We start from the raw sequence: 60107 nt of genomic DNA, 5'->3' as shown, positions 1-60107 counted from the left end.
ACTGGCCAGGCTCCCCAGGGTATCCAGTCAAGTAAGCATTAACAGGTAACCTGCCAGACAGGAGATTAACAATGACAGGAGATAAACAACGCACTCAGATTTCTGCTGTAGACCGCCCTTTCTGTGATCTAGGTTTGATGCATCTGGGGGGTGGTCTTGAGCTACACCCCTTCTGTGATGTATGTATGATGTATGGAGGGGTGGTCTTGAGCTCCAGGGTGGGCAATTTAAAATTCTATATAAGGGCAAGCACACTTTTGTTTGGGGTCCTCCTCCTGCGTGTGAAGGGGGCACCCTGTTGCAACAGTTCAACAGTTCAATAAAGATCAGGCTTACTAGCTGCTTTGCTACTCAATATTCTCTGGTTGGCCTCTGTTATTTTCTCTGACCGATGGAGAACCTGCAAAGGAATCTATAAGGGCTCTTGTGTTCTCCATAAGGGAATAAGGGCAGATTTTCATTTATTACACTATATATATAGCATCAGAGGGGCGGAACCCCCAAAACAACTTACCCTCACCAAATCACCCTAATTTGGATAGCATTTCCCCTCCCAGAAAATGTTCTAATGCTCAGAAAACCCGCATAACTGTATTTATCTCACATTGACTTCTTTCTGAATGTGAAGCAGGTACAGTGGCACCTCTGTTTTCGAACACCCCGGAAGCCGAACGTTTTGGTTTTTGAACACCGAAAACCCGGAAGTAAATGCTCCCATTTTCCGTTTTCGAACGCGCCCTGGAAGTTGAACGGCTTCCACACGTGTACACGTTATTTTTTTCCTTTTTTCTGCATACCACCCTTTGCGCCTTGGTTTTCGAACGTTCCAGAAGTCAAACGGTCTTCCGGAACGGACTACGCTCGAAAAACCAAGGTACCACTGCATGGGGAACCTCTGGCCTTCCAGATCTTTCTGAGCTAGAACTCCCTTCATCCCTGACTTGCTGGGCTGATGGGAATTGTAGTTCCACAGCATCTGGAGGGCCAGAGGTTCCCCTTATCTGTAGTATTTTTAAGTATTTTATTTAAGTATTTGATGCACCCTTTATTTTGTATCATAAGCTGCCCCGGGCGTTTATTTAAAGGGCGGGATACAAATCAAGAAAAGCAAACAGTTCCTCTCTTCAAAATCATTGCTAAACCAGCATATCCATGCACAGCCGTGGAAAGAAAGAATAAGAGCTCACCAAGGTTGTTTTCTATGGGATTAAGCTTTATTAAGACTATGCATTCGGGACTATTTTGCAGGAGACAGCTGAGGCCTCGCCTTCGTAACATTTTCCGTCCTTGACATGAAAATGCAAGCAGGGTGCACGGAGAACAGACTTGTTCCAACTCAGAAAACATATCAATATAACCTTCTTGGTAAAGAAAATACGCTCCGGGAGAAGGGATGGGGTTTCAAGCTCCTGTATATGGCGGATGCTTTGATAACCCCCATTTCTCCCCATTTTCTTCACTTGCAACTTCCCCTCTGTCTTCTTCTCTGCGGGTGTCTTTTCCATTGCCTTAAGCTGCTCCAGTCCTCTCTAGGGAAGCCGTCCTGCAAGAGGCAGCTGCATGGAGACGCTTTGTCGATCTGCCTGCAAAGTTCAGCACAGTTGGGACAACGTCAGTTGCAAAAGGATACGGAGGGAGAGCAGAAGGGCAAACAGGGAAGGGGCAAACAAACAAGAGCCAGTGGAATAAGGGGTTTAACTAGATGACCCCTGTGGTCCCTTCCAACTCCACAATTCTTTGGTGATCTATGAATACAGAAAAAGATCCTGATTCATGGACAGTCACATACCCTCCAAGTGTCCCTGTTTTCCAGGGATATCCCCGATTTAGGGAAATCAACCCAGTTTCTGATTTGATCCCGGAAAGTCCTGCTTTTGCTTAGAATGCCCCTATGTTCATTGGAGAAACGTTGGTGGGTATGGAGTTATGCGACCCCCCGAGCCATCTGAAGGCAATCCTGAATAGGGAAGTTTTAAAAAAATGTTTAATGTTTTATTGTGTTTTTATATATGTTAGAAGCTGCCCGGAGTGGCTGGGGCAACCCAATAAGATGTGTGGGGTATAAATAGTAAAATTATCCTTATGGAATGGGGCGTCCCTATTTTCATCGGAGAAATGTTGGAGGGTAATGCAGTCAATGCCCTTTCAAAATGTGTTGAGGAGTTTATTGGGCTGTTTCTGTTTTTATGATGTCTTTTGTGTTTTTATATTGTGATTTGATGTTGCAGCTGCCCTGAGACCTGCGGGTATAGGGCGGGATACAAATTTAATAGTTAGTAAGTAAGTAAGTAAGTAAGTAAGTAAGTAAGTAAGTAAATAAATAAATAATCCAATTGGCCACGGGGAGAACAGGATGTTGGACTAGATAAGCCTCTTCCTGCTCAGCTGATCTGTGCAGATCATCTGAGAAGGAGTTGAACTGAGCACACAAGCCCATGTAAGACTGTGGGTGAGAGAAGGTGTGTGGGGGGGTCACACCTATTTCTGCCACACCCACCACTTCCACAGAGGGTTAGCCAAGAGGGACCTTGAGCCCCATCCCCAAAAAGTAGCCAGCCCTAGTGGTGTGTACTAAGCTTGGATCCCAGAACAATAGGCAAGTAGGATCCTAGAATGCAACAACTGATTGGCTTGCAGGAAAAGACCAATCAGGCTCCAGGAGGGAAGCAGAATCAGCCTATTAGGCTGGTAGGATCATAGAATGCAACAACGGATTGACCTTCAGGAAAAGACCAATCAGGCTCCAGGAGGGAAGCAGAATCAGCCAATCAGACGGGACTCGTTGTGTAAATAATGTTTATAAAAGCTTGAGGTTTGGGGGTGGGGGGGCAATTCAATCACTGTTTTACAAGCCACAATAAAGAGCGTGAAATCACTACAGGACTCTGAGTATATTTCACCAAGGTTAAAGGGAGCCCCTCCAAGATCACTTAAAAACCAGGGCAGAAATAGCACACCTACCAGCTGCAGGTTCAAAGAGACGGGAGCTATTCCTCAGCCGTTGACTTGGAGGAGCTGGAGGACTTGGCCACCTGGATTATTTCTACGGAGGTGAATGCTTTGCCTGCTGAGACTCTGTGCCTCGTGCGTAGTTTGTTCAGGGCCGACTCGGCCATCCCAGCCCTCTCTTCAGCATCATCCAACTCATGCACAGTCTTCCGGTACCTCGCCAGGCTCTGGTTAGCCTGTTCTTCCTATAGGGAGTTGAAGTGGGGGGGAAAAGAGTTTGGCTGTTTTGTACTGGGCGCCTTGAGAAACAGTTTTCGGCCTGCGTGCCTGCGTTTAACTGTTTCCCCAAACCTCTCGTAGCAGAAACACATCCGATCCACGCCATATATCTTTGCACATTTCTACCACTTTCACATTCGTAGCTGTTGGGAGTGTTGCGAGTATCGACTCTGTGTTAAGTGGAAATGCTGACTCGCAAGGTGTGAGGTGTGAGTCAGCCTCACAAGCGACGGGGAGATGGCTAATAGGTTTAAAGCAGTGTTTCCCAAACTTGGGTCGCCAGCTGTTTTGGGACTACAACTCCCATCATCCCTAGCTAGCAGGACCAATGGTCAGGGATGATGGGAATTGTAGTGTGAATTATGATGATGTAGACTGCAACTGGAATAAAAGCTTTACATGGAACAAGGGGTGACTCCGGAGTGCTTCACGGGTTGCTATCCATTGGTAACAATATTCCACTGGTTGTACCACTTTTAACAGTCATCCTAGGTGCCAACTCCTTGAGGCCCTGGGTGCCCAAGCACCCACAAAATTCCCCATGAAGGGGCCAGGCACCCACAAATTTCAGTGCCAGGGCCACGCACGCTGCATGGCACCCACGGTCTCTGGCACCCAAAGTTGCGGGGCCAAGCTGGAACTCCTGACAGTTGTGGCTCTCCCCCCCCCCAAAGAATCCTGGGAACTGTAGTTTGTACCCACACAGAGCTGCACTTCTCAGCACTCTACAGTTCCCAGGATTCTGTGGGGGGAGACTTGTGTTTTAAATGTGCTTTAAAATGCGTGTTGTGGATGCGACTGAAGCCGAAATGCATTGTTCCTAGAGTATGCTGGGATCCCTAATGTTAAGCAGAGTGAGGTGGCAGATGGCGGCAAGTGGCAGCGACGTCACATCTGCACATCATGCGCCCTTTAAGCAAGCCTGATGGCCCTCTCAAATAAAAGGGCTTCGTTTATTCCTTATGTGTTGATTTTTATCGCATTCCAATTTGAATTCCATGGAATTTAGACTGCAGTGCAATAGAGCAGAACACAAGAAACGAAAGGAGCAATTAAAAATACCGTATTTTTCGCTCTTTAAGACGCACCAGACCACAAGACGCACCTAGTTTTTGGAGGAGGAAAACAAGAAAAAATATATTCTGAATCTCAGAAGCCAGAACAGCAAGAGGGATCGCCGTGCAGCAATCCCTCTTGCTGTTCTGGCTTCTGGGATAGCTGCGCAGCCTGCATTCGCTCCATAAGACGCATACACATTTCCCCTTACTTTTTAGGAGGGAAAAAGTGAGTCTTATAGAGCAAAAAATGTGCCAATGTTCAATGTAACAAGATGTTCCACCTCCCACCTTCAGCCACAAATCCACAGGTCACAAGCCACCTGCGGACCACAGTTTGGAAGCCCCTATTCTATATGTGATTCCCCACCCCCTAGTCAATGTGGGAGGCAGGGGAAGAGAGGAATAATGCTCAAGGCCACTCCTGGTACATACAGCTTCCTCAATCTGCCTCTTGTAGGTCTTCATCTTGCTCTGCAGCTTCTCCACCAGCTCCTGCAAGCGCTGGTTGGTCTTGTGGTCCTCCTCCGTTTGGAAGACCAGCTCCTTCAGGCGACGCTCGTTCTTGTGCACGATTTTCATCGTCTCCACGTGGCGCTTCTGCTCCGAGTCCAGCTCTGTTTCCAGCTCCTTGATCTGGATGGGGGAGATTGAGGCCGTGGAAATGTAGAAAGCTACCTTAAACCGAGTCAGATCCTTGGTCCCTCTCGCTCGGGACTGTCTACACCATGGGTAGACAAACACAGGCCCAGGGGCCGGATCCGGCCCAATCGCCTTCTAAATCTGGCCCGCGGACAGTTCGGGAATCAGCATGTTTTTACAATGCTTTTATTTAAAATTCATCTCTGGGTTATTTGTGGGGCCTGGCTGGTGTTTTTACATGAGTAGAATATGTGCTTTTATTTAAAAATGCATCTCTGGGTTATTTGTGGGGCCTGGTGTTTTTACATAAGTAGAATGTGTGCTTTTATTTAAATTGCATCTCTGGGTTATTTGTGGGGCATAGGAATTCATTTATTCCCCCCCCCAAAAAAAATATAGTCCGGCCCCTCACAAGGTCTGAGGGACAGTGGACCAGCCCCCTGCTGAAAAAGTTTGCCGAGCCCTAGTCTACACTGACTGGCAGCAGCTGTCCAGGGTTTGGGGCAAGGGGCTGAACCTGGAACTGCCAGCGTGCAAAAAGGATTTCCTACCACAGGGCTACAGCCCTTTCCAAAGGACCTAAGACAATGTCTTATACTGAATTCACTGGGTGACCATGAGTTCTAGCATTATATGAAAGAGAAAGAAAGAGAGAGAGAAACCTCTCTCTGTCCAATTCCTGCACATCATTCGATGCACCTCTATGATTTCCCTGAGGGGCAGATGGGACTTGTCAGCCTGGGAAGGCAGCCCATCTAGGAGAAGGAAAACTCTGATCCTAAACCCCTGCTGCCTTGCAGGATATATTCAGGAGGAGAAGCAGCTAAGGAGTAACCCCACACAAATTCAAAGTGGAGTCCCTAAGACGGTTGGATGGTGCGTTGTATGGCTCCTTCTGGCAACTCTTGCAGCCAAGCTGTTTCCAAACATCTTGCTCTGCTTTCCTTTGGACCACATCAGCCAGGTCTTGTCATGGAAGAAGCCCAGGACCTCCATACACCTTGCCCTGGCTTGTGCCCCAGGGAAGTCGCTTTGGTGCTGCTAACACAGAGGTTTGACTCCACCCCTGGAAGCACACTCCATTGTCTCTTGAGACGGATGCCGATTTAAAAATAAGTAATGATTTCTCCTCTTAACTGCCTTTTCTGTGGCCCTTAGGGTTCTCTGCTCCCGGCAGGTCTGGGGTTAATATGAAAATTCAGCACCTCTCTGTGCATCTTTGGTCTGGAAAAATATTTTGGGGACGAGGTCAGAGGCAAAGGGGAAGCGTCCTCCTACCTTGGTCTCCAGCTTCATGATGGTTCGCTTCCCTCCTTTCAGGGCCATTTGCTCAGCTTCCTCCATCTTGACTTGCAGGTCTTTTATGGTGACCTCATGGTTCTTCTTAATCCTCTCCAGGTGCATGGAGTGGTCTTGCTCCTGGCGCAGCTCCTCTGCCATGCGGGTCGCCTGGAATGGGTGGGGAGGGTAAGAAGTATGTATTAGAATCACCAAGAGCAGCGAGCGTCAGAACTCGGCTCCATCTCGTATTCAGATCAGCCTAACAGAAGGAAGGGGAATGTTGAGTGATACTCAGGGCTGTGGAACAGAAGTAGCTGGCCTCATCCTGTTTATTGAGTGTGCATCCTGATATCTTTGTGGGAAAGTGAGGCAATGCCGTCTATTTGATGGTCTCTGTTTACTTTCCCCATCACTTTCCTAACTGCAAATAACCTGGTGTTTTTTTTAAAAAAAAATGTTGTGCCAGATCATTTTAATCCAATTTAATTGTGCAAACCTTAATTTTCGGTGCACAGTCCCTTCTGCAAAATAGTGATAGCCTGGAGTTGACTGAGGTGTGATTTAAAAAAAAACATGAATGAAGAGCAAGAGATTCCTCATCCTTTAACCTCACAATCCCTTTGTATTTGCCACCATAAAAATAATAGGCTATAATTATCACTGAGCCTTATTCGGCAGGGATGCAACTCACATCAGCCACTGCCTTCTTTGCTTTCTCGTCCGCCGTTCGGAACTCGCTGATGAGCTCCTCATGATCATTAGTGATGCGCTGGAGGTCAGATTCCAGTTTCCTCTTGATCACCAGCAGGCTTTGGTTCTGCAGAGGGAAAAGAAGAGTTTGGGATAAGCAATTGCGTACGTCGTCGCAGAAATGCAGAGCCAGACTGCCTGTTCTGGTGCCTGAATGCTTCTTTTTTATTGCATGCTTTGAGACAGTTGCCTGTAATGATGGCCAGTGCCCACTGGGCCTGATAGGACAGAAAGCAAGGAGAACAACAACAGGCAGCACCAAAACCAGTGACAGGCAGAGCCAGCTTAGTCTAGTTTTGTCCCTGCCTCCCTGCTGAGTTCTGCAAGGGGCAATAATGCGACTAAGGAGGAGAAAGTCGACAGGGAGTGCCACCATCTGGACTGGCGGCAAGTAAGAAGGCAGATTGACAGTATCAAAGAGTGAGCCAGCAGTAAATCACACCATTCCAGGTTGGAGTTAACTCTTTATTTGCCAAAACATTATCTTCACAGACTTGGCGGAGAGTGCGGCCTAACAAGCAAAGCAGCTCCTTCCCGTTAGGTCTTAGACATAAATCAGTTGCCAAGACTGAAAGTCCCCACCTCCCCACAGCTGTCCCCTCATCTCCAGGGTTTTTTCCCAAACAATTTGAGACTGTTCCTGTATGAGGCTAATTTCTCCTCCACTCTCTTCATGCCTCTGCTGGTTCTGGGAGACCAGCAGGGAGGGTAGCTTTGTCACAGCAGGAGGGAGAGACACCCATGACTCTTCACCACCTGGGCTCACCTCTGCCTCTTGACCTCCCTCCTCTCCTGCTTCTGCCTCTGATTTTGGACTTCTATCTGCCACAGACTCTCCCATCTCACTAAGCCCTGTTACTCCTTCAGCTTCAGACACGTCCTCTTCCCAGTCTGACTACTCGGCGGCATCCCACCACCACTGCCCAGGCTCTGAGCCTCCTTCCGTTCTGGGTTCCCCAGCCAGTTCCTCCCATCATTCCTCTGCATCCAGCCAGTCGATGACTTCTAGGGGCTGGCTAAGGGCGGTCAGACTAGTGAAGCAGCGCTGCCTCATTTGCCCTAATGAACCGCTCTCCATTGACTGGTCTAAGCAGGGCATGTGTCTGCTTAGTTTCACCAATGGGTTCAACATGCTGCACATCAAACTGCCCAGCTAGTCAGCCAACCCACACCCAAGACAGGCAGGTGACTATCCTCTGTCCCCACCTGGACATTGAGTTCATTGTGCCTCTCGGAGACCTCCACCAACTCCTGCTCGAGCAGTTTGCGGGAGCGCTCGCTGCCCTCCAGGCCGGTGCGAACTTCCTCCAGCTCCGTTTGGAGAAGGCTGAGGCGGCGCTCCTGGAGGTTGTACTGTTCCCGGAGCTCTTCATGCTGGCGGGCATCCTCGTCCATCTGGATCTGGAGGTCCTGCAGGTGGAAAAGTAGCCAGTGGAGTCAGGCTGGGGACCACCCCAGATCCACAAGATGGGTTGCACATACAGCACTGTACCTAATATTAGTCACATTCATTGAGGTCCAGCTCCGAGGGCCTTCTGGTGGTTCCCTCACTGCGAGAAGTGAAATTCCAGGCAACCAGGCAGAGGGCCTTCTCAGTAGTGGCACCCGCCCTGTGGAACACCCTCCCATCAGATGTCAAGGAGATAAATAACTATACACCTTTTAGAAGACATCTGAAGGCAGCCCTGTGTCTGAAAGTCTTTAATGTTTGATGTCTTATTGTGTTTTTATGCCCAGAGTGGCTGGGGCAACCCGGTCAGATGGGTGGGTTACAAATAATGAAATCAGCAACATCGTTTGGTGTAGCTAACTCAGTTCCACTCATTTCAATGGGTCTACTCTCAGAACTTGGATAGCTACAACCTGTACCTAGGAAGCTGCCTTAGGCTGAGTCAAGCTGTTGGCCTATCAAACTCCATCTCATCTACACTGGTTGTAGACCAATCTGCCCACACCCCAATCTGAACTCTGCCAAACTGTACATAATCTGCCCTGAAAAGAGCCATTGCTCAGTGTAGGGTGTTGGAAAGAAAGGCATTTCGGTTCACATTTTAACTGAGCAAGAGCCTTGGCTCAGCGGTAGAACAAGCAAGAAGACCACAGAAGGTCTTGAGATCAACCTTGCCAGCTCTGTCTGAGGAGAACAAGCAACCCGGGGGTTTCTCCAACTTGTGTTAAGCTGCAAAGCTTTTCCTCAGAAGACCATCCCCTCCAGGCAACGGTTTCTCTTCCGCCTGGCTTCTCCCTCCCTTCCTCGTGATCTTTTTCTCACCTTGATCTGTTGCTGGAGTTTCTTCAGCGTCTTGACCAGCTCGCTGTTGTTCCTGTTGGCGTGGTCCAGCTGGATCTCCATCTCGTTCAGGTCGGTCTCCATCTTCTTTTTCAGACGGAGCGCCTCAGCCCGGCCTTTCGCCTCCAGTTCCAGGCTGGATTGAAGAGCCTCAATGGCCCGCTGGTGGTTTTTCCTGCCGGGGAGAACAAAGGCATCCATTTGTCCCAATCCACCCCCCTTAGTTTTTTATTTATACTTTTCAAATTTATACCTTTCATTAGTTTCACAATCAATTTAACGTTTCAAAATTTGACTTCCTCCCCCCTCTTTCTGCAGTTCCTTAAATTTATTTTTTAATATCTTCTGCATACCCAAATTCATTTAACTTGCTCGTTTAATTATCAACTGTAAATATATACTTTTATAAAACGGCAGGTTATTACAATAATCCTGCTAATGTTTTTATCTGTTTACAATTTATCTGTAAATATTCAATAAACCATTTCCATTCTTTTATTTAAAAAAATGTTTGTTATCTGGATTTATTATTCTTCCAGTAAGTTCCGCCATTTCTGCATGTTCCATAAGTTTTTATATCCATTCTTACTTCTTCTAGTGTCTCAATCCCTCTCAGTCATGAAGCTCAGTTGGGGATCTTACACTAGTCTGTCTGTCTGTCTGTCTCTCTCTCTCTCTCCCCGCTTTCTTCCTCTCTCTCTCTCTCTCTCTCTCTCTCTCTCTCTCTCTCTCTCTGCCTAAGCCTACCTCACTGGACTGCCATGAGGATAACATTTGTGCTGTGCCAAAAAATTATCCTGCATTTCGTCATTGTACATTACTGAATAAAGAAATGCCGTCTGAAAATTATCAAAGAGGATTGAAATGGTCAATGAAAATCTCATGGATGGGATACGGGTTTTTGATGCAGTTACCTTGCCAAGTCTCCTTCCTTTCATTTTAAACCTCCTCACCTCGCATTCTGCCCTCTGCAGCCTCCCCAGGTTCCTGCACTCCCATAAAAGGCCAGAGGAAGTTGTCGTGAACTCCCCATTTGGGCTTTTTCGAATCGGTCGGGGAATGCTGGCAGCGGTGGAGGCTGCAGAAATGTTTACTAGAAAGAAAACCACACACACACACACACACACACACCCCACCAGCCACTTTTCTAGACCAAGGAAAGCTCAAAATCCCACAACCACTGATATCCCAAATAAGTTAACAAGTGTTCCAAACAGAACAGCTATAAAATGAGAAGTAATGCTCACTGGGTGGCAGTGTGGAGCAGTGGCTAGAGTGCTGGACTAGGGACAGAGAGACCAGGGTTCAAATTCCCACTCAGCACATTGGGTGACTTTGGGCTAGCCCCCGTCTCTGCCTAACCTACCTCGCAGGGTGGTTGTGAGGATTAAAACAAAGATTAAAAAGGGGAGAACCTCATCTCTCTCAAATACTTCTTTTTTTGTTGTTCCCAGTTTTAACCTTCCGCTTCCTGCCTCTCGCCCACGTTCTGCGCTCCATACCTTGTGGCTTCAAACTCCTCCTCCTTCTCATGAATCCTCCTGTCAATGTCTGCCTTGACTTGCGCCAGTTCAAGCTGGATGCGGATGAGCTTGCTCTCTTCCACCTGTCGGCAGAAACAAGGAGACGTGTGGATGACAGGCTCTTTAAAGGTGAAAACAGCTATTGACTACTTTAGTAGGGACCGATCAGCTATGGGTGTCTGAGCGATGTGGGGCAAAGGACTTGGAACCCCCTTCAAGCTCAGCAAAGGAACATAACTCCCAACACTTTACCTTAGACGCTCAGGTGCCAATCAAGCTTATTCTTATTTTCTTTTTCATGTACCATTATTATTTTCTCTCTACTTCATAGCACGGGCTTCCTCAACCTCAGCCCTCCAGATGTTTTTGGCCTACAACTCCCATGATCCCTAGCTAGTGGGACCAGTGGTCAGGGATGATGGGAATTGTAGTCTCAAAACATCTGGAGGGCCAAGGTTGAGGAAGCCTGTCATAGCATATCCAAATCTTAAAGGTAAAGTTAAAGGGACCCCTGACCACTAGGTCCAGTCGTGACCGACTCTGGGGTTGCGGCGCTCATCTCGCTTTATTGGCCGAGGGAGCCGGCGTACAGCTTCCGGGTCATGTGGCCAGCATGACTAAGCCACTTCTGGCGAACCAGAGCAGCGCATGGAAACGCCGTTTACCTTCCCACCGGAGCGGTACCTATTTATCTACTTGCACTTTGACGTGCTTTTGAACTGCTAGGTTGGCAGGAGCAGGGACCAAGCAACGGGAGCTCACCCCGTCACGGGGATTCGAACTGCCAACCTTCTGATCGGCAAGTCCTAGGCTCTGTGGTTTAACCCACAGCGCCACCCGCGTCCCAAATCTTAGGATCAGTCAAAGGCTACTAGCCCGGCTTATGGCTATTCTCTGCCACCATGGTCAGAGGCAATGATGTTTCTGAATATCAGATGCTGGGAATTGCAGCTGTGTAGAGTATTGTCATGCTCAGATCCTGCTTCCAGGCTTCTCATAGGCACCTGGTGGGCCACCCGAGTGCAACAGCAACTCTCCCTCTTGCAGTTTCCTGCAACTGGCCTTCAGAAGCACCACTTCCTCTGACTGAGCAGGAGACCAATGGAATATGGATGACGATGCTCTTTGCAGGGCTGCAAATGCTGAAAAAATGAGGCTGCTCGTGTTTTTCGTGTTGGCGTTCATCTGTCTCAAGACACAATGGAGTGTGCCTCCGAGGGTGAAGTCAAACCGTTGCATTTGCAGCACCAAAGTGACCTCCCCGGGGTGCAAGCCTGGGCGGTGTGCATGGAGGTCCTGGGCTGCCCACATGACAAGCTGCACACACCCACCCTTGACCTCACTGATGTGGTCCAAAGGAAAGCAGAGCAAGGCGTTTGGCACCAGCTTGGTTGCAGGAGTTGCTGGAAGGAGGTGTACAAGGCACCATCCAACCGTCTTGGGGACTCCACTCTGGATTTGTGCAGGTTTCACTCCTTAGCCTTTTCTTCTCCTGAAGATATCCCGTAAGGCCATGGAGGTTTAGGATCAGAGTTTTCCTTCTCCTAGACAGGCTGCCTTCCCAGGTTGACAAACCCCCTGTGCCCCTCAGTTCCCTCCACAGCACATGCAGAAACTGCCTTCTTGACCACTGGACCCTCTACTGGTCTTGTCTGCTCAATACTCCAGAGCCTGTCTTCACATGCAGGGGAAGTCCTACTAATGCTTAATAAGTAAACAAGGAATCATTACCTCCAGGGTCGATTCCGCTTCTTCCAGGGCCACCTGCAGCTCGTCCTTCTCAAGCTCCAGCTTCTTCTTCATCTTCTGCAGCTCATGGACACTCCTTCCTCCCTCGCCCAGCTGGTCAATCAGATCTTTAATCTCCTCTGAGGGGGGAAAAAGCACACACACAAATCTTTTCAATGCTTCCGTTGCAAACGGGGGGGATGTACAAATCTCTCCATTTCCGTTCCACCACACTTCTCATTCTTCCGCACCAATTTGTGATTTAAAAACAACTCATGAAAACCCATCAACGTTTGAGTGCGAATCTCTCCTAAGAAGCAATTTTTGCATGTAGTTTTGCCTAACAGGCACACATTTGTATGTGGTTTCCTCCAATGAAATACATTTTGTATGTTTATTTTCACTTATGTGGCGCTGTGGGTTAAACCACAGAGCCTAGGACTTGCTGATCAGAAGGTCGGCGGTTCAAATCTCCGCTACGGGGTGAGCTTCCATTGCTCGGTCCCTGCTCCTGACAACCTAGCAGTTCGAAAGCATGTCAAAGTGCAAGTAGATAAATAGGCACCGCTCCGGCAGGAAGGTAAACAGCGTTTCCATGCGCTGCTCTGGTTCGCCAGAAGCGGCTTAGTCATGCTGGCCACATGACCCAGAAGCTGTACGCCAGCTCCCTCGGCTAATAATGTGAGATGAGCGCAGCAACCCCAGAGTCGGCCACAATCATGATCAGGGGTCCCTTTACCTTTACACACTTTATTCTAGGATAGAGGTCAGCAACCTGCGGCCCAACAGCCACAGGCAGCCCATGGGGGTCGTTTAAATGCCCCCTGAGCCACCCCCGAAACAAGCCACCTGCTCGGCGAGTCCCTGCACACTGCGCTAAAACGGCACAGTGCGGAGCGGAGACTCGCTTCTGCAGCGCTTCTGTGGGCGCAGACACGATTTGGCCCACGGAGCGATCTCCCGGAAGTGAACCAGCTCAGGCGAGGTACACCTTGCCCGAGGTACACCTTGCCGACCCCTGCTCTAGGATATGCATTTTTGGAGATGAAGAAGAAGAGCTTGGATTTGATATCCCGCTTTATCGCTACCCGAAGGAGTCTCAAAGCGGATAACATTCTCCTTTCCCTTCCTCCCCACAACAAACACTCTGTGAGGTGAGTGGGGCTGAGAGACTTAAAGAAGTGTGACTGGCCCAAGGTCACCCAGCAGCTGCATGTGGAGGAGCGGGAAAGCGAACCTGGTTCACCAGATTACGAGTCCACCGCTCTTAACCACTACACCACACTGGCTCTCATGTGTTACTTTGCTTAAGAACTGCAAGGCAAAATTCATGGAAGCACAAATTTCGAAGAAGGGCTGTATTTCTGTCTGTGTCTTGTATTTCAGAAAGTGATAATTAGATCAGTTTGCCTGCCGATTGGAACTGAACCATAGCTTGTCTCCACCCTATTTCCTAACACAGAGAATCCACAGCCCCGGAAACACTTGCCCTGGAGAGTCTTGTTATCCTTCTTCACAGATTCCAAGTGCTCCAAGGATTCCTCATAGGCTGTCTTGAGCTTGAAGTTTTCTGTCATGTACATGCGGCACTCCTTCTGGGAGTTGTCCACCTCCAACTGCAGCTCCTCGCACTTCTGGTGCCACTCCGCAAGCATCTTGTCAAAGGCTCTCTGCTTCTTGTCCAGGGCTGCGCAGGCTGCATTGGCCTGGGGAGAGAAAGTCAAGCGGGGCATTTAATAATACAGTGGTACCTCTGGTTGCAAACGGGATTCATTCCGGAAGCCCGTTTGCAACATGAGCAGAACGCAACCCGTGTCTGCACATGCGCGGGTCACAATTTGCCGTTTCTGCGCATGCACGTGACATCATTTTGCGCGTCTGCGCGTGCGCAACTGGCGAAACCTGGAAGTAACCCTTTCCGGTACTTCCGGGTCGTCGCGGGACGCAACCTGAAAACGTTCAACCTGAAGCAAACGTAACATGAGGTATGACTATAATAATAATAATAATTTATTATTTACTATAATAATAATAATAATTTATTATTTATACCCCGCCCATCTGGCTGGGTTTCCCCAGCTACTCTGGGCGGCTTCCAATAGAAGATTAAAAATACATGAAAACATCAGTCATTTAAAACGTCCCTAAACATATTATTTGGGGAACTGTGAATCGGGTACCTTCTCAAGATCCAGAGTGAGGTCTTCCACTTCCATCTGCAGCCTCTGCTTGTTCTTCTCCATGCTGGCCACCCGGGCTTGAGCCGTTTCAGCAGTCTCCTCTGCCTCCTGCAGCCGGGCAGTCAACTTTCTCCTGGAAGAAGCACCGCGACACGAGAATGCAAGTCAGCATTGCATCGGTTGTGGGTTTAATACCGTAGGTGGCGGCAGCATCCTTCCAGAGTGACATTGCTGCATCCCTTCCTGGCTCTCAGACAGGCCCATAACTGGAGATGTGCTTCTATGCACTTCCCCTGACCCCTCTACAGGGATGAGGATGGAGATATCTGGATCTGACTGGAATGAAGGCGCCAGGTGAACTAATCTGGGGAGGCCATTCCACAGCAGAGAAGGCTGCAACGCAATTGCATTGGGCGCACTCGCTCCAAGCCGTTTTCCAGACTGAATTCAACGTGCCTGTCTTAAAGCCCTCCATGTGGGGATGGGAGACCCTCTGGCACCTCGGATGTTGCTGGACTACAACTCCCATCAGCCCTACCCAGGCTGGCAGGGGCAGACGACTGTTGGGAGTTCCAGCAACATGTGGACGGCACATCGGCTATTCCCTAAGATAGATACTGGACACCATAAAGAGCAGGGGAGGTGTTGTGTTTGTTATGGACCTTTGTCCCAGCACAGGCGACAACAGAATGAAAAGTTATCAAACAAATAAAACTATGAACAACCAGAAAACAAAGAGCAATTGAAAGCACTTCCATTTATAAAAAAAACACACACACAAACATTTCAACGCAATTCCACATATAAATAGAGTTTTAAAAATAGTTCCAGTACAAATTCAGACTGGGGAAAATCTCTGCTTAAAAGACTTGTTGAAAGAGGAAAGGAATGGAAAGACGGCAGCGACAGTGTCCAGTGGCTGAGCTTCATGCTCCAGCACCGGGGGGCTGAGAGCAGGCAGGGGCAGGGGCTGGCACGCATCCCGGGGGTGTAGTGCCCAGCACAGGCGGGGGGCAGCCGTGATGGCACCCTAAAGGGATCGTGCTGCCGGGGGCGGTGTGCTCCCCCCGCATTCCTCTTCCTCCGCCACGGACAGCGTCTGTCTCATATTCCAGGGAAGGTGCCAACACACCAAAGGCCCAATTCCTACATTCCTTCTCTGTCTGGCCCTTGGGACAACTCCAGGCCAGCTCTGCTTTGCACCCTGCTTGAGTATTTTCCTGTGGTTGGAAAGGGTCGTTGATAATCCCCTTCCCTTGCCTGGACAGAGGATAGAAAGAGGCGATGGTTTGTGTGTGCCTACTGTAAAGGTAAAGGTAAAGGTAAAGGGACCCCTGACCATTAGGTCCACTCGTGGCCGACTCTGGGGTTGCGGTGCTCATCTCGCTTTATTGGCTGAGGGAGCCGGCGTACAGCGAACCAGAGCAGCGCACGGAAACACCGTTTACCTTCCCACCAGAGTGGTACCTATTTATCTACTTGCACTTTGACGTGCTTTCGAACTGCTAGGTTGGCAGGAGCAGGGACCGAACAACGGGAGCTCACCGCCTTGCAGGGATTCGAACCACCTACCTTCTGATCGGCAAGTCCTAGGCTCTGTGGTTTAGCCCACAGCGCCGCCCGCTGTGCCTACTGTACAAAAGTATAATTTACATATATTGTTCCACCCACTTGTCTCTGGCCCTGACCAACACTAGCATATGACCCTCAGAAGGTTGACCAGGAGCCCCCTCCCTCTCCCCCAAATCAGGCTCACTTAGTCTCTTCCAGCTCCTCCGTCCTCTGAATGGCATCCGTTTCATATTTGGTCCTCCACGTGGTGACTTCGGTGTTGAGCTTGGAGACCAAGCGTTGCAGCTCTGCTTTGCCGCCTTGCTCTTCCTCCAGCTGCTCTTTGATCAGGTCCAGGTCATGTTTGGTGTTGGCCAGACTTACCACAGCGGCACTCCGGGCCTACAGACACCAAAGCCGTAGCTGCTTAGTACGGTCTCCCATTTAGTTCCTCTACTTAAAATTTCTACCCTGCCCTTCAGCCCTACGTGGCTCGACCCTGGTAAGCCCAGGTGATCACAGTGTGTGGAGAGGTCCATAGGTACACTCTTCACACCAGGAGTAGCTCAGCTGTGACCCTCCAGATGTTGGGCTACAATTTACATCAGTGTTTCCCAAACTTGGGCCTCTAGCTGTTTTGGGACTACATTTCCCATCATCCCTGACCACTGGTCCTGCTAGACACCCTCAGAAGGTGGTGGACTCTCATTCATTGCTAGACTCCCTCAGTCCTGCTAGACACCCTCATAAGGTGGTAGACTCTCATTCATTGTTAGACTCCCTCACAAGGTGGTGGACTCTCATTCATTGCTAGACACCCTCAGAAGGTGGTGGGCTCTCATTCATTGTTAGACTCTCTCAGAAGGTGGTGGACTCTCATTCACTGCTAGACACCCTCAGAAGCTGGTGGACTCTCATTCATCCCAAGGGGGCGCTGGTCAGCAGTTCTGGATGAGTCATGCATGTTTTTCAATACAATTATTCACCCATCTTTACCTTGGACTCTTCGTCCAGCTGCCTCTTGAAGTCGTCCACCTGGGAGGTGAGGGACGTCTTGACGCGGAGAATCTGGTTCAGCCTCGTCTGGCTCTCCTCGTGCTCCCGACTCAGCTCGCTGTTCTCAGCTGTAGCATAGAGTAGGGGGGAAGCCCAGGCTCAAGGGTCTGCGATAGCGGCGGGGAATCTTTCTGCCTCACAAGCCAAATTTGACAGGCGGGTTGACGTCACATGGTTGTGTGGTGTCACACGACTGGCTGGTGGGTGGTCCTGGTCACCTGTCAAACCCCTTTGTTCCGGGGTTCCTAAGTGCATTGCTGGCCCCAAACACCACGCTTGGAGAGACGTCAATCACAGGCTTGCCGAGGGAAGAAAGACGCTACATTTTGCTTGCTTGCTTTGGCTGTGCCAGACAGGAACATGTGTGCACACAACAAAGCCACTTCCAACCTAGGGAGGAGGTGGTGTTGTGGGCTTCACGCCTTCTCCACGCACGCGGGGACTGGCTCTCAGCCTCCGCGCGATTAGGGGAATCCTCAGCCACGTCATCGGCTGGCCAGGGGCTGTGGCCTGCGCTATTTAAGGCAGCCGCAGCCGGGGATCTTCCTCTTTGCCGCCTTCCAGCTGCCCCGGTTTTCCCACCCTCCCGCCTTTTAAGGTTTTTGTTCCTTGACCTTGCTATGGACCTTGGTTGGTCGCCGTTAAGGGGCCTGGTAGGAATTTTTCCACTTGGCAAATTGGCACCAGCCACTTGGTTTTTCGTTTACCTCGTAGCAAATCGTCACAACTTCCTCGGCATTGGCAGTTAGGCATTGGTATGGGTATTGTTATGTAGATGGAAGGGGGGAGGAAGCGCCATCACCTCCCCCGCATATTGAAGGGTAGTCCGATAAAGGGTTCGGGGGGGGCGTGGCCCTGTCCAAAGCCTAAGGAGGTGAGGGCCTAAGGCACACCCCCTATTGGTGACCCCGGGGGAGATCCTAGTTGATGTGCATCAGCAGGACTCCCTCTACTGGTTGTTAACCCTTCCCGGACTTCAAGCGGACGGGCTGAAGTCGGATATAGTCGGTTAGGACCAATGCCCAAGCCAATACTGCTCATCACCTGTAACCAATAAAGTTGTGGCCATTTTTAGCCCATTAACCTAAAATAACGGTGTTGTGTGTCTTTATTCCTACTGGGGGGAGGCGGGAACTTGCCACGCAAAACAGCAGACCTTAACACCTGCTTGTCAGTGATTGAGCAGGGGTTAAATCCTGCTGCGTTGGCTGTGCCTGCCAGTTCCCTTCTGGGAACAGGTGTGCACAGCCAAAGAAAGCCCGTAAAAAAGAATGAAAGCCAGCAAAAGAGCTTTCAAGCAGCCCTGCACTCCTCTGGAGGTTCCAACAGTGGATGTGGGCTGCTTGAAAGCCCTTTTGCAAAGAGCTTTAAAGCAGCTTTGTGCTGGTGTTTCGGCCTTTGGTTTTCAGAGGCTGGGAGAGCAGCTCTGGGCTGTTTGAAAGCCCTTCAATTTTAGCAAGATTCCATTGCCTCCTGATTCAAGAAGGGAGTTGCACTGGAATCCTCGGTTAAAACAAAAGGGGGAAAGCTTTCCTTTATAGCAGAGGTTTCCACACAACCTGGGGACAGCTCAGTCAGTAGAGCATGAGACTCTCAATCTCAGTGTCGTGAGTTCAAGCCCCACGTTGGGCAAAATATTTCTGCATTGCAGGGAGTTGGACTAGATGACCCTTGTGTTCCCTTGCAACTATGATCCTATATTAAATCCCTTCCTGAATCAGGAAAGGGATTGCTTGGAATGCTGACAAACTGAGCATGATTTTATTCCAGTTCATCTGCTGATGAGCGAGGGTTAAATCCTGGCATCACTTGAAAAGCATGGTTTGGGGGAAACGGACCAATGGGCCAGCCTTTCCCCACACCTGACATGTAAGAAGCCTGAGAACGAAGGAAAAGGAAGGGAGATAAAGGAGAAAGGTCTGCTGCAGTGCTAAGCAGCATATGAAAACCAAGGACTAACTAACTAGTCCAGGCTTCCTCAAACTCGGCCCGCCAGATGTTTTTGGCCTACAACTCCCATGATCCCTAGCAAGCAGGACCAGTGGTCAGGGATGATGGGAATTGTAGTCTCAAAACATCTGGAGGGCCGAGTTTGAGGAAGCCTGAACTAGTCAGTTAAAATGTAATACAGTGGTACCTCGGGTTAAGTGCTTAATTCGTTCCGGAGGTCTGTTCTTAACCTGAAACTGTTCTTAACCTGAAGCACCACTTTAGCTAATGGGGCCTCCCGCTGCTGCCGCGCCGCTGGAGCACAATTTCTGTTCTCATCCTGAAGCAAAGTTCTTAACCCAAGGTAGTATTTCTGGGTTAGCGGAGTCTGTAACCTGAAGCATATGTAACCTGAACCGTATGTAACCTGAGGTACTACTGTAAATTTGTTATAAACATGTGACACCAGAGGGTGCTGTAGAGCAATGTAATGTAAAATTGCATTGAGAGCTATATAACAATTTAAAAGCGTTTTTACAATCAGTATAGATCCAGCCCAAGAATGAGTTGGACGCAATGTTGCAGGCAACCGAATCAGTCCAGAAAGATCCTGACCTTGGAGCCTGCTCCTGATCGCATTAATTTCCGCTTGGTTCTTCTCCATCTCGGCCAGCCTTGCGTTGGCTTCAGACAGGTTGTCTTCCAGCTTGCGGACATGAGCGTCAGCATTCATCTGCAGAAGACATGGAGTGGATGGTATATAAAGCAAAGAGGTTCTCACATCCTTCTTACCTTTTCAAGAGCGCCCAAGTCTTTGCAAACGGGAGAAACTGACCCTACCTTGGACTTCTGGATGGTCTCCATGCTGGCGCTGAGGTCTTCAATCTCGGCCTTCATGACCTGCTTGTCTTTCTCCAGCTTGGACTTCACCCTCTGCAGGTTCTCAAGGTGCTCAGTCATCTCCGCCATGGCGTCCGTGTGCTTCTTGCGGAGGGTGGAAGCCGTGGCCTCACTCTGCAAGGCAGCCTCCTCCAGCTCCCGGCGGAGCTTCAGCAGCTCGGCCTCCCGCTTGCGGTTCTGCTCGATCTGGAGGCAGGAAGGCATAGAGGGAGCGGGTGACCACCCTGACCTTTTATCTGCGTAATGGGTTGAATGGCTCCTCCGTCTTGTCTCATGCATACCTGAGAGGTTGTCGCCCCGCCAGCCTCTTCCAGCCTGTCACTGAGCTCTTCCAGTTCCCGGGAGATGTCGCTGCGCTGCTTCTCAACCTGAAGGAAGTTTGGGAAAGAACACATCTTAATACTGGTTTGTGCATGTAATTTTGCACCTCCAACATGCCTTGATGACCCCTGGACAGCTCGGTGTAGTTAGGAATTAATAATAATAATAATAATAATAATAATAATAATAATAATACAGTCGTACCTCTACTTACGTATCCCTCTAGATATGGAATCTTCAGGTTACAGCCACAGCAAACCCGGAAATGTATACTTCCGGGTTTCTCCCCGTGCGCATGCACAGAAGCGCTCAATTGCGCTGCGTGCGTGTGCAGAAGCGCACCTCTATTTATGTGATTTTCCGGGTGCGAACGGACCCCCGGATTGAATTAAGTTCATATCCAGAGGGTCCACTGGGATAGTAAACAAACTAATGCATCAGTTAAAAGGACAAACTAAGTCACAATTTAAGGATATTGTCAAGCTGGAACGTGTGCAGAGGAGGGCAAGCCAGATGATCAAGGGTCTGGAAACTAGGCCTTATGAGGAACAGTAGCAGAAGCTTGGTAGCTTGGTATGTTTAGCCTGGACAAGATGAGACTGAGAAGAGATATGAGAGCCACCTTCAAATATCTCAAGGGCTGTCCCATGGAAGATGGAGCAAGTTTGTTTTTCCCTGCTCTGGAGAGTAGGACCTAAACCAATGGCTTCAAGTGACAAGAAAGGAGATTTCAACTAAACATCAGGAATAACTTTCTGAAGTAAGAGCTGTTCAGCAGTGGAATGGGCTCCCTCAGGAGGTGGTGGACTCTCCTTCCTTGGAGATTTTTAAGCAGAGACTTGGATGGCCATCTGCCATGGATGCTTTAGTTGAGATTCCTGCATTGGACTAGATGATCCTTGGCGTTTCTCTCAACTCTATAATTCTGAAAATATTGAACTCTACATTACCCCACCTAGGCATCTTTAATGGGCTGATATATCCTGTTTTGTTCTTTAGCTGATTTCAAACAAAACACTTCCAGAGTTGCCCATTTGAAACTTCTTCTTCTTTTTTGTTTTTACAAGTACAGTGGTACCTCGGGTTAAGTACTTAATTCGTTCCGGAGGTCCGTTCTTAACCTGAAACTGTTCTTAGCCTGAAGCACCACTTTAGCTAATGGGGCTTCCTGCTGCTGCCGCGCCGCCGGAGCACAATTTCTGTTCTCATCCTGAAGCAAAGTTCTTCACTCGAGGTACCATTTCTGGGTTAGCGGAGTCTGTAACCTGAAGCGTATGTAACCTGAAGCCTGAAGCGTATGTAACCCGAGGTACCACTGTACCTGATTGTAATTACACTAAATGAGACTCAGTGCAATCTGCTGGGTTGAATGTCGGGCTCAGGAGATCTGGGCTCAGGTCCCAGTTGACCCATGAACTCCCTGGGGGCCTTCGGATTACTATCTAGCTTCTGGGCTCAGTTGCCCAGCCTATAAAATGGAGATTGCAATGGCCTACCTTACAGGCTTGTTGTGAGGGCAAGTGTCGAAGCGCTTAACAACAGTGTGCACAACTGATTCATGTCATTTGCTGTTGAAAAGGGAGTTAAAAAAGTTACCTTTGCCCTTATGGAACGTTCTGCTTCAAGTTCTTCCTCCAGCTCTTCAATCCGGGCCTATGAGAAAGACATGTGAGGATCATGAGGCTTGGAGAAGTATTTAGGCAAAGAGTAAAAGCAGAAACGCTACCAAAGAACGCTGTTCTTTCTGCCTCCCTCAGCCTCTTTCTCTTCTACCTGGTGTTCCTTCAGTTTCCTCTGGAGTGTGGAGTTCAGGGACTGCTCATCTTCCACTTTGCCGGTGATAGAGTTGATTTCCATGTCTCGTCTGCAAGGGAAGATGTGGTATAGTGGTTAAGAGCGATGGACTCGTAATCTGGTGAACCGGGTTCGCTTCTCCGCCCCTCCACATGCAGCTGCTGGGTGACCTTGGGCTAGTCACACTTCTCTGAAGTCTCTCAGCCCCACTCACTTCACAGAGTGCTTGTTGTGGGGGAGGAAGGGAAAAGGAGATTTTTAGCCGCTATGAGACTTCTTAGGGTAGTGATAAAGCGGGATATCAAATCCAGACTCTTCAAACAGAAGGAATCCTATCACCTTGGCCATGTATACCTGGGACAGGGGACCTGTGGCTCTCCAGATATTGTTTGCCTCCAACTCCCATCAGCCTTGGACACAATCCAAGTAACAATATCTGGAAGGCAACAACTTCCCTATTCCAGATACATGGCAAGAGAAAGGGCCTTCTCTGTTGTGGCTCCCTGTCTGTGGGACACTCTCCCCAGGAAGGTCCACCTGGCACCTTCACAGATATCTTTTCACTGCCAGGAAAAAGCTTACCTTAGCTCAGTCAGTAGAGCATGAGACTCTTAATGTTGGGTTGTAGGTATGAGCCCCACGTTGGGCAGAAGATTCCAGCATTGCAGGGGGTTGGACTAGATGACCGTTGTGGTCCCTTCCAACTCTGCAATTCTATTATTCCTCCACGACTAAGATGATGCTCTCTTTTTTTGCTGTTAGGGTACTTGCCAAACCTTCCTGCCGCTGATACAGTGAGGTGTTCTTTTGTACATCTTGATGTGCATTCAGGTTTGCGTTTCTCAAATTAATATTATAATGTATTTGAACTTATGTTTTCAAATATGTTGTATATCACTAGGAGACATCTGTGTAACAAGCCATTAGCAAGCTGTGGCCCTCCGGGTGTGGTTGGACTCCAATTGCCACAAACCCCAGGGATTATGGGAGTTGGGGTCTAGGAAAACTTAGTATGGCAACAGTTTTTAGTGCCTTCAACTTTTTCTTAGCACATCTTGGTGATATATTGAATGTGTCTTCCCTCCAGATGCTGTCAGGCTCAGATTCCCATCAGCCCCTGCATGACTAATAGTTAAGGGAGATGGGAATTGGAGTTCAACAACACCTGGATGTTACCTTGTTGGCTGCCCCAGATATATGGGTAGCTCTAAACGGCCTCGGCCCAGTATACCTGAAGGAGCGTCTTCACCCCCATCGTCCGGCCCGGACACTGAGGTCCAGCTATGAGGGCCTTCTGGTGGTTCCCTCCCTGTGAGAAGTGAGGTTACAGGGAACCAGGCAGAGGGCCTTCTTGGTGGTGGCGCCCGCCCTGTGGAACGCCCTCCCACCTGCTGTCAAAGAGAAGAACAACTATCTGACTTTTAGAAGACATCACCTGTTTAGGGGAGTTTTTAATGTTTGATGTTTTATCGTGTTTTTAATATTCTGTTGGAAGGCGCGCAGAGTGTCTGGGGAAACCCAGCCAGATGGGCAGGTATAAATAATAAAATTATTATTATTATTATTATTATTATTATTATTACTAGTTTCTCTGCTGGCCAACCCACAGTTCACTCCTACTTTAATTCCCAAACGCCTTCCTTGCAGTGTCGCATGCCTGATCCACCCCCTCACTCACTTCTTGACCACCTCCTCCAAATCAAGCTTTGCCCTTTCCATCTCGTTGAGGTTCTCAATGGTCATCTTCAAGTCACCCTCAGCCTTGCGGCGGGCCTTCTCCACCTCAGCACGAATCTTCTTCTCCTGCTCCCAGTTGTCCTCCAGCTGGTTGAAGAAATCAACCCAAAGGGAATTACAAAGGGAAGCAAGGCAAAGAGGATGATGGGAAGGAACCACTGAGGCGGAACATACGGCACTCCTTTGGCGGAACGGAAAGGAGACACACCACGGGGAGGCAGTGTGGGGTAGTGGAGTGCCAAACTAGGACCTTGGGAGATGAGGGTCCAAACCTTCACTCAGCCCTGAAGCTCCCAGGGGGACCGTGTGGACCAGTGTCATGGATCAGCTGGATGCAGAGGGATGGTGGGAGGAACCAGCTGGGGAAACCCCAAGGGCTCAGAGCCCGGGGATTGGTGGTGGGACGACAAGGAGTGGTCAGAGGGAGAAGAGAGAGAAGCCTGGGAAGAGGAGGTGTCAGAAGCTGAAGAGGCCACAGGGTTTGGTGAGCAGGGAGATTCTGTGGCAGAGAGCAGTCCAGAAGCAGAGGTAGAAGCAGAGGCTGAAGAGGGGGGGGGGCCAAGAGGCAGAGATTAACCAGGTCGCTAAAGAAGCCAGGAAGTCTCCCCCTCCTGCTGTGACCAGCTCTCTCTGCCCTCACCGGTCTCCCAGAACACGAAGAGGAATGAAGAGGGCGCAACAATCTCTTTTGCTTGCCCCGAATCTACTGTATGTTATTGGGGCTCCTGGAGGTCACAAGCCCCTCCCTCTCCACGTACACACACACACCTGCGCTTTTGCTAATGCCACATGGTTTCCAATTACATATCCACTCCGCATAGGGCGGGACAGTGTAGAATCTCGGGGCGTTATTCGCATGACAAGTGCCGTAGCCCAATGGCAGATCAAGACAGCACCCCAGTCGACCAATCGGTACTGACCTCGTGTATCTGGGTGCTAAGCTTGCTGTTGTTTTTGGTGAGATGATTCACTTTGTCCTCCTCAGCCTGAAGGTCATCCAGAGTTTTCTAAGGAGAGATGGAGAACAAGGGAAACTTGTCATGGCCAAAGGGAACTAAAGAGAAGCCAGGGGGGGTTTCCTCTTTGAGACCAGGCCATCTGATCTGATCTGGCCATCCAAGAATTTTTTCTGGCTCTAGAAATGTTGACAGAAGTCACACACACACACTCACACACACACACACCCCAATAGACAAAGCACAGGAGTTGGCAGCATCCTGATGGGGATTCACACTCTCTTCCCTTCCTGGTAAAAGGTAAAGGGACCCCTGACCATTAGGTCCAGTCATGGCCGACTCTGGGGTTGGGGCACTCATCTCACGTTATTGGCCAAGGGAGCCAGCGTACAGCTTCCGGGTCATGTGGCCAGCATGACTAAGCCACTTCTGGCGAACCAGAGCAGCGCACGGAAACTCTGTTTACCTTCCCGCCGGAGTGGTACCTATTTATCTACTTGCACTTTGAGGTGCTTTCAAATGGCTAGGTTGGCAGGAGCGGGGACTGAGCAATGGGAGCTCACCCTGTCATGGAGATTCGAACCGCTGACCTTCTGATCGGCAAGTCCTAGGCTTTGTGGTTTAACCCACAGCGCCACCCGTGTCCCTGGTAGGGTGGGGCAAATTGGTCCCTTTCATTTCTCTCAGTTGCTCATTTTTCCAATCTTGAATTTAGTTCCCACATTTCTGCAGCAATTTGCAGTTTCATAATAATAATAATAATAATAATCAGGAAAATTCATCTGCATTTTAAGTGACAATTGTTCCTAATAAACACCTGCAACAAACTACACTTCCCAGAATTCTTTGCAGGAAGCCATGCCTGTCGAAGTGGTTTAGCAGTGCTTTAAATGTACAATGCAGATGTGGCACAAGGTCTTCTGAGAGAGATTTCCTCGGAAAGGCAGCCTATAAATATTTATCTGCGACTGGGCTTTCTTACCTGGTGCAACTCCTCCAGAGCCCGCTTCTCCTTCTGGAGTTTAGTGACAGCGTCTTCCCGTGCCGAAAGGTCCGTGGTCAGGGTCCTGACTCTGTGGTCCAAAGCCTGCAGGGGAGAAGGGAGACCTAATAATGTAGGCCCTACCACAACTCAGTTTGTTTAGCCATTGCAAAATCCAAGACCAGGTGCCAACCGAAAGAGGGAACCTGCCATTTTATCAGGATACCACAAGATCGAAACTCAATTCTCTGGCACTGAACTTTATCCACTCTCCTCCTTTGGATGTTTTAAGCAGAAGTTATGAACTGTTGAAAAGCCACAGGTTCCCCCAACCCAATAGCAACCGAAGAGTCTGCATCGAGAAAGGATGCCCAAAATAGATTTCCTGCTTGGCGCCAGGTTCAAGGAAGACTTACCTGTTTCTCTTTCTCTGTCTTGGCGAGGGTGGTTTCTAGACCCTCAAGGTCCATCTTGAGATCATTGAGCTCTCCCTCCAGTTTGCGCTTGTTGGCGCCCAGGGACGCAGCTGCACCTTCCTCCTCCTCCAAGCGTTCTTTCATATCTGAGACCTGACTCTCCAGGTCCATCTTGGATTTCATCATTTGGGTCAGGCGTTCCTCAGCATCCATCAGATTCTCTTGCTCCTGAAAGGGGGACAGGCAAATGGTGACCCAAGGACCATTTCTTCCCGGATGCTACTGCCACATCCCTCCAATGAAGCTGAATGTTGGAAGATTCAGTGTTCAACTCCCACAGGAGGCAGTCATCAATTTGGGTGGCTTTAAAAGAGGATTTAGATAAATTCATGAAGGAGAGGGCTATCAGTGGTTACCAGCCATGATGGCTATGCAGTGCCACCACAGCTGGACCAGAGGCGTAGCAAGGTCAGGTGGTACCCGGGGCGAAAACATTTTTGTCACGATACAATAATCTTTATTGTCATTGTCCCATACAGAACAACAAAATTGAAAATCTACGTCAGACATTCAGAAACCAACAAGCCTGCTACCCCAGCTATCCCAGCCTTGTTAGCCCCCTAAAAAGTCTGATATCCAATAATTAAATTCAATATACTCCCATAGAGACTACCTTAAAGGTAAAGGGACCCCTGACCATTAGGTCCAGTCGTGACCAACTCTGGGGTTGCGGCGCTCATCTCGCTTTATTGGCCGAGGGAGCCGGCGTACAGCTTCTGGGTCATGTGGCCAGCATGACTAAGCCGCTTCTGGCGAACCAGAGCAGTGCATGGAAACGCCGTTTACCTTCCCGCCGGAGCGGTACCTATTTCTCTACTTGCACTTTGATGTGCTTTCGAGCTGCTAGGTTGGCAGGAGTTGGGACCGAGCAACGGGAGCTCACCCCGTCTGTCGCGGGGATTCGAACCGCTGACCTTCTGATTGGCAAGTCCTAGGCTCTGTGGTTTAGACCACAGCGCCACCCGCGTCCCTAGTAATGTCATTACTTGAGTTCAAAAGACATGTTCCAGCCAAGCAAAAACACTAAATGAGGATGTGATGCGAGACGGATTAGAGTCTTGGCCCGGGAAGAGTTCCAAGGGCCAGCTAGAGAGGCTTGGAGGCCGTGTTGGTCCCACAAGCCAGAGCTTTCTCACCCCTGCCCTGCAAAGTGTTTTGTTGACTCACGGCCTGCAGCTGGATGGTCAAGTCATTCTTCTCCTGGCTGAGGGTGTTTGTCTTTTCTTCCAGCTCTTTGACCCGGTCCATCAGCTCCTGCGTCTTGGACATGGCGCTCCTCAGCTCCTCCTCCTTTGCTTTCATCTCCTCCTCTTGCCGGGCCACATTCAGCAGAGGTTTGACCTATGGGGAAGGGGACCCGGGGCCACAAAGTGAGCATCGGGGGGGGGGCAGGCAGGTTGCCCATCCCTGCCTTGCCATAATAACTCAGCAAATCAAAATTCTTAGATCCAGGCTTGCTCTTCCACAAACGGTAAAGTTCCTTCCCGTTGCAGAAGGATCTTTTATCCAGCAGAGGGTCCTTCTGATGGGGGGGGGCGTGGAGAGAGAGAGGTGAACTTTGCCAGTTCCCCCCCTAACCAACATCACCCCCTACTTTGTTCCATGGGATCTTCTGGAACAGATGTGAGAGAGATGTAGGCATTGCCAAAGAGGCATTTTTAAAAATGATTTGGAACACAATGAACATTCAGATGAAGGCTAAATATTTTATTAAATAGCCCAAAGAAGCTACAAAGCACTGTTATTCTCTTATACAGGTGTGTAGCCTGAAGATGGTATTGGAGGGGTAACTGGTGCACAGAACTTCTGAGGTCCAGCCTGTGCAGCAGTTCTCCCTAACAAATGTGTTTTGGGGGCTTCTATTGTTAACAGAGAAATCTGAGGGCTCCCTTGGACAAAAAACAAAGACACCAGCCAGGAATACCAGAGCAAAACAGCAGCCAGTAGGCTTGGTCTTTATTGAAGACTGTCGCCACAGGACTCCCACCTGCCACAAGGTGGAACAAGATGGAAGCTCCGAACAAAAGAGAACCCAAACTTTTATTAGCTGCTAATCCCCATGTTACCCCCCCCAAACTACACCACTAATACATCACGGTTACATCATGAAAGGGGAGGTCTGGCGGCAGTAATCTGAGCATCCTGGACCCTACCCCATGGTTTTCCTTGCCCTCCACCAAACACCCATCAAGTGTAACAAAAGAGATATTTACATTTCCCTGTTTCCCAGCCAAGTTAATCACACCCAACTGGGTTTGTTATTTCTGGAATGGCTACCTGTCTGGCACTCAGGTATCAGGATGCCAGGAATTATCACTCAGGGAGAGGGGCTGATGAGTAGCTGAGCTCACATGTCTATATGAATTTCTGAAGTTTTCCCAGTGAGCCAGTACATAGATACATTTATCAGTGAATTGTCACATTTGTAAGAAACTGTGATGAAGTGTTTTGTGGGGACAAATCACAAAAGTCACAAAAGTGATTGTGCTGATTTTGGTAGTGGGCTGTATGTGCATGATATCTGCTGGAGGGGCAACCCACCCCCCCAACCTATACATAAATTCCTGCAACACTATACTGTACAGTACATCCATTCCAACCAAAGTAACTGATGCTGTTACATAAGCCATAGCTGGTGTCTGGGTAGCACATCCATTTCCCACCAGAGTGAAAGACTAACCAATATTGGCAGGAAGTTAACAGAAATAACTCCCTTATTCCAGGCGCTTTAGTCCAGCCTTATCTTAAAAGATTAGCATCCTGACACAGTGCCAACTCAATAGAACAAGGTGTAAACAGAGTGAGTCACTTAAAGGCCCAGACATGCAGGATTTCTAAGTATTAGGGGGGCATGTGAGCAGCAAACAGTGGGCACCATCCCAAGCTCCTCGAGATAACAAGAATCTTCCTCGATATGACACTACAGCGCAGGGGGGAATTAAGTGGGGGGCAGGGAATAGCCTTCCTTCCAATTCCACCAGCATTTTGCTCACAGGATCTCTGGATCCAAGCCATTCTGGGTTTTTCAGGTTGGATTTTAACTACTAATAGTGAGCTGCTTTGGGGTCTCTCTGCTGAAAAACCACGTACCTGTTCATTTTTAGAATATAGAAACGAACGAAAGGAAACCTCTTATTTTGGTTAATTAATGAAATTTATAAACCGCTTAATAGAAACAAATCTCCAAGGCATTTTCATGAAGCCGTGCAATTTTTTTTAAAAAAAATACATTTTGCACTTCACACGGCTCCCATGTTGTACTGAAAACCCCCAGCTTCTTTTCAGGGTGTTCCTTCATATGGGAAACGGCTCCTTCCCTTTTGCCCTGTCAATAATTAACCAAAACTCACAATGGGACTCCTTAGCATCAAACAAAGGGGCTGATAAATTCTCCTCCTGTTTCCTTGTTTTCCAGAATTGCCTTGGTCACCAAGCCAGCTCCTCCCCTCTTGGACCCACAGTGCTGAACTGGGTTGCTTGGCCTCACCTTGTTATACAGCTTCCACCAGCCCCAGTACCGCATCTGCAAGAACTTGCGCACATTCCTCTGGATAAGCATCAGGCCCAGCCTGCAATGGAAAGGAAAAATGGGTTGCAGAGTCCATCATCACCTGGAGGGACCTAGGTTCCCTGCCCCTTGATTTAACCCAACCAGAAGATTCTTACCACCCCCCACCTACAATGGGACTACATTATTAGATGGGTGGAGCCACCCACCTGTCCATCACCTGACACCATCACGAGATCCAGAGGCGACCTCAAAGGGACTCCCTCTCAGTGCCCATCAGTGCCCATCAGCTGATTGGTGCCGGCCTATACAGGGGCTGCTCACAGTACCTATCAGCTGATCGCTACAGAGAGCAGCCCATTAGTGGGGAACTGTTCTTTACCTGCCATCATATATAGCAGTGGTTCTCAACCTGTGGGTCCCCAGATGTTTTTGGACTACAACTCCCATCATCCCTGACCACTGGTCATGCTGGCTAGGAATGATGGGAACTGTAGTCCAACAACATCTGGGGACCCACAGGTTGAGAACCACTGACATATGGGACAGTGCCTGAAGCGGGGGCCAGTTGCAGGTCAGTGATAACTCACATGGCATCAGTGACATTAACTCTTTATTCAAAGAAACAAAGCTCAGGAGACTAGGCCTAGTGAGAACAGCAACTCTTCCTGGTAGGTCTTGCCCCAATGAGGCAACTGCAAGTACTGAAGGTCCCCTCCTTCCCACCGCTCCCTAAGATGCCTACTCCCCTGGGTCTTTCCCAAGCATTCTGAGACTCTGCCACCACGTCTGTCTCTGCTCTGCCCTCTGCATACCTCTTCTGGTCCTGGGAGACCAGGCGGGAGGGCCGTTTGTAACAGCAGAAGGGGGAGACCCATTGCTTTCTTCAGCAGCCATCTCATCTCTGCCTCTTGCCCCTCTCCAGCTTCCGCTTCTGATTCTGGACTGCTCTCTGTCATAGCCTCTTCCTGCTCACTAAACCCTGTTACCTCTTCAGCTTCTGACACCTCCTGCTCCCTCTTCTGCCTCTGACCGCTCATCAACGTCCCACCATCAATCCCTGGGCTCTGAGCCTTCTTCCCTTGGGGGTTCTCCAGCTGGTGCCCCCCAACATTCCTCTGCATCCAGCCAGAGGCAGGGGTGTGTGTGTTGGAGGGCAACGGCTTTGCCAGACCTAATTAGGAGCCTCACTAAGCACAATTAGGCCTGCAGGCTGGGGGTTCCCCATCTCCCAGTTTAAACTGGGGGTTCCCCATCCCCTGATTTAAACTGGGGTGGGGTTTCCTGACTCACAGAGCCCCTTCACTGGCACCACATTGAACTGTGCTAGCCAGGCCCAGCGCCACAAGCTACAAGGGTTTCTCCCAAGGAGCAAAGGGCTGATACAGAGGGCAAGGGAAGCACTACCAGAGTGGAGCATGCTCTAGTTATCTCCCGCTTGGACTACTGCAATGCGCTCTATGTGGGGCTACCTTTGAAGGTGACCCAGAAACTACAACTATTCCAGAATGTGGCAGCTAGACTGGTAACTGGGGGCGGCTGCCGAGACCACATAACACAGGTCCTGAAAGACCTACATTGGCTCCCAGTACATTTCCGAGCACAATTCAAAGTGTTGGTGCTGACCTTTAAAGCCCTAAACGGCCTCAGCCCAGTATACCTGAAGGAGTGTCTCCACCCCCATCATTCTGCCTGGACACTGAGGTCCAGCACTGAGGGCCTTCTGGCGGTTCCCTCACTGCGAGAAGCAAAGCTACAGGGAACCAGGCAGAGGGCCTTCTCGGTAGTGGTACCCGCCCTGTGGAACACCCTCCCACCAGATGTCAAAGAGATAAACAACTACCTGACATTTAGAAAACATCTGAAGGCAGCCCTCTTCAGAGAAGTTTTTAATGTGTGACATTTTGATGTATTTTTAATCTTTGTTGGAAGCCGCCCAGAGTGGCTGGGGAAACCCAGCCAGATGGGCGGGGTACAAATAATAAATTATTATTATTATTATTATTATTATTATTATTATTATTATACCTCCTGTCTAGCATCTTCTTGAACTCAATTCTCATCAGGAAGCCCCGGCCCCGGCATTGCAGCATGGTCATGATCTTTGCCAAACGCTCGTCTCGCATGTCTTCCAGCTTGGCCAAGATTCCAGCGCGGAAGAAGACCTTTGAAAGCAAGGAGCAGCACGCCCATCAAGACACTGGCAGGAGAATGATTGCACTGCCAGCTCACCCTGCGAAGCTCTGTTTCACATATGATTCTTGAAGGATACAGAGACCACTTCTTCTACAAGAAGCCATGGACGGGGGTGAAACCCCTTCCCTCAAAGGGAACAGTAAGACTGCGAGAACAGTGATTGCTGCTAGGAGGAAGTCACAAACTATACCCACAAAGGAGGACTGGATTTGTAAACTAAATGAATATTTAATTTTGGCAAAATTAACTGCTATAATAAGAAATCAGTCAAATCAAAAATTAAAAAAGGAGTGGAAATGTTTTGATGAATATACGGGAAATATTGTTCAAAAAACGATACGCTAATATGCCTAGATTAAAATGTGAAGCGCTGGATGGAAGAAAAATTAGTAATGAAAGATAAGAAGAATATACTAATGATCTGAGATGATTGTAGAATGCTACGATTATTGTAAATTGTATAATGTGGAGGAAATCGAGTGGGGGCGGAGGGGAGTGGGAGGAAGGAGAAAAGAATAATATGACGGATTGAGGAAATGTAAATGTAAATTTAAGAGGGGATGGAGAGGAAATGGTGTTGGCTTTGGCTTTGGTATATCTGTGTTGTAATGTAATATGTGAAAACCAAGAAAGAAAGAAAGAAAGAAAGAAAGAAAGAAAGAAAGAAAGAAAGAAAGAAAAGAGGGACAGTAAGGCCAGACTGAAGCCTGCCGTACCTTCGTGTGCCCAATTTTGTACTCATTCTCTCCCAGGTCCAGAGATCCCAGGAGAAGTTCTGAGGCCTTCTTGTTGTCCACAAATCCCTGAGGGATCACGTTGGGGTTCAGTACCTGGTACCTGACAAGAGAAAGACACAAGCTGCCACTGAGAACTTTCAAGAACCACAATCTGGTGGCTGCTGGGCCACAGAACAGCTAAGCAAAGTGATGGGGGAGAGTAATAGCCAGTAAGGCAACATAGATGGGGACCGGCCTTGCTCTGCCAGCTCCCCAACCCAGCCAATCACGGGAGCTAATCGAGAGAGGAGGGAGAAGGCGTGGAGTGCATCATGGCAGGACATGGGGTGAATTCTGCTGCCATGCATCTCACCACGCTGAGTTCCCACAGCCCCTTCTTCTCTTTCGTACTTCTGCTGGGTTCGGATGCTTGGAGAGCCACAACGCCTCTCCTTCTGGCAGGACCAAGCCAGCAGGAAATCACACTGGAGTTTATTAGCAAAAACAGCATCAACACAGGAGCGTCAGGCCGAATGAGCACAGCAGCTCATCTCCGGTAAGACTTGCTCCTATGTAGCAGCTGCAGAGACTGAAGGTCCCCCACAGACGCCTAAGTCCCCATCTTTCCAGGGGTTTTTTCCCCAAGCAGCCAGAGACTGCGCCTGCACATATCACAAATCTCTCCTCCGCCCTCTTCAGGCCTCTTTTGAGGGGAGAGAGACTTTCTGCAGGCAATGTCTTTTCCGCCTGCCTTGCCCCACCCTCCAGCCCCAGACAAATGACTTTGAGAAGCAGCTGGGAAGAGAGTAGCTCAGGGATAGCTTTTAAAGATAATTTTATGGGTTGGGTGCCCTGGTTTCTCAATCTGATCCTTTTGCATGGTTTTGTATGTTTTGTGGTATTTTATGCATTGTGATTTGCTGTTTTTATTGATTATATATTAGTAACTCTTTATTGTAATTGGTAAGTATAAACTGTTTAATTATTATTTCCTGATGCTTAATTTTACTCTTTGCTATTGGATTCTAAAGGATTGTCGAATATTGTTTTATTTGATATAAGTTGCTTATTTTAAAATTACTGCGACTTTTCATATAGTATCTGATGGTTACTATTAATGTTTGATGTTTTTTTTTTAATTTATTATTATTATTATTATTATTATTATTATTATTATTATTATTTGTTGGAAGCCACCCAGAGTGGCTGCATAGCTGTCAACTTACAGATTTGAAAATAAGGGACCAGCAGCCAAAATAAGGGATTTTCCGGGCACAGGTATGTTCAACTTCTGAGCTCCTCTGAGTCAAAGGCAGAAAGCCCAGCCAGCAGCCAAACGAAGCCTCATCGATAAGGGACAGCAGTGGGACATGGCGCTGGGAAAGGGGACTGTCCCGCCAAATAAGGGACGCTTGACAGCTATGAGTGGCTGGGGCAACCCAGCCAGATGGGAGGTGTATAAATATAAAAGTGTTGTTGTTGTTGTTGTTATTCTGGTTCTGGGAGACCAGGACGGAGGGGAGCTTGTTGCAGCAGGAGAAGGAGGCACCCAGGACTCTTCACCAGCCTGACTCATCTCTGCCACTTGGCCTCCCTCCTCTCCTGCTTTAGCTTCTGCCTCTGTTTTTGGCCTTCTCTCAGGCATTCCATCCCCACCCTAGAAATGGATGGCGTATCGATGACGATATTCACCTTTGCTTGAACTCAGGGTACTGCAACCTGTTGGGGAAACCTTTCCGGCAAATACGGATACCTTCCAAAACGCCGTTACAGGCCAGCTGGTGCAAAATCAGGTGCGCATCCACCACACCTGCAAAAGACAGAGCATGACGTTTCCATTTCACGGCTGCAAGAGCAAAAACTGCTGCGGGACTGTTGCTTGGAACGGGACTGGCTCAGCCAGGGCTGAGTGAATTAGGATGCTACCTTGAAAACTAAAGAAGAGGCGCTCAAGCAAATGGTGGAGCGCTGGACGGAAAGGGTCTAGAATCAGAGCCTCCGCAAGCCAATCATTTGGATGCTTTGCTTCCCGTGGCAATTCACCAAGCCAAGTGGACGATGCTCCATGGAACAAGATGTTTCAGCCTGAATGCGGTCAACTGACCCCCCCTCCCAAGTCAACTGGGACAACACTGAGGGAAAAATAATGTCTCCTCTTCTGGCAAACTGGAACGTGTCCAGAGGAGGGCAACCAAAATGGTCAAAGGCCTGGAAACGATGCCTTATGAGGAACGGCTAAGGGAGCTGGGCATGTTTAGCCTGGAGAAGAGGAGGTTAAGGGGTGATATGATAGCCATGTTCAAATATATAAAAGGATGTCACATAGAGGAGGGAGAAAGGTTGTTTTCTGCTGCTCCAGAGAAGCGGACACGGAGCAATGGATCCAAACTACAAGAAAGAAGATTCCACCTAAACATTAGGAAGAACTTCCTGACAGTAAGAGCTGTTCGACAGTGGAATTTGCTGCCAAGGAGTGTGGTGGAGTCTCCTTCTTTGGAGGTCTTTAAGCAGAGGCTTGACAACCATATGTCAGGAGTGCTCTGATGGTGTTTCCTGCTTGGCAGGGGGTTGGACTCGATGGCCCTTGTGGTCTCTTCCAACGCTATGATTCTATGATTCTATGATTCTTCTGCCCAAATGGTTGTTTAGAATTTGGGATGCTGCTGATATGTATAAGTCAACTTAACTTATTCATAACAGCAGCATCCCAAATTCTAAACACCCATTATATCTGTGCAAGAAAGGGCCATGTGTCTGATAGGAATGGACAGCTACTGCATCTTTCTGGAAAGAAAAAAATGGAAGAGGATGCATGACCTTATTCATTATTTTAGTAACTGCTTGTTTGTTTTCTCGGACTTTCCTAGAACATTAGGACTGGACTTCTTCTTGCCCTATTAAGACTGTGGGATTGGTTTAAAATACATTTTACTTTTGTAAACTGCTTTGTGACATTCCTTTGAATGCACACAGTGCAGAAGTACGATCAAATAAGTGAATTAAAAGAATTATCTGGGCTAAAACCGATGACTTCCCTCCTCCTCTTTCGTTTGTTATTTACGGAGTGCTGAATGGTTATTTAACCAGCCCTCCTTATATACCTATGGGACGCGGGTGGCGCTGTGGGTTCAACCACAGAGCCTAGGACTTGCCGATCAGAAGGTCAGCGGTTTGAATCCCCGCAACAGGGTGAGCTCCCGTTGCTCGGTCCCTGCTCCTGCCAACCTAGCAGTTCGAAAGCGCACCAGTGCAAGTAGATGAATAGGTACCACTCCAGCGGGAAGGTAAATGGTGTTTCCATGCGCTGCTCTGGTTCGCCAGAAGCGGCTTAGTCATGCTGGCCACATGACCCAGAAGCTCTACGCCGGCTCCATCAGCCAGTAAAGCAAGATGAGTGCTGCAACCCCAGAGTTGGTCACGACTGGACCTAATGGTCAGGGGTCCCTTTACCCTTTACCTTATATACCTTTTTATATTTACAATTTTTAAAAGGGAAAGAAGAACAGCAAAGCTCCGTACCGGACTGCTTGAACTCGTTTGGAACGATACAGCGGACGAAATGAGGGGCTGTGCTGTGCAAGGTGGTCATCAGCTTGTTCAGCTGCTCCTGAAACAGGAAGAGGAAATGAAACAGGAGGGTAGTCAGGCAGGGGGAGAATATTGCATTCATTTCATAAAATTTATATACTGCTTGATTGCAAAGAAGAAGAAGAAGACACCTCAAGGTGGTTTACACAAAAATGTAAACTCATTGGTGAAAACTGTTAAAAACAACTATATAAAACATTCAGAATAACTAAAATCAGATTAAGGCACGCATCAGCATTCTACATATCCAGGCAGACTTGTCTAAGAAAAAATGTGTTTAGCAGGTGCAGAAAAGTGTACAGTGAAGGCACCTGCCTGGGATCAATAGGCAGGGAGTTTCGAAGGGCGGATGCTGCCACACGAAACAGTCAATTTCTTACAAATGCTGAACAGGTATCCTGTGACATCTGTCACAGTGCTGGCTTTGTGCCAGACAGAAGCAGCCGAGTGGGCATGGTGCCAGGTGATCTCGCAGGTAAACCGGTCCCAAGTTGTTAAGGGCTTAGTTGTTGTGGGCACCTGTCTTTCTCGAGAGACAATGGAGTGTGCCTCCAGGGGTGAAGTCAAACTGCTACGTTAGTAGCACCAAAGTAACCTCTCCGGGGCGCAAACCTGGGCAGTGTGCATGGAGGTCCTGGGCTGACCAGATGACAAGACCCCCCTCTCAGCCTGGCTGATGTGGTCCAAAGGATAGCAGAGCAAGACATTTAGCACCAGCTCAGCTGCAGGAGTTGATGGAAGGAGGCGTACAAGGAGCCATCCAACCGTCTTAGGGTCTCCACTCTGGATTTGTGTAGGGTTGATTCCTTAGCCTTTTCTTCTCCTGAAGATATTTCACAAGGCAGCGGAGGGCTGCCATTGATACACTAATGGTAATACCTTGAACTTGGCCTGGTTCAGGGATGCCTCCATTTTTCCTGCCAGCAATCCTGAAGGCCTGCCAGAGCCAAACATCCCTGCTCCACGACTGTAGGTCACCACATCAGTTGCTGGGTTTCTGGCTGGTTCTCAGACCGCTGCCGCCCTCAACACACACACACCCCACAGGAGCAAAAGAAGTGCCACGTGGCTATCCATTGATGCCGATGACAGAGGTGGAGTTCCCTTACCAGGTGAGAATTTAGTTAATGAATTTTGGAAACAGATTGGTATAGAAATATCAGGAATTGTGGGTAGGAAGGTGGGAATATATAAATTAATGGTTCTTATTAGTCTGAGTAGCACCGAGTTAAAAACAAAAGAGGAATGTAAATGGGTAAAATTGATGGTAACTGCAGACAGACAGGTTATAGCGTGTAACTGGAAAAATGCAGAAGAGTTAGGGGTGAACCAATGGAGGAAAAAACTGAATAATATTATAATTTTAGAATACCTAACTGTGAAGATACACAGAATGAAAGGGTTTAAGGTCAGTGAGAAAGAGGAGGATTGGTTTGAGAAGATATTGAAATTTGGGTAGGCTTGAACAATTTGGGGCAATTAAAATGTTAAAAGTTAAATAAACCTTGTGGATGGAGGAGTGTTAACGTATCTAAAATTGTACATATGGTTGATTTGAATATGTTATTAATGATTATGTACAGTATACCCAATGTACCAGCCGCCTGGGGGTTTCACTGTTTGTGTTTTGGCTGTTGGTAAAAAATAAAATTTTAAACATTCTCTTACCAGGTGAGACTTACCCTATAGAAGTTGGAGACAGTCATAAAGGAGGATCCCCTTTTCTGCTTCTTGGTTGTTCCAGCTGAGGAAAACATGGAACTGAAGATGATTCAAGTGTATATGGAAATAAATTCATGTATACACAAAACCTGGGGTGTTTCCCTATTTTCATCTCAGAGGCTGAGGGGTTACTAAGGCGGCCATTTCAGCGCAGCCACACCTTGGAAGTCGAACGGAATCTGTTCCAGATTTTTTTGAAAACCAAATCGTGGCTTCTGTTGGCTGCAGGAAGCTCCTGCAGCCAACCAGAAGCTGCGGAAGCCCCATCAAACGTTCGGGTTCCAAAAGAACGTTCACAAACCAGAACAATCACTTCCGGGTTTCGATCATTTGGGAGCCAAAACGTCCGAGTTCCAGGGCATTCAGGATCCAAGGTACGACTGTACTCACAGAAACAATGTTTGTTGTGGGGTTTTGGTAATGCGACTTTGCAACAACAACAACATTCATAAGCAGACAGATTTCCAAGTTGACAGAATCGTAGAATCAGAGAATTGTAGTGTTGGAAGGGACCACGTGGGTCATTTAGGCCCACCCCCGGCCATGAATGAATCTTTTGCCTAATGTGGTCTTGAACCCACAACCTTAAAATGTGCTCTACTGACTGAACTGTCCGTCAAGGAAGGACAGGGGCCACATAGCTCAGCAGCACAACACCCCTGTGAGGGAGGTTGGCTTTAGAGACAGTCAGGCATTAAGCTTCATGGCAGAGTGGGGACTGGAACTCCTTTCTGCCAGGTCTGAATCCAGTACTCTAACCACTTCGCCACACTGCCTGATGGACGTGGCAGTCCACAATACCTGAAGTACACCAGGTATAGTAGACGGAACACTGTACCAGGGAGACTTTGGGCAAGTCACGCTGTCTCAGCTTAACCTTACCTGGTGCGGTTGTTGTGAGCAGGAAATAGGACAATCTATCTGGAGTTGTTTGCTGGGTTTGGGATAGGAAATGCAAGCAAAGAGATCCACGCACCTGCGGCCTCCTCTTCTTTGAAGAGAGTGCAGAGCAGGGCCATCCCGGACTTCTGGAACAAGCCCACCACCGTTTCATTCAGGGGGTCCTTGTTCTTCTCCAGCCACCCGGTGATATTGTAACCCACCTGGAGCAAGAAAGTGTTAGAATTCCTGCTCCGTGATTGCAGTCATGGGATTGTTGTCTTTCACATGACGTGGTATGTTTTGACTCCACAGAGCGGGAAGTGACGGAGACAGGATGTTTGTGTTACTGTGAAGTGGGACTATTGTCCTTTGTTGTTCTTCTCTTTGCTGTCTGATGCTAGGGAGAGAAGGAGCCATGTTGCAGTGCTCCGTGTGTGTTTATATGTAAATAAAGTAGATTAGCCAAAATGCTGAGTTACTGAGGTCTGTCACGCGCATGATGCACAAACTCTGTGGATCCCTAAGTGTGCCAGTGTCGGTTGGCATCGGTCGCTGTGATGTTCGGGCTGAAGAAAGTTTATGAAGCTCCCGAACGATCGACCAGGATGGAGGGAACATGCCAGTCGGGCATGTGTCTCTGCCAGGGTCCTACTCAAGTGTAGGCTCCTGACAACAAGGAGAGGAAAAATTGGGCATGGTGGCACTCGGGCATTACATGACCGCAACACCTAGCTCTGTTTTCCAAAATCTGGTGCCCTCAGGATGTTGCTTGGATACAAGCCTCATTTCAGACATGTGGTTTACATACTTATGTGTTTGCCTTGTACAGTAATGAAAATTTATTCTAGATTTGAGACCTTAGAATTCTTATAACAGTATACAAATTTAATTTAATAATAATAATAATAATAATAATAATAATAATAATAATAATAATACTCACGGTGCCAGCATAATGCACCAGCTCAAAGTGGGCTTCAGCCCCTTTGCCTTTGCCTCCTTTGGGCTTCAGGAAGTTGGGGGACTTCCCCAGATGATTGTCATAGAGAGCAGCCTTGAAGGTAGCGTCGGTTGCCTTGGGGAACACACACTGCTCTTCAAGGATGGAGAAGATGCCCATGGGCTGGAGAGGAGGAGGACCCAGTAAGAAAACACACACACACACACACACACACACACACACACAATAGCCCTGGACTTAAATAAGTCCTCCTTGGTGTTTCCAAAGTCAGCAGTGAAAACAAATACATTTAATAAATATAAATATAAATAATATAAATATAAATATAAATATAAATTATTTATACCCCGCCCACCCGGCTGGGTTTCCCCAGCCACTCTGGTTGGCTCCCAACAGAATAAAAACAGAATAAAACATCAAACATTAAAAACTTCCCTAAACAGGGCTGCCTTCAGATGTCTTCTAAAAGTCAGATAGTTCTTTATTTCCTCGACATCTGAGGGGAGGGCGTTCCACAGGGCAGGTGCCACTACCGAGAAGGCCCTCTGCCTGGATCCCTGTAACCTCACATCTCACAGTGAGGGAACTGCCAGAAGGCCCTCGGAGCTGGACCTCAGTGTCCGGGCAGAGTAGGGATTCATCATGAATGCACAAAAAAATAAGGACATGTGGAGGGAGCGATGAATATTAAGAATCTGTGCAGATAGCACTATCTCAGCAGGCTAAGCCGCAGGGTTGAGGTGAAACAGAAATAACTGCTTTATCTTGCTGCCATGTGCCTTGCTCCACCTGAATCTGGTGAAGGAGCATCGCCATCAGTGCCCATTTGGGGCAAGATCGTGCCAATTTGGGGTGAGCTCTCATCCAAAATGGCCGCCATCTTGCCTCAAATTGGCGCTGATGGCGGTGGCACTTCTCAGTCGTTGGTGGAGGCAGCGGGGCAGGCAGGGCCTCCACGGATGTGCTGCCTGAGGGGGCGAGTTCTGGCACCCGAGCCAGCGGCCTCATTTGCCTCACGGCTGGGCCGGCTCTGCCAAGCCACCAGAGGCCGGCCATGCTTCAGGCTGGCGAGAGAGGCTCACCTTTTCCAGGAGCTCAATGCAAGCTTGCAGATCCAGACCAAAGTCGATGAAGACCCAGTCGATCCCTTCTCGCTTGTACTCCTCCTGCTCCAGCACAAACATGTGGTGGTTGAAGAACTGCTGCAGCTTCTCGTTGGTGAAGTTGATGCAAAGCTGCTCAAAGCTGTTGAACTGCAAAGGGAATAGAAACGAAGGCCTGCGTCAGGGGCTGCTGGCGAGTGTGTGCCATGGGAAAGGGGGCTGGAGTCTGACATGGCAGAGGGGGGCAATGAATTGCAGGGAACTTCACCAGCCAGGAGGGACGCGGGTGGCGCTGTGGGTTAAACCACAGAGCCTAGGACTTGCCAATCAGAAGGTCGGCGGTTCAAATCCCCATGACGGGGTGAGCCTCCGTTGCTCGGTCCCTGCTCCTGCCAACCTAGCAGTTCGAAAGCACGTCAAAGTGCAAGTAGATAAATAGGTACCACTCTGGTGGGAAGGTACCTGCAACATTTTGTTGCAGACCCCACCTCCCGCTAGAGCTGTTCCTAGTTTCCCTGTACCTCAAAGATTTCAAAGCCAGCGATATCCAGCACTCCGATAAAGAACTGCCTTTGCATCTTGGTGTCCAGGGTCTTGTTGATCCTGACGACTAGCCACTTGAACATCTTGTCATAGACGGCTTTGCCCAGGGCACCAACGGAGTTGTGGCACTGGTCCATGTTCTGCCCCTTCTGCACAAACTCGTTGCCCACTTTCACCCGGGGCCGGGTGATGCCCTTCTGGAGTTCCCCGGAGTTGAGAGCCATGAGGTGGGCGACTTTGTCGGCCACTGCCAAAAGACCAAAGGCACAGATTAATCGGAAGGGGAGCAAACTGCTGGCCATGACGAAGGCCCCCGTTTCCTCAGACAAGGAAACCACAACCATTTCTGCAAGTTCTGCTAGGCCGCTGTTGCAGAAAGGACAACACAAGCACAGACAGTGCCTGTCTACGCAGGAGTAAGTCCAATGGGGCTAAGGGCTTTTTCATACTTCCGCTTCCCCCACCCCTAGATAGCACGGGTCCAAGTGGTTTTGTCTTTGCCCCACTGCTTTCCCCCAGAAAATTCACTCTTTAGTGCTAAATCGGAACAATCCACAGAAAACCCAAGTGCTGTTCATTCGGATTCAGCACTAAACTGTGGGCTTTCCTGGGGGGAGAGGCAGAGGAAACGGAAATGTGAATATAAGCCATCAACCACATGTTTAATTAAGGTTTTAAACTACATTTTAAAAAAAATATATTTTATTAAGTTTCAACATTTTTAACATATACAATCCAACAAACAATTCCCCCCCCTCATATTTTATCAACTTCCCACCCCATTTTCCATTTCTTGTTGTTTCTCCACTTCTGCTTCTCCCTATCGTCTGCCTGTTAAAATCATAACCACAGTACTATAATCTACAGTGGTACCTAGGTTTTTGAACATCTCCGTTGACGAACATTTCAGTTTCCGAACGCCGTAAACCCGGAAGTAAACGCTTTGGTTTTTGAACACGCCTCAGAAGTCGAACATGCCACGCGGCTTCCGCTGAATGCAAGATCCTGAGGCCTAGCTGTCGGCTATTGAATTTTCGGTTTTTGAACGTTTCAAAACTCGAACGGTCTTCCAGAATGGATTACGTTCAAAAACAGAGGTACCACTGTAATTACTTATGTGGCTCATAGCTCAAATCCAAAGTAGTCCAAAAAAGGCTTCCATTCTTCCACAAAACACTCATCATCAGATTCTCTTAATTTTGCCAGTTCTGCATAGTCCATTATTTTACATAATGTCAACACTTTGAGTTGCAAAACAGTGAATTCCTTTGAATTTGAGATTTGACCGGCATCCCTTATTTAGTTGGGGAGGGTGTGGCACTTGAGATGTTGTTGAACTCAAATTCCCATCAGCCCCAGGCACTACGGCCAACGGCCAGGGACGATGGGAGTTGTAGTCCTGCAACAACTGGTTCCTGCTGCTCCTCCCCGCTCTGTTACCTTCAGCGGTGTCAACTTCTGCCTGCTCCTCTCTTGGCTTCTGCTTGAATTTCATGTTGCCGAAGTGCATTATGCCTCCAGTCAGCTTATAAACACTTATCTTCTCTTCTTGAGTGAAGCCTAGGACATCAAAGGCCACCTGGAAGAGAGGAATCATTATCATTTCCAAACCTTGTGTACCGTTTCTCAATAGGTGTCAAAGCACTCCACAACCCCCCCGCTCCAATTTAGATATTACAGCCAGAGGTTCAATCACCACCACCATCGAAACTGAAATAATTAAGCTTAAAACCCCTCAACTCCTGGAGGCATGTTGAAAAGAAACATTCTCGTTTGCTTCTGGAAAAATAAATAGGTAGAGAACAGTACAAGAGCTGTAGCTTCATTCTAGAGCAGCGGTTCTCAACCTGTGGGTCCCCAGATGTTGTTGGACTACAACTCCCATCATCCCTGAGCTCTGGCCTTGCTAGCTAGGGGTGATGGGAGCTGTAGTCCAACAACATCTGGGGACCCACAGGTTGAGAAAGGCTGTTCTAGAGCATCTCTTCTATATACAAAAGATCCCAGGTTTCATCCCTGGCATTCCAAGGTAGGCCTGGCAAAGACTCCTGCCCGAGAACCTGGATCAGTGTAGACCACTGGTCTTTGACTGGTGGCTCAGTCAAGACCCTCAAATGGTGGCATCCTGATCTAAGGTGGTCTGCAGCAGCAACAATAGGAGACAAAGGGAGGAGGAGGGGGAAAATAATAAGGCCCCCCATGCATGCTTGGGTTAAAGGTGGGTTGTGAGTCTAAAAAGGTTGGATACTGTGGGTGTAAGCAATGCCCAGGTATGTGGACCAGTGATTGTTAAGTATAATTGCTTAATTGACACTGAAATGGAGAATGCCCATCTGTATTGCTGAAAGGGTTTAACTGGAAGATTCCATTGAAGCTAAGGAAGAGCAAAAAGGGCTCTCTGAGCTCCTTTGTGGGCTGATAATCAACTGTTGCTGTTCTCTGCTCGCTAACACGTGAGTGTTTAACTTTAGATCAGGTGATTAAGGTATTGAATTGCAAATCTCCACTTTGAAAGATAGTTGCTGTTAGTTTTTGTTCCCAGGCTCTGCGGGAGTAAGATGCCTTTCCAGGAGCTCAATAGTCTTGGGGCTGGAATGCAGGCTAACGGAGCCAGTGTGTGTGTGTGTGTGTGTGTGTGTGTGAGAGAGAGAGAGAGAGAGAGAGAGAGAGAGAGAGAGAGAGAGAGAGAGCGCTATGTTTGTCAACTCTGATTATATGTTATTTTATTCCTAAGAAGATGCTGAGCCTATGATTGGGTAAGAATATGTTTTATGGAATGATTTGGGTGTAGCTTTGGTGCTTTTGTTCTGTTTTGAAGAAAGTTCCGCAAGGAAAGTTTCTGAATAATATCTAACAGGTCTGGAAAATGCTTCATTCCAAAAAAAGAGAGCCAGTTTTTATCCATCTGGTTGCTACAAGCTGCACAATATTAACATCTGCAATAGTAATCTGATTCAGTACGAGACAGTTTCCTATGTGGACTTGATTACACTCCCCTCCCCTGCCCTCTCATTTCCTTAACGTATCTGAGCGAGGCTAAAGACTGCCAAGCTGTGCTTATAGCCCTTAGGCTGCCTTCTTTTGCTGCCATTTCCCTCCTACACCCAAAATACAACAGGTGCTCATTTTGGGAAATGATTTACAACGAGCTTAATAAAATGTTCAAATGCTCCTTCCCTTAAAAAAAACCTGAAGCCTTCCTGCTAGGAATTATGGGAAATGAAATCCCCCCAAAATACAGGAGAGTCCTTACGTATGTTACAGTCACTGCCAGAATTCTAATCACAAAAGGTTGGAAGGGAGAGGATACCCCATCTAAAACAGACTGGCAAAATAAAATAAGACAGTATGCCGAACTGGCGAGATTATCAGCAAGGCTAAGAGATGTTACAGCCATATTTTTTTTCCAGAGAGTGGGTTATATACAGAGTTTATGTAAAAGAACATTGTCAAAATGTCAATTCGTTGGCAGGTTTTGACTGAGCTTCGGTGTGTCAATAGGGTAACTGTATAAAATAAAATTTATGGTAAGTCAAATAATATGGAGAAAATAAAGTTTAAGTGCCTATTTAAGGAATTTACCGGTAATTCGGGAATGCAAGGGGAAGATCGGTGGTCTTGGAAAATTTAATCACAAATGGATGTACAAAGCGTGCATTGGTTAAAGAATGAAGAACCGTTTATTTTGTATTTCTCATTTTGTCTATAATATAGTAATAGTAATAGTAATAGTAATAGTAATAGTAATAGTAATAGTAATAGTAATAGTAATAGTAATTTATTATTTGTACCCTGCCTATCTAGCTGGGTTTCCCCAGCCACTCTGGGCGGCTTCCAACAAAGATTAAAAAATACATTAAAATGTCACACATTAAAAACTTCCCTGAACAAGGCTGCCTTCCGATGTCTTCTAAATGTCAGGTAGTTGTTTATCTCTTTGACATCTGATGGGAGGGCGTTCCACAGGGCGGGCGCCACTACCGAGAAGGCCCTCTGCCTGGTTCCCTGTAGCTTAGCTTCTTGCAGTGAGGGAACCACCAGAAGGCCCTCGGCACTGGACCTCAGTGTCCAGGCAGAACGATGGGGGTGGAGACGCTCCTTCAGGTATACTGGGCCAAGGCCATTTAGAGCTTTAAAGGTCAGCACCAACACTTTGAATTGTGCTCGGAAACTTACTGGGAGCCAATGTAGGTCTTTCAGGACTGGTGTTATATGGTCTCGGTAGCCACACCCCAGTCACCAGTCTAGCTGTTGCAATAATATCTATTGTACACTTCTGTTATAAAGTTTTCGATCAATACTCAAAAGTGGGGGGTAGATAAAATGCAACAGCCTTTGCAAACTTACATCTGTGAGAAGCAGTTCCTCTCCGTCGTCCATGTTGTCAACAACCGTGACTCCTTGGCTTGTCCAGTGGTACTCCTTGGGGTCCGGTACACAAAGCAAGGATGCTGTCACATAAAAGAAATGTCAGGATGCAGAAACTGCGGTCCTTTTTTAAGAACTCTGCTGAATCAGTCCCGATAGTTAGTTCAGCATTCTGATCTTGCTAGGGATAGAAGGACCTGCCCATCTCACTTGCCTCGGCTTCTCATTTTTCCCCTTCTCAAATTTGTGCTTTGCTTCATGCTAAAATCCAGTTCTTACAAAGCATCTTCCCATGAAGATTTCATCCAGACCATCTAGTATAAAAGCATCCTAATGGTGTAAGCCAGTGCTTTCTCCCCCTAAAAAATGTTTAGGGTTACTCTCATTTTGACTCAAGAAAATCACCATTTTATAGTTCAAATTGGGAAAAATAAATACAGTAAATGTACAAAAGTAAAAAATGTTTAGGGGTATGCGTCCCCCCCAGAAAAAAAGCACTGGTGTAATCCATACCCAAGCCTTCTCAGGAGCAAGTCCCACCATTTAAAAAGGGGCTTGCTCCTAGGTAAGGAAGAAGGGATCTGTCAATTTCACTTCTCTCCATTTCTCATTTTTTCCCACCTTAAATTCAGTTCTCCACATTTCTGCAGCTATAGGCCATTTTATTTTCTTTAAAAATCCTGATTTCTCTTACTAACACATTGATTTTTTTATGTATGCTTTCTGCTAACCAATGCATTTTTATAAACATTGTTTCGTTGGAGAACTGCGTTACAAAATTCCGAAAAGGGAGAATCTAGAAGGATGGCTGTGTTTCAGTTCACAAATTTGTTTTAGAATGTGCGAATGATAGATTTGGCATTAAATGGAAACTGAATTTGCCCCTCAGCCCCAGTTCTTGCAGCCCCCTCCCCCCGCCAATACACAGGGGAAAGCTTCATACAAACAAGATCTGGCTTCTTATTGGAGAGGAGCTGGTAGAAGATGTGATAGCCCCTTTCAGCGGGTTGCTGAGAGATGACCCGAGATTTCTCTAGGAGATCTGAAAAACAAAGTATACCCAGGTTTAAGCTGATACTGTAGACCAGGCATGTCCAAAGTCCGGTTCGGGGGCCTAATCCAGCCCTCTGGTCGGTTTAATCTGGACCCTGTGGCAGTTTATTTCCTGGGGCAAAATCCAAAGCTCAACAGCTTCAATCCTAGAAAAAGGTCAGTTGGCCCTTTGGTCGGCCCTCACGGTCCTTCACTTCATCAAATCTGGCCCTCTTTGAAAAAAGTTTGGACACTACTGTTGTAGACGGTATCCAAACACTTCAGAAGTCAGCTCTGTTGCTCTGATATGACTTAACTGAACTGCAATGCCACGCACAAGCAACATTAAATTCTGACTCCAGGGAATCAAAATCTTGGACCAAGAAAAACTAAATGAAGCAACTATGAGCTGAGCAGACCTGCGTCATTTAATCTGTAACTTCCTGTTAGCACTGTCACCAAGTTTATTTTTTAAAAATCTGGTCAATTACTCAAATTATTTTCCATTAATACATATAATAATAATAATAATAATAATAATAATAATAATAATTTTTATTTATACCCCAGCCACTCTGGGCAGCTTCCAACAAAATATTAACATACAATAATTCATCAAATATTAAAAGCTTCCCTAAACAGGGCAATTGATTAAATATGTGTACATTTGCTTATGTCCAATCAACTTTTTATTTTAGACACATACACTGCCTGAGTAAACAGGTTACTGCCAAATTCCACCTAAAATGGATTTCGGGGTTGAGATTAGCTGAACTTGGAAACTTACAACTCTCAATGTCAGCTCCAGCCAGTTTTCCTGTGCTGCCAAAGTGGATTCGGATGAATTTACCCTGGGATGAAGAACAAGAGGCAAGTTAGTTAATAGAGATGGCAATAGCTTTACCCAGGAAAGATTAAACAGTACAAGTGCATGGTCTTTTCAGTGGTGGTGCCTTCCTTGTGGAATGCCTTTCTAATGGAGACCTGCCAAGCCCCAACACTATGTCAGCTTCCTGAACCTGGTGCCCTCTGGACATTTTGGGCTGTAACTGCCATCAGTCCCAGCCAGCAAACGGTGAAATAATTGTTATTGTTATGTACTGAAGTTCTCAACCTGGGCCACCAGGGGGATACTGTAGATAGTTATGCAAATGAAGGATAGAAAGTGACGTTCAGTGATTGGATAGTTTGTATGCAAATGAAGGATCGAAAGTGACGTTCAGTGATTGGCTAGTTACAGAAAATGGTTACTGTCGCATTCTAGTGGAGCTCTATATAAGCAGGCTGACTGAGCTACTCAGTTCAGTTCTGTTCCAGCTTACAAATAAAGAGCTGCTTTGGAAGAATCGCTGTGTCGTCTGATATGTTCGCCCAGTTATCACCTCATAAAGTGATACAATCACCTTCAGTGTAGACAACTGAGAGTCAACGAGTGTTGGTCATTAGTTGAAGACCAAGCAAGTGATGTGTATGCATGTGTGAATCAGTGCATCTTCTTCTTCTTCTTCTTCTTTGGCGATCCCTTGTAGCCGGGTAAGATTGTCTTCCATAAACATGACTCAACAGTGAGTCCATAAGTGACTGGAGGCCAATTCTGGATCCACACATCCTTCCACAGTGGGGACATAGGTTTCCGGGTGGGAGTTGATCACGGTGTGAATTTGTCAAGCGTGCCTTCTTCTTAGCACGTTTCTCCCTTGTTTCCTGAGTTTGAGCGTCTTCAGAGCCCATGACACCTTTGGTAAAGGCTGTTCCCCAATTGGAGCACTTGCAGGCAAGTGTTTCCCAATTGTTGGTGTTTATACTACTTTTTTTTTTTTTTAGATTTGCCTCAAGACAGTCTTTAAACCTCTTTTGTTGACCACCAGCATTACGCTGTCCATTTTTAAGTTCGGAATAGAGTAGTTGCTTTGGAAGACGATCATCAGGCATCCGCACAACATGACCAGTCCAACAAAGTTGACGTTGAAGAATCATTGCTTTGACACTGGTGATCTTGAATCAGTGCATAATAAGGAGGGGCCAAGGGTTCAAAATATTTTAAGATTCTCATACTTACAAAGCGGGAAGAATTGTTGTTCCTCGTTGTTTTGGCATTTCCAAAGGCTTCTAGTACAGGGTTAGCCTGGATGATTTGATCTTCCAGGGACCCCTGACAGAGACAAACAAAAATGTGTAAATCACCTTGAGATGGTGGTTTAAAAGGAGGAATCAATTGTAGTAACAACAGCAACACAGTTTTATCATGGGGGATTTCTCAACAGCTAATGATTAACACATTATTCCAGACAATGCCTGCATTTCAGCTGGTACAAGACAACCGTTACTCTCCAAAATATATAGACTGTTACTGGATTGGGACAGGCTAGAGGAGGAGGTTAAATCTGTGATGATTCAGATGGCATCTTGGGAAAAGCTTTGGAGAAAGGACATAAAGTTTACGGCTTGCTGAGGGATGCAGGTGGCGCTGTGGGTTAAACCACAGAGCCTAGGACTTGCCGATCAGAAGGTCAGCGGTTTGAATCCCCGTGACGGGGTGAGCTCCCGTTGCTCGGTACCAGCTCCTGCCAACCTAGCAGTTCAAAAGCACGTCAAAGTGCAAGTAGATAAATAGGTACTGCTGTGGCGGGAAGGTAAACGGCGTTTCCATGTGCTGCTCTGGTTCACCAGAAGCGGCTTAGTCATGCTGGCCACATGACCCGGAAGCTGTACACCGGCTCCCTCGGCCAATAAAGCGAGATGAGCGCCGCAACCCCAGAGTCGGTCACGACTGGACCTAATGGTCAGTGGTCCCTTTACCTTTATACGCTAAAAGAAAACTACATGAAGATGTTCTACTGATGGTACGTTACGCCAAGCAAGCTGGCAAAAATGTATAAAAAGGGCTCAAATTTTTGCTGGAGATGTAAAGAATCAGAGGGAACGATGTACCACACGTGGTAGAAATGTAAAAAGACAAAAAGCTTTTGGAAAACTATCTATAATGAGCTTTTAAAAAATGTTCAAATTAACTTTAATCAAAAAGCCAGAAACCCTTTTGTTAGGTATTATTGCTGCAGATATACCGAAAGAATTAAGAAAGATATTTATGTATGCAACTACTGCAGCGAGAATGTTAATAGCTAGATGGTGGAAGGGAGATAAAATACCAACTAAGTTGGAATGGCAGGTGAAGTTTTTTGAATATGTAGAATTAGCAAAGATGACAGGGAAAATCAGGAATTAAACAAACCAAGAGTTTAACAAAGAATAGGATTTATTTAAATCATATTTAAAAGAACATTGTTCTCAGATAAAATCTTTGACATGTTTTGAATAACTTCTGCAACAAAATACTCTACCAAGAATATGGACAATTAACGATAAGTTAAAAAATATGCAAATATGCAGTCAACAAGGTAATGATGGACCCATATTGAGGATGACGGAAGTCACAATTATATGGAAGAATCTTATTTTCTATGTAAAAAAATTCTTTCTATGTGAGGTGATTTGTTTTCTTTTTTGTTGTTTCACGGTGGAGGGATTTAATATCTAAAATCAATAAAGATTAAAATTTGAAAAAGAAAGAGAGAAAAAAGACAACAGCCCCCAGTTCATTCTGCTAAAAGAAAAACCTCTTACCTTCGAATCGGTAGAGGCCTTGCCAGTACCACCGATGTTGGCAAAGTACTGAATAACTTTCTTTGTATTTTCAGTCTTGCCAGCTCCGGATTCTCCACTACATGTGAAAGAGGAGATAAAGGAGCAGAAATCAGGACCACAAGGTTGAAAAGTATCCATCAATATATATTTTTTAACTCCAACCCCCTGCTGCGAGAGAAGGTCATTCACACATGAGGTAGACCTGGTTTCTGGGGGAGACAGGGCAGAGGCACATGCGGATACCGTATTTTTCGCTCTATAGGACGCACTTTTTCCCCTCCAAAAATGAAGGGGAAATGTGTGTGCGTCCTATGGAGCGAATGAAAGCTTTCGCTGAAGCCTGGAGAGCGAGAGGGGTCGGTGCGCACAGCAGCCCAAAGCCCGGGGAGCATGGTGCTGTGCACCCCGGGCTTAGGACAGCTACCTGCAGTTAGGGCTTAGGACAGTTACCGCCGGGCTCCGAAGGCTTGTGGATAGCAGCCTGCAGCCCGAAGCTGTTCTAGCTTCGGGATGGCTGCGCAAAGCCTTCACCTCGCTGCCCTGCGGAGGCTTGAAAGGCTGCGGAGGCTTGAAAGGCTACAAAGGATGTCCCCGAAGCCTCAAGCCTTTGGAGTGCAGCTGCGCTCCAAAGGCTTCAGGGATCTTTGAGGTTGACGGTGGGGGAAAATAGCACTTCCCCCACTGCCAGCCCCACAAGCTCGGGGGGGCAGCAGCAAGGCCTGCTCTTGAACGCACCTTGAACGCACCTTGTTTTTGAGGGGGAGAACAAGAAAAAAAATTTTTTTTTCCTGTTCTCCCCCTCCTATGGTCCAGTGCATCCTATGGTCTGGTGCGTCCTATAGAGTGAAAAATACGTACTTCATTTTCACTCCATCTCTCCAGAATAAGTCTCTGAATGTGGCCCTCGGACCAACTGCTAAGAACCTCTATGACAGCCCTGCTTTGTGTGTCCCCACTGTCTGAGGTCTAGTGAAAGGGGCAGGATCTTTTTGGTGCTGGCACCAAAGCTGTAGGACTCCCTCCCTAGGGAAATCTTCATTGCTCCTTCCTTGCTGTCTTTCAGATGCCAACCTAAGCCAAGCTAAGAAGACTCCCATCCAATAGGTGTCTAAGAAGATGAATTGGCCTTCGGTTGAAATTCTTTTTTTTATTATTATTATTTAACATAATTGTTACAAAATATAAGCAAAATATTGCAAATACATACATACATATATATTTCAAATAAGCACATATATATGAAAAAGGAACAAAAGAGAAAAAAAGAAGAAAAAATAAAGAGGAAAAAAAGAAGAAGAAAAGTTGGAAGAATTTCTTCCAAGTTTATTCTACAAATATCTCAATATGAAAATAATAATAAAATTTCATTGATTGACTTCCATTGCTTACACCGCACTTCCTATATTTAAGTAAGATTATTTATTTATCTGTTATTCCGTATTTTTCCCATACAATCTCATGCAAATATTCTAATCAATAAGTTTTCTAAATGTTTCATAAATCTATTCTAAACACAACCAATACCTTACATTTAATCCTTGTCTGGTTGAAATTCTAGCTGCATCCTTTTTATTAATTCAGGGTTATTTTAAGATCAAAGAAGCGCTTCAGTTTAAAGCGCTGCAAATTTAAAACAGGGAAAACAGGCTGAAAAAAACGGGACTCCACGTCGCCTTCTGGTGGCACAATGTTATATCGCATATACAGTACATATACCGTATTTTTCGCTCTATAACACGCACCTGACCATAACATGCACGTAGTTTTTAGAGGAGGAAAATCCGTAGGCATGCCACCCGTAGGCATTCCCTCCATAACACGCACAGACATTTCCCCTTACTTTCTAGGAGGAAAAAAGTGAGTGTTATGGTGCAAAAAATACGGTAAATCACTTTTTCTTTACCAGGCTAGCTGAGTCCAGTGCATTAATGTCGCTTCCTTTTTCGTACTTCCTTTTTCATACTCTGCGTAAGCAGCCTTGCAGATTTTAAACCCAAGGTGGCTTATAAATATTTTAAGCAGCAATAATAAAAAATAAAATAAAAAAATTAATAAATGTATACACTTACGTGATCAGCATAGACTGGTTTTCACGCTCTGTGGGAGGAAGAAGAACACATCATGCCAAGTGGGTATTAAAAGTGCTATGGGGCTGAATTACAGCTCTATAGTCACTCCAGCTTGATTGTTTCCTGTCTTCCCACAAATTTGGATTTTTTGAAGAGGGCAGGAGGACACAACCCCGCTTGCCACTATCCTGAAGCAAGATTCATCTGGTGGTTCCATGGAATGAGGGCGAGTACCATCTTTCCCTCAGAAAGCAAATTGTATTGGGTCAACCTCTGCAGCAGACCTTTCCCCAAACTGGTGCCCTCTGGATGTTAGGTAAAGGTAAAGGGACCCCTGACCATTAGGTCCAGTCGTGAGCGACTCTGGGGTTGCGGCGCTCATCTCGCTTTATTGGCCGAGGGAGCCGGCGTACAGCTTCCGGGTCATGTGTCCAGTATGAGTAAGCTGCTTCTGGCGAATCAGAGCAGCACACGGAAACGCCGTTTACCTTCCCGCCGGAGCGGTACCTATTTATCTACTTGCACTTTGACGTGCTTTCAAACTGCTAGGTTGGCAGGAGCAGGGACCGAGCGACGGGAGCTCACCCCATCGTGGGGATTCGAACCACCGACCTTCTGATCGTCAAGTCCCAGGCTCTGTGGTTTAACCCACAGCGCCACCCGCGTCCCATCTGGATGTTGCTGGACTACAATTCCCATCATCCCCTACCATTGACCATGCCAACTGTGGCTGATGGAAGTTGAAGTTCAACACATCCGGGCACCCCCATGTTGTGGAAGGTTGACCTACAGTCTCCCTCGTCTACAGGAACACCGGAAGCTGCCCTAGACTGAGTCAAACCATTGTTCCATTGAGCTCAGTATTGTCTACAGTGTCAAGATTTCTCGAACTTGGGTCTCCAGCTGTTGTTGTTGTTTTTGGACTACAGTTCCCATCATCCCTGACCATTGGTCCTGCTAGCTAGGGATGATGGGAGTTGTAGTCCAACAACAACTGGAGACCCAAGTTTGGGAAAGTCTACAATGACCATCTTGGCAATGGCTCTCCAATATTTCAGGCATGAAGCCTTTCCTAGTCCTACCTGGAGATGCCAGGATTTGAGACTGGGACTTCCTGCATGCCATACACATCCTCTACCACTGAGCTTTGTCTACTTGAGGTCACTGTCTATGCAACTCTGCAGAGATGTGCCATGTGACCACAGTTCCCCAAAGCAATGGAGGGGTGCAAGGAGGTCCTAGTGGTTTCACGGCTGGTCAGCTCAGCTAGGACAATATCTTGGACCAGTGCTGGAACATAGGAAGCTGCCTTATGCTGAGTGAGACCATCAGCCTATCTAGTTCAGCGTTGTCTACCCTGACTGGCCGCTGCTCTCTAAAGGTCCTTCCCAGCTCTAACAGAAGGAAGAACCCGGGACATTTTGCCTGCAGTGGATGTGATCTGCCTCTGAGCTTGTGAGCAGAGGTACCAGGGAGGCTGGAGGTCCTTCTCTGTACTCACCCATGAGCATGTCATGGTAGGCGTTGTCAGAGATGGAGAAGAGGTGAGGTGGCATCTCTGTGCGCTTCCTGCCCTTATACATCTGGGCCACTCGGGATCCGTAGATGGGCAGCCACTTATAAGGGTTGATGGTGACACAGAAGAGGCCAGAGTAGGTCTGGAAAGAACACAAAACAGCGATTGTATTTTAATATTTTGTTGGAAGCCGCCCAGAGTAGATGGGTTGGGTATAAATTAATTATTATTATTATTATTATTATTATTATTACTGTTTCAACATAAATCAATGACTTCCCTTCTTCTCTTTCCGTGATTTGTTTTGCATACCACACATCCCTGCATATTTTACATGAACTAAACCATTCAGTAATCCATTGTTACATCCATCAAAACTTATTTACACTGTTGAATTTATCTTAATGCTACTAGCGTTTTTTAAACGAACACAATTTTCACCCATATATTCAGCAAACCTTTTCCAGTCTTCTTTAAACGTACGTTCTACTTGATCTCTTCTTCTATATGCTAAATCTGCAAGCTGCGCCTATTCCATCAATTTCAATTCCACAGTCGAGAAGCCACCTCAGAAAAGGCCCATTCTTGTGTTGTCGCTCTCTGTCTTCAATCTTCTATTTGTTTTATCCAAGGTGAGGGCCAACACATCTTTCTTACTGTCGCAGGAACCCCCCCCCCATCATTCAGTTTGTACAAACTTGACACACACACTACATACGCTCCGCTTCTGTTATAAATTCATAGAAAATCAACCATACATCGGATCTGCACCGTTCCACTTTTATTTTACTCCATGAAGGAAGGACTACAAAATGGGGAAGGTTTGATACAGGGCAGCCATAATCCCTTGAGCATACCAGCATATACACAGGAGGTCCTGCCCAGTTGCTATGCCAACCCTGATGGTCCTAGACAGAAGACCATCAAGGTCACAAAGAACTTGCATATAGGAGTGGATTCAGCATGGACTGGAACAAAGGACAATGATCAGCTCTTCCCTCTGGGGGCAGGAAACTGCAAACTCTCCTTTGTCACCTGGAAAGTACTCATGGGGAAGGGGGAAAGGAGGAACCAGCCAGGTGACAAGATACTCAGGTTACCTCCACAACTCCCTCAACCCCTCCTTTTTGTGATGTAGTTGTGACGTTGTTGTGATGTAGTCTTAGGGGTGTAGTTTGGGGGATTAGTAACTAATAAAAGCTGGGGTCTTCTTTTGTTCTGGGCTTCCATTTTGCTTCATCTTGTTGTGGGTGGGGGTGCTGTTGCGACAGTTTCCAATAAAGGCCAAGCCTACAGGCTGCTGTTTTGCTCCAAATTGTCCTGGTTGGTGTTTTTGTTTTTTTGCCCAAGGGAGCCCTCGGATTCCTCCGTTAAAAGTACCTCATGCAGTTTGACTTCCAAATCTTGCCCTAGGACAGGGGTCTGCAACCTTTAAGACAAAAAGAGCCACTTGGACCCGTTTCTGAACAAAAAAAAACCTGGGAGCCGCAAAACTCGTCATTATAAAAATAACTTTTTTGTCACTTTTTTATTATTTCTTTGTTTGACCCCTCAAAATTACTCCTCCTCATAGAAATAAACGTTAAATTAACAAGTTACCTTTTTTTGTGTGTGTGTTCTTCACTCCCCTTCAAAACAGTGACCAGCGTACATGCCCCCTTTCAATGCAGTGACCAGCATACATGCCCCTTACAATGTAGCGGGCGGGCAGGCGGGAAGGTGACGTTGGGACGGTGCGTGACTAACGCACGCACCACCCCCATGCGACGTCACAGCCTGTACAGCGCCCGCCACAGTGGGGAGTGTCGGGGCGCACAATGCGCCTCCTCCCCTCGCTAGTATCCGCCCCGGAGCCGCGGCAAAGGTGTAAAAGAGCCACATGTGGCTCCGGAGCTGCGGGTTGCAGACCCCTGCCCTAGGAGCTACCTGACTCTCTAGTCTACTGCCTGCAGCACCTGCTTGTCTCAGATGCCTTCACCCATCTTCTCACTTACATAGATCCTCATCAGGACATAACGCTGGCGCAGGTTGTCTAAGACACTGGCTTCATTCAGGAAGGTCATGTTGGCCATGTCATTGACCTGGTAGAATTTGGGTGGGTTCATCTGCTGGACATCATCCTTCTTAACGGTGACCGTCTGTGGGTGGAGAAGTCACGGTTTAGCGAAAATCTTGAGGCACAGCACCCAAAATTTCCAAAACATGGTGATGTATATGTTCCTTTACTTAACGGTATTTACACGCCCTTTCTGCAGGGCCTTAAATCAATGGTGGAAATGTGAATGTACAGTGGTACCTCTGGTTACAAACTTAATTTGTTCTGGAGGTCCGTTCTTAAGTTGAAAGCGTTCTCCTACTGAGGCGCACTTTCGCTAATGGGGTTTCCCGCTGTGCATGCGCCTCCGGTGCACGATTTCTGTTCACATCCTGAGGCAAAGTTCACAACCAGGAGCAGCTACTTCCGGGTTAGCGGCGCTCGTAACCAGAAGCATTCGTAACCAGAGGTACCACTGTATAGTGATAGTTAAGCCATCGAACGAACACAGCAGAAAAATCCACCATCAGAGAATAAAATCAATCAACCGTTAGTTAAAAATAACTCTCTCAAGTAAGACCCAAAATATTGCAAACTGGTTTTGAAGGCATCCTAACAAAATTGGCCCCATAGAAATCAGGAGCTCATAATCTAATCCTTTGCTTTCGACACTCCTGACTGAGTTACAATTCCAGGCTCATCCATACTGTTGTTTAGCATGGACAATCGGCTTCATGTACAGTGGTACCTCGCAAGACTAATGCCTCGCCAGACGAAAAACTCGCAAGATGAAAGAGTTTTTCGTTTTTTGAGTTGCTTCGCAAGACAAATTTCCCTATGGGCTTGCTTCGCAAGACGAAAAACGAAAAAAACGAAAACGTCTTGCAAGTTTGTTTCCTTTTTCTTAAAACCGTTAATACCCAGGGTGACTTCGAGGAGCAACTCATAGCACGCGGCGTGGTAGCCTTTTTTGAGGTTTTTGAAGACTTTGGTGATTTTGAAGACTTTGGGATACCGTGCTTCGCAAGACGAAAAAACTCGCAAGACGAAAAAACCCACAGAACGAATTAATTTCGTCTTGCGAGGCACCTCTGTACCTCCATTCATTTTCTGCTGTCCATACGACATTCTCCTCCAAACCAATGCCTCTCTTTCCACTTCCAGATTTTCACGGGCCAGGGATATAGTACAGTGGTACCTCGGGTTAAGTACTTAATTCGTTCCGGAGGTCCATACTTAACCTGAAACTGTTCTTAACCTGAAGCACCACTTTAGCTAATGGGGCTTCCTGCTGCTGCCGTGCCGCCGGAGCACGATTTCTGTTCTCATCCTGAGGTAACGTTCTTAACCCAAGGTAATATTTCTAGGTTAGCGGAGTCTGTAACCTGAAGTGTCTGTAACCTGAAGTGTATGTAACCCGAGGTACCACTGTACTTCGAAACGTCCAGGGGTCCTTTACTTTTACTTCGAAAAGGTGAGGGCATGAGAAAATCCGGACTGAAGGAGAAGGGCAGGCAGCGATTTGGAGGCGAATTAGTGCAGGGACAGGAAGCTTACATTCCACCTTAAACAACAGTATGGATCGGCTACCAGGCTGTGGTCGCACCATACACTTAAAGCACTTGGCTTTCCCCAAAGAATCCTGGGACTCAGCTACATTTTTAAAGATAAAGCGTTTTAGACACTGTGGCACCAGATGGCGCTGTGGAGTCCTGTTTTTCACCAACAGGATTTCCCTATATGACGTTTACAATGCATTTAGCTTAATAGCTTCTTTGATGCATCCAGCCCTGGAAACTGTAGTTTGTCCCTTATAGAGCTCAATTCCTAGCACCTTTCACAAACTACAGTTCCCAGGATTCTGGGGGGAGCCATACGCTTTTAATGGATGGCATTCAGAACTCCAAAGTCTTGGTTGTGGTTGTTGTATGTGTTTTTTTACATAAATAACCAACTTCTTCATGCAAAAAGGGGTTGAATCTCTTTATCTGCCCAGCCACCCCATCACTTCCCTACAGCTGATGTTCCTTCTCCAGTTCCAAAAGCATTGCCAGGTGTTTATTCCGGCTAAGGAGCAGATCAAAGACTTTGCAAGACCCAGAAATCATCCCTCCTGTCCCACCAAGTCACCTGATTGGTCACCGTCTTCACAGTGACTTGGGTATCCGTCTCGGACTGGATCTCTCCAGCGACAAATCCCTCCTTTTCATCCTTGACCCAGACAGACTTCTTGATATCGTATGGTTTGCTTATGGCCTCGATCCTCTCTTTCTCGCTAGGAGCCAGAAATGGCATAGGATCCACATCATCCCCACATTCTCCTTTGTATCCGCCAGGCATCTTGGCTCAGGGTTAGGCACAAGGCAGAAGAGGGAAGGAAGAAGAAGAGGCTAGGAAGAGTGTTGTGGGCTCCTGGGCAGGGAAAAATAAAAAGCAGCACACCGTCTCAAGGTTAAAATAAATAAATAAATAAATAAATAAATAAATAAATAGGGGATCTATTAAATTTCTTCTATGTTTTCTTTCCAAGCAGCAGAGGGCTGGCCCATTGGTCCATTTGTTGGTTCTACCTCTCACTCTCTCTGGCGCCACCTACTGTTGGTCTCCCAGCCTTCCGCCCTACCAGTCCCAAAGGGAACCAGCTGCTACTGGCTCTCAACGCTTAAGCAACGGCGTGGTTTATTTATATACCGTTTTGGGGCGCAAAGGTCCCAGAAGCGGTAAACAGCATGTTGCCAAACAAGAAATAAGACAGCCGAAGTAGAACAAACGCAATCGATTAATCAAAACAAGAGCCAAAAAATAAAATAGCAAAACCACCAAACACCTACCCCAGCGTTACTGGATAATGATGATGATGATAATAATAATAATAATAATAATAATAATTAATGTATTATTTATACCCCGCCCATCTGGCTGGGTTTCCCCAGCCACTCTGGGTGGCTTTCAACAGAATATTAAAATACAATAGTCTATTAAATAATACTAGTTAACGCCAGTGTTAAGAATAATAGTTAACCCTATGGAGAGAGAATTAGAATAAGGCTTCATGCTTTAGTTTCTTCCGTGTACCGCAATCCAGACTGTACCACAATTCCCTCCCGCCTCCTGCCAGGAATGGCCCGGGAATACCTACCAGAGAACAGGACACAGAGACACCCCTGATTAGCAAGACACTGGCTGGTTTCTTTTATACCCAAACAACGAGAGTCTTGAAGATATCACTTTCTCCCTATGAGTACTGACAACTTTGCTTAAGAGAAGCTGATTGGCCCAGGATCAGATCCCTCAGGAGAGATCAAGTGTTGCCTCAGTTTCTTGGGGATTTCTTCTTCCTTCTCTTCTTCCTTATAGGGTGTCTTATAAACAGGGCCTTGTGGCTCGAGGGACCGGAGGAGAGGCCGAAATAGAAGCCCTGTCTTGCAGATTTCTCTCATTAAAGGCACCGTCTGAGCCGAGGCTCCGTTGCGCCAGGTGAAGGGAGAGACTTGGGTCGGCTAGCGGTGAGAAGGAAGCCAGAGTGAAAGCAGATTTAGACAATGGGTGGCTCATGTCAAGTGAAGTGAGGAGAGACCGAAAAGAGAGATCAGTGCTTAATATGCATACAGTGGTACCTCGGGTTACAGACGCTTCAGGTTACAGACTCCACTAACTCAGAAATAGTACCTCAGGTTAAGAACCTTGCTTCAGGATGAGAACAGAAATCGTGCTCCGGTGATGCAGTAGCAGCCAGAGGCCCCATTAGCTAAAGTGGTGCTTCAGGTTAAGAACAGTTTCAGGTTAAGAACGGCCCTCCGGAATGAATCAAGTACTTAACCTGAGGTACCACTGTATATAGTCC

General features: G+C 47.3%; 1 protein-coding gene across 2 annotated transcripts; it reads right to left on the bottom strand.

The window, feature by feature from the left end:
- Positions 1 to 1192: 1192 nt before the first annotated feature.
- On the bottom strand, positions 1193 to 59482 carry MYH16 (myosin heavy chain 16). 2 transcript variants are annotated; one of them, XM_080980929.1, is made up of 44 exons: positions 59403 to 59482; positions 58394 to 58675; positions 56223 to 56366; positions 54214 to 54370; positions 52713 to 52740; positions 50623 to 50719; positions 49058 to 49150; positions 47786 to 47849; positions 46910 to 47008; positions 45946 to 46049; positions 43039 to 43177; positions 41577 to 41845; positions 41035 to 41205; positions 39935 to 40114; positions 39086 to 39212; positions 38070 to 38131; positions 36319 to 36406; positions 34492 to 34609; positions 32800 to 32920; positions 31916 to 32052; positions 29867 to 29948; positions 27547 to 27720; positions 26320 to 26547; positions 25904 to 26008; positions 24886 to 24972; positions 23907 to 24052; positions 22208 to 22298; positions 22031 to 22087; positions 20395 to 20481; positions 20054 to 20299; positions 19829 to 19946; positions 17225 to 17352; positions 16434 to 16630; positions 14678 to 14810; positions 13987 to 14203; positions 12501 to 12637; positions 10749 to 10852; positions 9229 to 9421; positions 8163 to 8366; positions 6898 to 7023; positions 6204 to 6374; positions 4719 to 4919; positions 2958 to 3194; positions 1193 to 1579 (listed from the first exon to the last, which is right to left on the bottom strand). In XM_080980929.1, exons 2-43 carry the CDS (start codon positions 58601 to 58603, stop codon positions 2988 to 2990), a joined length of 5847 nt encoding a protein of 1948 aa, XP_080837055.1. In that variant the 5' UTR covers positions 58604 to 58675; positions 59403 to 59482; the 3' UTR covers positions 1193 to 1579; positions 2958 to 2987. The 2 variants fall into 2 exon arrangements, with proteins under 2 accessions (XP_080837055.1, XP_080837056.1); XM_080980930.1 differs by having other exon boundaries at positions 1193 to 1583; positions 2962 to 3194.
- Positions 59483 to 60107: the final 625 nt, after the last annotated feature.

The sequence above is a fragment of the Podarcis pityusensis genome, assembly GCF_964106645.2.
Source record: "Podarcis pityusensis genome assembly, chromosome: 14".
NCBI lineage: Eukaryota > Metazoa > Chordata > Lepidosauria > Squamata > Lacertidae > Podarcis > Podarcis pityusensis.
Note: the sequence above shows the minus strand (reverse complement) of the source record. Positions and strands in the feature narration are given on the sequence as shown.

Coding starts and splice junctions, on each gene's coding strand:
- MYH16 (XM_080980929.1), bottom strand. CDS start 58,603: ATGCCTGGCGGATACAAAGGAGAATGTGGGGATGATGTGGATCCTATG. Junction 39,213..39,934: donor TGGTGCATTATGCTGGCACC/GTGAGTATTATT, acceptor TTCTTGCTCCAG/GTGGGTTACAATATCACCGG. Junction 36,407..38,069: donor CTGTCTCCAACTTCTATAGG/GTAAGTCTCACC, acceptor TTCCTGTTTCAG/GAGCAGCTGAACAAGCTGAT.